We start from the raw sequence: 72,089 nt of genomic DNA, 5'->3' as shown, positions 1-72,089 counted from the left end.
CACAATTTATTGCAGATAACAGGTAGTGGACTCCCTTGACTCTTATCTTAAAATGGTCAGCCTAAAGTTGCAGAGTTTCCAAAGTTCATTTGAGTTCTTCCAGTGACATATAGACTCATTCCAGGAAAGAAGATACATCTTGATACCTCTGGTGTCTTGTAAATTCAGAAGAAAATATGTATCAGGCAAGATCTTAACATTTCAGGGAGTTTCATGTATTTTGTTTACTTAAAGGTCTGAGCAGCCATTCATGCAATTTGACCTCCTGCATGTTTAATGGCCAGAAGGCTATTAAATTACTCTCTTGGTACGTTTGCGCTACGGTCGATAAATTGTCATTTTCAATATTAAGTGTCTCAAGTTCATTTTCTAAACTCAATACTTAACTCTGAGTAGTACACCAAAATAATGTGATTTTCCAAAAATGCTGTATTTGACCCACATCCTCTGAAGGAAAAAGAATATCAATAGCCAAAGCATACTGCGTATCTTTGTTCTACACTGTAAATTAAAAATAGGATCACATTAGAAAATACCACTTCATTTCTACAAAGTTCCAATTACCATTAGCTATGAAACAGCCCCCTGTTTCTTGTTCCTTACAAAAGCTATTACTCTTTTTTTGTTGTCAATACAGCTAGCTTAGAGACAAAACCACACACTTAATTGGCAAAATGTTTTTCAGCTGGCATATATTCTATCATTGTTCTAATAACTGAAGAACTGCAGTATAATAATAATCTAAAAACCAATTATGGGAACTGCTGAATCATGGCCTGAACCTCTGATTGATTACCTGAAGGGAGCAATTCACCTGTGCTGCTGGAGGCCTGGCTCCTAGACCCATTTAAGAGCTGACTACCAATGGGAAAGGATCTCTTCTGGAGATTTCTCCTCTGGAGTTTTGCACCAAGCCCAGGACGCTTGTAAGCACTCTATCTATTCTCTTTTTGTTATTATAAACTGCTTTGCCAAAATCTCTTGTTTATTTCACAATTATAACATCTTTATATTTATTGACTTTATACTTGCTGATTTAGTGTGGCAGTTGATGATTTGGTGTTGTCTGACTTGAAGATACTTGCTAGTGAAAACAATGGAACTCTTCTTGATCTATTGTCTATTCATGGAAACATCAGATATTTTTTTTCCTTTGATGTTAATAGAATATGAAGATGTGGCACTGAGGGTCATGGTGTAGTGGGCATGGAGGTAATGGGTTGATGGTTGCTCTAGATCTTAGAAGTCTTTTCCTACCTTCATAATTCTATAAATTAATTTTGCAATATAATGTGTAGTCTTCAGTAGTCTGAAGAATATACGTGTGGAGAGAGTCCAGAGGAGGGCTGTGAAGATGATCTAGCAGCTGAAGCACCTGTCCTATGAATGAATATAGGCTGAAGGAACTGGAATTGTTCAGCCTGGAGAAGGCTGCAGGGAGACCTCACTGTGGCCTTCCAATATTTAAGGGGAGTTTATAAACATGAGGGAAATTGACTTTTCATATGAGTAGATAGTGATAGGACAAAGAGGAATGGTTTTAAACTAAAAGAAGGGAGATCTAGGTTAGATGTTAGCGGGATGTTTTTTACTGAGAGAGTGGTGAGGTGCTGCAAGAGGCTGAGCAGAGAGGTTGTGGGTGTCCCATCTCTGGAAGTTGGATGGGACTTGGGCAGTCTAATCTAGTACTTGATCTAGTGGCTAACAAGCCTGCCTGTGGCAAGGGGGGTGGGAACTTGATGATCCTTGAGGTCCCTTCTGACTCAAGCCACTCTGTGTTTATGGTGTGCAAAACTGTATATGAAAGTGTGGCTGGAAACTGTGTGGGCTTCAGTGGTTGTTTCTCTTTGTGTATAAGCAATTTCCTTCTATTTTCTTTTTTTGTTGTTGTTGTTCTATTTTTTCTTATTTTTACTGCGTTTTGGAAGTCGCTTTTTTGCCAGAGGATTGACTTATGTACTTGGTTTTGTTTGTGGAGTGCTTATTTTTAATGCTAACAGTTCTGAGTAGACTAGTTTTGTGACATTGTCAGCTTTACAAATAATCCAGCATAAAAACTTGCATTCAGCCCTGATCTCTGAAATGGTACAAAAAATTGTCAGTAGAAATGAGGCTTCTTATGGGTTTAACTTAAATCCATTTTATTATGAAACCAGTATTATTTTCCTTCCCCCTTTCTTGTTTCTAGTATGGATTTTAAAAATGCTGCTGTTTTGCTAGCAAACAAACTGTGCTTTTTCATGTACAGTTGTAGCTGAGAACTCAATTTTTGGTATTATAGCTCTGATCATTATTGATGAAGTTAAAATAAATAATGGGGATGAAGTGAAAGCACATCAAATTTGCAAGCACTTACATTTTTCTACTCCAAAAAAATGTTTTGGATTCTGAAAGCATGAAATATTCCCATGCTGAAATTATTCAGAGGAAGGAAACAGACTCACTGTAGATTGTTTTCCTGGTAGTATTAGCAGACTATGATGAAGAAGAATCAAATGACAATTCTTTATTCTAACTGAATATAGTTAGTCCAGACAAGGAATCTTCCACAGCTAAATGGATTACCTTACCTCTGAATTTATGAACTTAGACTTTCTCTCACTGTTTCACAGTGTTGAGCTACAGTGTAACTGCTGTAAGACTTATTGTGAGACTAACAACACTGAATATTGATGTTGTTCAGAGTAAGAACTGAGCATCTGGTCTTCCAAAAGGGATCAGACTGTGTCCTATTGTTAGGAATTCCACAAAACAATTTCTTCCTTGAATGTCAGGTAACTTTCTGCATTAAAAGTTCTTGGAGATTTTGAGTGAGAATTATGTGCATAAGTCACTTATTCTGTTTTGACAAAAATGAGAATGGAAATAACAACAAAATATCTGCTTTTTGAGAGAAAGAAGATGAATTTAACTATATGTGTATGTTCTGGCTGTTTTTCAGATCTTCTGATTAAAATAAGTGATACAGTATTAGCTGGTTGTCAGAGCTATCCATAATAAACTTTCTTGCTGCAACAGTCTGTCATCTTGATTAAACTATAGTTTGTTATTACGTTTTCATGTGTTATTCATATGCTATTTCAAGGTAAGTTTGGATGTGGCCGTGGGCAACCTGATCTAGCTGGGGATGTCCCTGTTCATTGCAGGGGAGTTGGACTAGATGGCCTTCAGAGGTCCCTTCCAACTCTGTGGGTTCTGTGACTCTAACCTATTTTAATAAACAGATGTCTTTATAAGTTGGTCTATTACTGAATATTATATATTCAATAATAATATGTATTATATATATATATAATATATATGCATTCTAAATGCTGGAGGAGAAAAATCCACTCAAACTTCAGGCATAATGTTATGTTAAATAAAACAATCTTTTTAAAAATAAGTACATAAACGTGCTAATGCTTCAAATACGAAGTCTATGAATACTTATGCTTTCATGATGGAAACATTTATTTCTTGGAAAAGTGTGCATATTTTTAATGCTTTGTGACTGCTGAGTCTTATCCCCAAGCCAAATGTAAACATAAGCACACACACAAGAACAGCTTTTAAGAAAAGTCTTTCTCTTGCAGAGTCACAGAATCGTGAGAGTTGGAAGGGACCTCTAGGGATCACCTAGTCCAACCCTCTGCTAAAGCTGGTTCTCTATAGTAGATTGCAAAGGAAAGCATCCAGACAGGTCTTGAATATCTCCAGAGAAAGAGATTAAATTACATTAATTGCAGTGTAGTGGGCTGTAAGTCCTGTTCCTTTAAATTACTTTGTACAAAGGCACATGAGCATTGGGCCATTGAGATTTTTGTTTCTGCTAATATCTGAAGACTTTATATGCAGGGGAAACAGAATAAATTGCTAAAATATATGCAAAAAATGTACATTAAACTCTAAAAATTACAGTTTATTGGACTGGGACTTGCTTTGATTTTATTAGAAGTGTCTCTCTGGCACTAATTTCAGAAAATTTTCTGGCATTTAATGTAATATAATCATTGCTCCTATAAAATGCTGATGTTTGACAGGTCTTCTCTTACTCCAGTTGTCAGTCCGCTAATTAACCCCCTTAGTTTATGGGGTTAAAACTTAGACAACAATTATAAAAAATATTATTAAATTTGGTTGGTAATTATAAGTCTTAATTGGATTCAAGTAACTACCAGTACCTTACTTTCCCATTGGTACACTCTTCAGGATATTTATTTTATGGCTGTGAAAAATTGCGGCTGAATTGCGAAATTGCATTTATACATGCATACAACAAACAAAACCAAAACAGCAGCAAAAACATGTAGAATGTTTCTTGCTTATTAAGGACTTGGACATCATTGTTTTAGTCAAACAACACAAAATAGGAATTTATGATCCTGCACACCACCCCTGGAATCAAGCTGTTAACCACTCACTAGGGTTGTAAAGGTACTTAACCTGAAGTCTATGTTTAAAAACTTGCTTTGTGAATTGAGGCCAATTGAAATCCAGAATACTTCCTAATAGACATACTTGTTCTGCTTTTCTAAGAGCTATGGTCCAGGCAGTGTTCAAAATGTTCAGCAGTTGGAAAATGATGAGTGTTTAAAGATCTCATAGTTTTCTGTTTTCACTAGTTTTCTGAAGTATATTTCTTCCTTGTCAGTTTACAGTTTCACACTTCCCATGGTCTTTTCAGGTGATGTTGCTGTGGACAAATATAGGAAAAACTGTTTACGCTTGGTGTTTTGACTAATTCTTTTGTTCTGAGCACAGATGAAGACATACAAGATGAAAGAAAATTCAGTAACTGCAGAATATATCTCTTAATTCTTCCCGGAACTGCAGTACCTGATTCTGGAAAGGCCATAACTTCTTTCTTACATCTGACAACTTTATTGAAGAGCTGTGGGTGCCTTGTTGACTTGCTTTTACTGAAGGTAGTGGATAAAGAATTTATTTATTTAATTTTATCATAATTTTTTTAAGTGAGACTTACTGTCAAATTTTCCTTACTTTCCACATTTTTATGTAGATCTTTTTTTTCTCAGGTCTGAGCAATTCTGCTGCATCAGATTTCAGGAGATCTTCACTGGCCTGAACAAAGTGCCACCAGCATTTTTACTTCTAGATTTCTAGAGAGCTTGACATAGGTAAGCTTTCTCCATACGGACTGATATACATATTATTTCCAAGAAATCTGCTTGAAAAATTTGATGTTTTTGTTGAGTAATGTCAACTTTCCTTCTTTACTGTATTTTTTTTTTGTTTTTTTCCATCGTGTCATCATATGGTGACGTGATATTGTCTTGAAACATCTTATGATACCATACTTCAAATTATTTTGTCATTTTTGGGAAATGTTCCTGGGAAATCTCTCTTAAAAACATATCTAAGGAAAAAGTTCGGAACCTTAAAGCATCACAAATAACTTTCAGCTGCTTTACATATCTGTCATAGATTTCATTGCAAAAACTGACCTGATTTCCATGTATCCTTTTTTTGCAGAGCTAGCATTTACATTTTTTAAATGAATTTAACAACTGTTAGGAAATGCAACATGTGCCTTTACAGCTCATTCTTATTATTAACAGGTAAACTGCTTTACTACCTGTGGATGTGAATTCATAGAAGAAACTGATGGGGACAAGAGAACCTGCAGTACGTGATTGAATTTCAATTGAATATTTTGTCTGCAGTTCCTTTGTCACTTTATAACAACTATATTTGAGAACTACATTTGCTTTAGGTTTAATTTTAAAATTATTTTAAAATTCTTTTTATTTTATTTCTTTATTTTTTTCCTCCACAAAGCCAACCCATTGGAAAATACAATTATTGTGCATAGGATCTGATATACAAGTTTCTAACAACAACAGAAAAATCTTCCTTTTTTTTGAAAAGTAAGATGGAAGTTGATAAGATAGTACTTCATTTGTTTCAAGTATTTCATTAGTTTGTCATAGTAAGGACTAACATAAAACAGAAGAAAACTAATTATTTTGTTGTAGTTCCTTGCAAGATCCCTGGAGCTGCTTCATGTGAAATATCATCCAGTCTCTCCTGAGACTATTCATGTCAACTGCAGCAGTCTTTCTGATAGGTGTGCACATTAACAGGTAAGGAGTAAAGCCCTTAGAAATCTGATTGCTGTAGAAAAACCTGTTGTTTTATTAACTCACATGACATATCCTATGATATATATTTCAGCAGGAAAGAGAAAAGATATGGAATTCCCAAATATGGATGAATTTGTTTTTCTTCTGCTGCTGATGGTGGGACTGCAATACTGAAGGACTTGTTTATGAAAATGCTATTGCAAATGTGAGAATCAGAACATGCCTACCTACCTAGCAGAACTACGTAGGAAACTTGGGTAATTATCAGTGTTGAACGAAATTATCTCGTAAAATAAACATGCGTGGACAAATGGTTTAAGAATTAAAAGAAAATCAGAATATTGCATTATAACATGAAATTGTTTGTCTAAACTCATGTTTAGAAACTGAGCAAAAAAGCAGTGTACAAATGAGTACTATTAGTTCATTACGGACAAAAGTTTTCTATTTATACTGAACAGCAAATAATATTTACTATCACTAATAAGATGGGAATTGATCTTGACAAATGAAAGAGCTAAAAATGCTTAGAATATATCTTAATTATAGCAAATAGCTGTGGAGTTGTTTTTGGTTTTGTGGGTTTCCACACTTCTATTATTTTAAACTAGTTTTGATGCTAAAGTAAATAGTTGACATAAAAGTTTATTCCAGTATTTTGGTGCAGTTTTCATACAAGGTAAGAGAAGGTCTCTGTAGACCATCACAAGTGCTGTTTCATTTCATCATGACAATGAAATGCATACATAGTCTCAATAGAGTTTTTCTGTCAATTTGGTGAGATTGTTGTGATATTTGCAAGCCCCTGTAGTGAATAAGGAATTGATATTCATGACAGCTTGGAGTTATTATAGTCTGCATTTAGTAATTCTTTCTAATTCACATAATACTTTGGACACTGTGCACTAGATATCTAAAACTTCCTTCAAATTATCAATAGGACTAGTAAGACAATCCGTACAGCTCTGTGAAACTGATCCTGGTTTTATATTTGTTTCTTTAGTTGCTTATTATGTAAACATCAAGAAAGGGTAAAAATGAATGTGCTGTTTAGCGGAAGGCTTTTTACATTTTGAAATCACCACCCTTCCTAAGGAGAAAACATTTTTCTTTTGTTTGAATAAATGTGTGTATGGAACACTTGAAAACTTAGGTCTCCATCTGGATGAAAATAGTGTTGGTTTGAAATATTTTACGTGCTTTTTTTCCGAGGCTTAACAGCCCTGTCTGTAGAAGCTGGGACAGACAGAGCTGATAAGCTGCATTGTTATAGAAACCAGACTGTCCCTGCGTCATCCACTGACCTGCTCATTGAACTGAGAGCAGTTAGTTGTATGACACTGGCTACAGGCAGCATGCTATTTTTAACGATCTTTGTAAGCTATGGGAGACCTATATCTTTGATTTCTGTCTGGAGTTCTTCCAGCCCAGTTTCAAGAGAGAGTTCTTATTATTAACTCTGAGGGGAGAAGTATTTCATGTTTATGTTTTCATTCAAGAGCATTACCGTTAAGACTTATAGAAAATAAGTGAATTATAGTTATTCTTTGGCTGCGTTATGGATTATTGCAGTGCAATATGAGCTCACAGACCTATAACAGGATAAAGTCATAATAAAGGATCCATTCCATCTCTTATTGAAATGAGTGGGAACATTTTCTGATTTCACATGGAGTTTGATTTGCGTAACAAAAGTCTTACTGAGAAATGCTTTGTTGATCAAATGAAATCTAGTAATTGTTATATTTTGTTGCAAAGTCTGGATGGTGATACAGTTACAGAAGTTCTCTGTTTAGGTGCATGTACTGTATTTCAGATTGTCAAGTCATCACTATTTTTATTAAGACTAAGAAACATAAATTGTATAATAGTTAAAGTCTTGCTTAACAGCTACAGGCAGTTTATTCTGATTTTTGTTTTTCATTCTATAGTAGTACTGTTCTGTGTTAGAATGCAGTGTTTCTCCCACAGATATTTAAGATTTTTCTTGAGTAGAATCTGAAGAGAGGCTCTGCCTAGGGTAGTTGTACCTAAAGGAACATACATACATTTCAACTTTTTCATTCTTCTGCAAGCATCCTGAAGTGACAATTGCCTAATAATTGGAAAATAGAAATCATATTAGATAATTTATGTTTGTCTTGATTCAAGTGTCATGAAAAAAAAATTTGTCCTATGTCATGTGTAAGAATGTGTGAACTACCTTTGATATACTTTCTGAGGGAGTCTCTGCCTGGCAATAAATAGATAAATCTCTGCTTTAATGCTATTTCTCCCCTTGGGTGTCTTTCAAAACCTTTTAACCAGAAGAGACTTTGCTGGAGTAATCCATCAGTGCTAGTAGGACCTTGCTGAAAATGTGGAGGCCAGTAGAACAAGATAACTGGCTCTGAAAAAGGTTAAAAGAATGTTAACCTTGAGTAAAGCCACAACTGTTTTCCATCGGGATGCTTCTCTAGGTTGAACGAGTTTAATTAGGGAAGCTGAGCAAAATTTGGAACTGTTCCGAGTTTCCAAGCAGCTGGGATTCAGTTTGGATCAGCATAAAAGCATGTGTTTTTGTTTCAGCAGATGAAAATGGGAGAGAAGAAGGGGGTGTGAGGGGAAGGGAAGGAGGGGAGATTCCCCCGTCAGCTATTATCTTCAAAGGAAACAGTTATTAATGCTACTACAAAAAATGTTTTATTTCTCTTCAACTGATGTGAAGATTAGGAAATTCACTGCCTCATATTTGTTTTCCTGGTTTTCTACAGCTACTAGAACTTTTTTTTTTTTTGCAGATTTAGAATCAGAAAATGAACTGTCATAGGATTAAACAATTATTTAAAAATAGTAAAAATGATAAAAATAAACTAATTTGATACTCAACTGTCATTTTAGGGAAGACAAAGATGAGTTTTCTGAGTGGTGCTGAATATATCAGTTATATCCCTGGGATTTAGCCATAAAACAACGAAGGTAAAAATTTGAAATTGAGAAATACTTTTTTGCATATTCTCATTTATTTTTATTTTTCCATATACCATCTCTTTTTATTCTTATTTCCTTCATATACTAACAGTTGTGCTCTGGGTATTTATGTGTAGCATGGTATGTGTTCATATTCTTACTACTTTGTATTACGTAAGAATAATTTTCAAGTATGTTTTATAATAACATAACTGAACAACGAAAGACACTGATAGGTCTTCCAAGGCAGGCAACTTGTAACTAACTTTTAATTACTTAAATACCAAATACTATAGCGTAAGTCTGGAATTTATTGTCTATTTTTTTTTCTAGAGAGGTACAGAACTATTACACCTCACAACTCGGTGCTGGGCTGTAGACACCAGGCCAGGTGGTACATTCAGCTACGTTACTGCAGCAACGTACAAGCAGATTAATTTTCAGCCAAGAAAAAGAAGCGTTTTTCCTTCTTTGAATATCTGAACTGTTCCTAATCTTTTCACAGAAATAAAATGGAGGTAACCAGCTGTCCTACTAGTAGAGTCACTTGCTTGGCACAGCAGGAATGTCCTATTCAATTTGTCATCTTATTCCTGCATGTATATATCATAATAAAGAATTGGTTCATAAAGCAGATGGAAAAAGGGAGTAAAAGTTTGCATGTACTACATCAGGAAAATGCATTAATTGCAGGTCAGATGCTTTTTTTAACCCTTGCCTAGAAAGAACATAGTTTCAGCTGTGAGTACTGGCTGACTCAAGAGCTGCAGGTGGCACAGGTAGAAGAATAGGCAGTTCATGGCCCTTAGTACCTTGCATGGTAGGGGATAGGTGCTGTTGTTCAAACTGAAGTGTTTCTGAGCATTTCTCGACACAGAAAAGTTGGCCTACAGATTCTTAAATTTCATCTCCAATAACACATTCAGCATTCAAGCAACTCTTCTATCATATCGTATGATATTCCATCATATCATGAGCATTCAGGCAACTCTTCTGTCATACTCTGGGACATGTTTTGGTAGTAAATCCAGACCAGTGTGTGCTTTGGTGAAGAAAGCTTGCATAAACAGAAGTGGTAACTGGAGATGTTGCTTCAGCCTTGGCTGTGTGGAACATTTGGGAAAATGACTCGAAAACTAAGCCATCCTTCCCTTGGATGAATTACTCCTGCTTCAGCTGATTTTGTGATCTAAGTCTCAAGATTATAGCCACTATGGCAAATCATAAAATCATAGAATTGTTTGAATCGGAAGGAATCTTTAACTGTCGTTTAGTCCAACTTTCCTGTAAAGGGCAGAGACATCCACAGCTCAAACATGTTGTTCAGTACCTGGTCCATTTTGATTTTGACTGTGTACAAGGATGGGTCTTGCAGTACATTTCTGGGCAACTTGTTCCAGTGCTTCGCTATCCTTGTTGTAATAACCTTTTCCCTTATATTCAATCTAAAAATCTCCAGTCTATTAGCTTAAAACCATTTCCCTTGTCTTATCACAGCAAAATCTGAGAAACTGTATATCCCATGTTTTGACCACACCACACAGCTTGATGTCATCTGCAGACTTGCTGAGAGCTCATTTTTGACAATATAGTTGATGAACATATTAAGGAGCACTGGTGCCAGTGCTGACCCCCTGTGGGATGTCACCTGTCACTGATCTCTATCTAGACACTGAGCCATTGACCACCACTCTCTGAGCATGATCTTGCCGCCAGTTCCTTGATCATCAAACAGTCTATCAAATCTGCATCTTTTCCATTTGGAGAGAAGGATGCTGGGGGAGACCATGGAAAAGGCCTTAATGAAGTCCCAGTTGATGATATCACTGGCTCGTTGCTTGTCCATTGATGCAGTTGTGCCATCATAGAAGGCCCCTACTTTGGTCAGGCAAGACTTGCTCTTGATGAAGCCATGCTGGTTATCCTGTATTACTGCTCCTCTTTTTATGTCTTAGCGTAGCTCTTAGGAAGATCTATTCCATGATCTTCCCTGCCACAGAGGTAAGGTAGTTCCTGGGTTGTCCTTTCTCCCATTCATAAAAATGGGCATAAGCTTGCCTCTTGTCTAGTCACCAGGTACATCAGTTGACTGCCTTGACTTCCATCCCCACTGGAATTAATTTGGGGGAACTTCTGCCAGTGATTGCTTTGTTTCCTGTTAGGATCAAAACAGATCAAAGCAAATGCTAATAAGTATTAGTGACTGTTCAGATGAATAAAAACTTTGGGATGTCATGATATATCATTGCAATTTAATATTTATAAAATGCTGGTTTTACATATATAATGAAATGTGGTTATTCCCATGAAAGATATATTATTTTTTTCAATTTAATGTTTTAATTAATAGACTTGAAACTGCAATTTGTCAAAATGCTAGCAAGTGAAAAATCTTCACTGTCTAAGAGGTGGAATTCGTCAGAAAAGCTTAACTGTTTTTCACTAAAATAAATAAACAACCTGTCAACACTTCAAAAATGGTCAAATATTTTCACAGTCTACTCTGCCTCCTTCCTCTGAATATATATATATATATATATATATATATATATATATATATTTGAAGAATCATCCTTCGTGTTTAAAGGAAAAAGATGCTGCTTAAAAATGCCATTCTAACTTCATATTCGATGCTCTTCCGTAATTACTTGGAAAGGCAAATTAAACTTTAGGGAACAAAGAGTATATTTGTACTACATATAACAGGCCAAAATGAAATGGCTTGTGAACCAAAATAATTGTCTGTATTAGTGTAGCACTTAAAACAGATCCATAAACTTTGCTGAGAAAGTACTGAATATTTTGCAGTGGTAGCCAACATCAGATCATGTGTATATGAATTACAATCCCTCTCTTCTCCTGGGCTTGATTTTTGGACTGGGATTATATTTGCTGCTGCATGTTCTGGTAGTAGTTGTTTCAGTAACTCTTATTGTCAGGAGATACTGTTGTTGAGGTGATCTTAGGAAGAATTAGTGAAGTTTTTGGATTGATTAGTCTTCATATTAGCTTTTCTGTCGCTATTATTGTGCCCCTCAATATACAAATGCTTGAGGTAGATATCAACTGTCATTGAAAATAATGATATAAATTGGATTTTGAAAGATATTTAGCTACCTTCAGAGGTTCAAATGATTCCAAACAACTGCATGAAAAATATCCAGGACAGGAATCATTTGTTTATTCTATCCCCTGAGGAAAGGAAAAGTAAATCAGTTTTGATTTTAGTCTGTGCGTGACTGCAGATACGTGCTTATGTTCCCTTTCTTATTTCTTTATTTTAAGGTTGCGTGCTTTTCATTTTTGCTTGTTTCTTTCACATTGAATGAAGCGTATAGACCAACTTACCCTGTAAATCTGGATAATTAGATTATACTTTTAAAAAACCTTAGGAGTAGGAAGAAGTGATTTCTTTTCTCATATGAATTAAAAAGATGCCATTCTATTGAACCTGAGGTGGGACTATTTGTTACCAGTGAGAACTAAGCTGCTGGGGAATGAATACCTTTTGGAATAAAACTAGACTAAACAGCTTTAAGCTTCCTTATACTTGTTGATGCCTGCAATTCTGAACATGTTAATTGAAGTTTCTCTTTTGTTCCACATAAAAGAATGCTTTGTGCATTTGTTCAAAATGAAATGCTGTTTTGTTTGAGAGAATGCGCTTTTATGGTTGAACTGTAAGGTTTTGTTTTAAACGCATTTGGTCATATCCAGAGTTGGTGTAAAATCAGCACTGAAGTTAATAGGAATTATACAACAGAAAATAATTTAGCCCATACACCTTTATCACCCCATTCAATTTACAAGAGGGTCAACTTTTAATAACATCCAGAGAAACACAGCACCATGTTTAGTTATTGTATAAATGATTGTCTTTTTTCATCTGTGAGGCAGTGGATCTTTAGCTACTAATAAAACAGTCTGGAAAACAAGGATGAAAGGAATATATAAATGAGGTCCAATTATATAATATGTCATAGTAGTTTTCTGTTTTGAGGGCTGCTAGGACCTTCAGTAGCGTCTGTCTCAAGAGAGATCAACCCTGAACACGATTTTTTTGGTTTTGATTTAAAAAAAAAAAAAAAAAAAAAAAAAAAGTTCAACAGTGGAATCTGTAAGTCTAAATAACTATTTTCAGAATGCGTCTACTTGGATTTCTTGCTTGAAATTCAAGCATCTTTAAACTTCACTGCATGTGGACGAATGTAGTACAATGATGGGAACTCTACAATTAAAAACTGAGCATCTGGAAATTGGCTTTATTATTAAAATGTTCTGTCATCAAGCTCTGAATGCATTTTAATGCCTTCTATCTGACGTCCAAGGAAACCAAAGAATTCTGAAGAAAGGAAGACAACTTTGTCAGTGGTTTTTTTTTTTTTTTTTTTTGTTTATTTTTCAATAATGGACACAGAGTTCTGGGATTAAGTCAGTTTACTTTGTGACAATGACAAATATCTTAGAAAACAGTACAGAATATAATGAGCTATTGAAGGATATACAAAGTTATATCTGGTGCTCACTGAGGGCATTTCTGTGAATGTGAGCTCTCTAATACAAATAGCTGATCATAATCCAAAAAAGTCTTAGGCTAAGTGAGTTTTCTTTTGAGTTGGTGGATACTGTTATTGCAGTTGAATAATACTGAGTACATGCAGCTTAGGAAGTACAGAAGAAACCAATAGTTAGCACCAATAAGAAGGGTAAATACCAAGAATAGAAAGGAAAATAATTAAAACAATTTGCATTAATTCAATGAGTAATCACTGAATAATCAAGAATTTAAAAATAAATTTACATTAGTTTGTAACAATTTGTTGTAGCAAGTCTCTAGAAAACATACTATATGTAATTGTTAATATTTAATAATTGTAGTACATTGAATAGCATTACTTGTGTGCTGTTGATAATAAGAAGTCCTTAATTAACCCACTCAATAATTTAAATGAAATATTTGTAAATCTAGACTTTTTGTTATGAAAAGATATAAAGGTGTTTCAAATAAGTGTTAGGTGAATCAACAGCTTTCTGTAGAAATACAGAAAGGATGATACCCTCAAGCTGTACTCACTATTCAGAACGTTATTATTTTAACTTTACTGGAAATCTTAGAACTTAGACAAAAAAAATAAAAAATCCTGGTTATTCCGAATAAGCTTAGTGGGGAAAACAAGCTATTTCCAGCACCATTCCACTTGCAATATTCTTCAGAGATATAACACATGTAACATTTAATTTTCTGTTAATTTTTTTTTTACCTGTGAGCTTTGCCTTGACTGAGCCTTCCTGGCCTATTTGCTTGATGGACCAGTCAGTATGAGCTGCCAGATTCATGTTGATTGCTGAGTTTTACTATCAGAAATAATTAAATCCAGCACCTATTGGAGACCAAAGGCTGTCCTTAGAAGGAAACCCGGTTTGAAGATGTATGACTCACTATGAAACTGAATGACTTGTGCTAGGGAGCACAGAACAATAATTCATCTCTCATTTTAGAATGCGGATATCCACAATTTCTAGGAGTAAATTATTTTTCTTATCACTCCAGATTATTTAGCAGATATACGAGAACACTTCAGCAAGCAGGGTGACTGCAGAAATTGAGCTACTAAAATGAATTTAAGAATAAATATGGCTATATAGGTGTAATCAAAGTTTTGTCCAGCTAAATGGTTCAAAATAGCTATCAAAATAGATCAGAGGACACCCTCTTGTTCACAGCCTCTCTCTTTCTTCTGGCATACTGTGTGCTTGTTGAAATGGTTGGGAAGCTGATAACAATATTTGGTGCTTGACATCCCTGAACAAGGGAGAAGCAAGAGGAATTCTCAGCATTTTTAATCCAATAGCAAGTGTCTGCTACTCGCACAGCTTTTTTTTTTTTCTGTCATGTGGTTTGATGTATGCCTCTTAACAGTCTCTTGATCAAGTCATGGTGTCTCTTGGAAAAGTGAGCATTTCTCTTTCCCATGACAAACAGTTGTGAGAATCCTTCTTTGTTGTTTTGGCTCAAAGCTTGCTTTCTGAGGTATTTCTTGTGATAAGACTGACTTGTCTAGAAAATGAGTGATGGGTGTTGTTGTATGGCAATCAACATCACTGTGTGGACAGTTTTAGCTGTTTGCCTTCGGAAGGTAGTGCTCAGGACTGTTTACTGGCGGAAGACCTAGCCTGTAACCAAATAACTCCTGTTTGCTATGGGAGGCTGGGGGATGATGCCATTGTATCCTGTGAAGGCAAGACACAAGTTGGTGTCTCCCTGCTTCCTCTTATCTGCTGGCAAGGCCAGGAAGATAAGAACAAAGGAATTTCCTGCTGAGGTCCCAGAGCCAGAAGTTGCCACCGCAAGGAGAACTGACTCAACCACCTTGGGCTTGAGCTGCCACTCAAAGGAGAGCTGACTCAACCACTTTGGATTTGAGCTGTCACTCCAAAGACAGCTGATTCGACCACTATGAAACCATTGAAAAGGGGCCATCATCACCCTGGTTGTCGTCATCGTCACTGTCAACAGAACAACTCTGCGTGACGACCCACCACTATTGAAGATCAAAGACTGAACTACGAACCACGCTGGATCCATGGTGGTGACTATGTCCCTCTTGCTTCCTATAAAGACTCCTTGCTTCTTCTTTTCTATGTTTTCTATTGCCCTCCTTCCTTTCCCCATTACCCTAATTCATAATAGTGTCCATCCCCTCCTTCCCCATTTCCGTAATTAAGATTTGTAATAAACTGGTCGGACCAACATTTGAACTGTTGTTTCTTAATGTTACACTGGGTATACAGATATTAAAAGAACCTTCTCTCCCTCCTATAAATTGGAGCGAGACAACAGCGTGTCATGGTTTTATGATTTTTCTCATTGGTATTCCACATTATGATATCATGTAGTGTACCGGGAGTTAAAGAGTTAATGCTCCTGTTCTGTGGATTGTGGATAGATCCGTGTACCCGGTGCTCAGAAGGGAAGAACTACACACCTCGAGGGACTTTGTTTCTATTTTCTGTGCAGAGGGAAAGACAAAACTGTTCACAGATCATGAGACATCCCTCTTTTACCTTTCTGCTTGTCCCGGCTAGACATCTCACCTTCAGCATTAGAGTAAGACCTTTGGGTTTTGGACACTTGTTTCATTTTATTTATTAGCTTTAGTTCCTATTATATTGTGTTATCTTGCATTCTGGTTTCTTTTCTAGTAAATTTGTTTGTTTCTCCTGAAGTCTTGGTTTTCTTTTTAGGCCCATCTCTATTTTGTCCTTTTTTCCCCATTCCCGCAGTGTGGGTCCATGGGTCCCCCTGCTTCTTTAGTCATGGAACTGGGCTGAAACACCGCGTAAACTGTCGACAAGGTGTAATTAAAAAAAAAAAAACATCGACAAAGTGTAATTCAAAAACTTGGGAGAATGAATAATATTCCAATTATTTTAATGCAAATAATAAGACAGGAAGACAGCTTGTTTCATTTTATTTGAAGAAACTTTTCTCAGAGATGTAATAGCAGAAAGCCTATGATACTGATCAGAGTATTAAGTTCTACAATAATTTTTTTCTACTCAATGTAAAATACTCTGAATTCAGTGCAGTTAAAGCACCCGTAACAGTCAACTTGGCTCCCTATAAGCCTTTTCCAGCTCCGTTAAAATTAAGGAATCTTAATACTCAAAACTTGTATTCATGTAGATGGCTAATTAATCGCTTCTTGAAACTATCTATATTTATTAACTATGGCATCTTAAAGTGGAATAAGAAGACAGGAGGTCTAAATATATAGAAAGATTTCCATAGATCATTTATTGTGGAAAACAAAATTGTGCTCTTTCCTGAATGTTCAATTGGAAAACTTGGGCTGAATATCAGTGAGATTTAGGTCAAAAGTAATTTATATTACCTTCAGTAAAACTTTAAAATACATTTCCACTGTCATTTGTTCTTTAAATAGATTGTTTAAAGTAGCAAGAAATACTGAAATTATCTTTTCCATAAATTCTTAAATAAGTATGCCCTTTCAAGGTATAAATCTTGTTCTCATAATGTGGGGAATAGATGAGTCTGAAATCTTTTACTATGTACCAACTCTAAATGAATTAAACACTGAAGATTCAAGGAAATAATGAGAGAGGGTGTTGAATATTAATTGTTGAAGGAACGAAGCATTAGAGACCTTGACTTAATGGTAGAGAAGCCCAAGACAGAAAATGAGGCTTAAGGGCTGAAAATGAGGAAGGCTCAGCCTACCTCCTCTCTGAAGATAGGCAACAGAGGAAGAAGCAAAACTCCAAGCTATGGTAATAATAGTTACTTATATATAACACATATCAAATGACTTGAAAAATAAAATTATGTATTTTTATTAGAATATCTAGTCTTTGTACAAAGTAAAAGATGCAGAAACAAAAATTTGAGAAATTTATAAGATACTTTATATACAAAATCTAAGGAAAAACAGTGTTGAATGTTGAATCTCTGTGAAAGAGAAAAAGAGAAGATTCGAATGAAACTGGGGTAGAGAATTAGAGAAGCATTTTCATTTCTAACATTGTTCTACATTTTCCTTATTCAGCATTGATCAGGACCTTATTCCTGCTACAAAAAAGTAGTCAGCATAGGGTGTACATACAAGCTCCAGAAACAAGTCTGGGGAAAGCATATAAACTACATACTGCTTCCTAGTTCCAGTTTCTGACTACTTCTGTTGAAAAAAAAAAGTGCATATTTGAGCACATTCCAAATGCTTAGATAAATTTGTCTGTATCACCTTGCATCATTACCTCATGATGCAGTTATGCCTGGGACTTGAATCCTTCTGTAACACATCTACCGTATGCGATATGTGATTTCAGTAGTAAAATTGATGTAGTTAAGATTCAAGTATATATAGAATAAAGGTAGCCTTAGTTCACTGTTTTCTGTTAAAATAAATAGAGAAATAGCCTACAATATGACAGAATATTTCCACAGACAATCTAACTGGAAAAACCAAGTTCCTGTGTTTTTTTTGCCTCATGACCTAATCTTTTGATATTTATTTACTGCAAAAACCAAGTGAAAGGTGTTGGTTTTTTATTTGTTTGGGTTTTTTTTTAATAATTTCTTCTCCTTGCAGCTCTACTCTTCTTTTAAAAGAGAAGAGAAAATACTTTTATCTAGTTCCACACATCTATAGGAACTTAGATCTTTTGCAAATGAAGATGTCTCTTCAATAGATTTAAATACAATAGTGATTTCAGAAACAATAATGAATCATAGAAATCCTGAGTTGGATGGGACCCATTCGGGTCACTGAGTTCAACTCCCAAACTGAAGATAAACTGATTTACAACTGAGTGTGATCAAATGTTTTATAACTTGGCCTGCTGTTAAATTTCTTGCATGTGAATAACTCCTGCTGATTTCATAACCTAGAAAATGGCCTATGGGTTTAGCTTCCTTATCTCCAAATTTAAACTTCCTGTAGGAGATGAAAAATGGCATTTCAATACAAACACTCAGCAAAACGGGTAAGTAACTCTAATTTAATAAGCCAATTATTTTGCTATTAATTAAATGTACATTGATTTTTGCAAAAATAATTATAGAGCTTAGCAAATATGAAAGAGATTAATCTAGTTGAAATCTGATTAGTTAAGAATTTCATGGGCAATACAAATACATGATTAGAAGGTACTGCACTTGTGAGGAAGTTAAGGATTTATTCATGGAAATTGCTCTAATGGTATAAATACGTTTTGTAGAATTTGCATAAGAATTCAGGGAAGAAACAGTTTTAGAAAACCCTGGTTCATCTTCTCTCTCAGGCCTAAAGATTGTGGGTGAAGACAGAGATGATGTACCAGCCATGTTGATAGGCTGCCAAATAAATTTTCTGTTTACTAATACAAATAAATCTGTAACTAACACCTTCCTTACCATAAGGCTCTGGAAATCTGCTTTAAAGAACAAAAATTCTGCCCTTAAAGTAGATGGGTAAAGGAAAAAACATAGTTTTATTTAAAATATCATTTTACCCCTCATGCAGAGACGGAAAGCACAAGGTAGCTAGGATCTGTTCTGCTGGAGAATCTGTATGTTTAAAAAAAAATTTGGAAAAATCAAGCCACTGAGAAGCCACCAGAAGGATGAGTGGCTGAGGCTGAACAGCGGTGAGTGGCCCTTTCTCCTTCCACAAGTAGGCAGTACTCATGAAATAGCTTACACTGTAATTCTTACACATTATCAAATTGAAACTGTTTCACTGACAGAGCTGACTGATTTATTCATTTATTTATTTGTTTGTTTGTTTATGAACCATACATTTTAGCTATTCTGGATGGTATTTTCTCTCTCTGTGAGTCAGATGAGGTTTGTGGATCACTTTGAGGCCCTTGCTAGCTGAATAATCATAGAAGATCTCAAATTGGATGGGACCCATGAAGATCAATCAGTCCAACTTCAGGCTACACACAGAATCATCCAAAAATCAGACCATATGTCTGAGAACATTGTCCAAGTGCTTCTTGAAATCTGGCAAGCTCACTGCCGTGGCCACTGCCTTGGGAAACCTGTTCCAATGCCCTACTACCCTCTGTTAAATAACTACTTCCTGATATTCAACATGTCCCTCCCTTGTTGCAGTTTCATGCCATTCCCTGAGGTTCAGTTGCTGTCACCAGGGAGGGTATATCACTGTCTGACTCTCTGCTTCCCCCTTTATGAGGAAACAGGCTGTGATGAGCTATCCCTTCAGTCTTCTCCAGGCTGAAAAAAAACAAGGGACTTCACCCGCTCCTCACACATCTTCCCCTCCAGGCCATCTCCTTTGTTCTTTTTGTACTGTAGCACCCAAAAGTGCACACAGTACTTAAGGCGAGGCATTTAGCAGTGGGACAATTACTTCCATTGACCTATTAGCAATGCCCTGTTTGTTTCAACCCAGCGTGTTCTTCCTGGCTGCCTGGGCACACTGTTGACTCAGGTTCAATTTGCTATCAACCACGAACCTCAAACCTATTTCAGCAGGGTTGCTCTCCTACATCTCATCTACGAGTTCGCGTATAGATCCAGGGTTGCCCCTTCTCAGGTGCAGAATCAGCATTTTCTGTTGTTAAATTTCATGCAGTTAGTGATTGCACAACTCTCTAATTTGTCTGGATCTCTCTGCAATGCCTTTCCACCTTCGATGGTGTATGCAGCTTCTCCCACTTTAGTATAATCAACAAACTTGAAACACCTAGTCCTACAGCGATGCCATATATGAAAACACTAAAAAGAACTGGCCCTCCAGGGAAACCCGCTATTGATTAACCACCAGCTGGAGGTAGCTTTTAAACTTTTCCAGGTGTACTCAGACAGAGATCACATTATAATATGCATATTATTTTTTGTTGTTTTTTTGTTTGCTTGTTGTCATTTTTTTTTTTAACTGATAGAATTAGTTTAGCTGTTAGAATAAAAATGGAATTGTAGATGTGAAAAGGGTTCTTAGAAATTTTAAACATGTTAATGAAAGAAAAAGTCCTTTTCTGAGATTCATACAATAGGAAAATAAATAGAAATTCATTAGCTCTAATAATAACCTTCTTTGAAAACAAAGAACAGTAAAATAACTTGTTCAAGGTCAGAGTGGATTCATTAGTGTCAGTGGGGATCAAATCCTGTGAATTCATTTTAGTTCTTTGATTTTGCTACTAAGATCTTTCTTGTCTAATTCTTCAGATTGGACAAATCAAAGCCTGTCAAATAATTGTGCATATTTCATCTCTTTTCAAACATATTTATTTTGTGAAATAGATAGAAACTCCGTCTGTCTCAATTTGTTTGAGTTCTTTCTCCTTCAAGCACTTCCTGATTAAATATTTCAGGTCATAGCCTTATGGTAGATTATCAGCTCCTTGCCCACATCTATTTCCCCATTCACAGTTTGGTGCTGTGAGGCTAGGGGGGCAATTAGCAGTCTTCAGCTGCAGCTTTTTCATGCACTGAAGACGGGGACTGTGCATTACTGGCTTTTAGAGTGAGAAACCAAGTAGTGCCCCTTGACCTATTGCTCATGTGTCAGCAAAAGAAGCTGAAACAGCTGTTTCTCAGAGGATAGCAAATGTATCAACAAAACACTTTGTTGAGAGAACCGACTTGCACAAATCTAGCCTCTGTACCTAGATGTGGCAAATGAAGGCTATTTTGGGTTGGCAAATATATATAATAACTCAAGTGTAGAGACCTGTAAAAAGCAAAGTTTGCTTTACACACCTTGAATCTTTTTGATGTTTAGAGCCTGGGAAAATTCAGGATTGTTGTAGGTCAAAGAGATGTGATTCGCAGTGTTTTTTCTTATAGTCAGGCTTTCAAAGGGAAGTTAAGATTCCTCCTCGGTGAGACTGTATGTCCTGAAGTAGTTGTTGCTCTCTATCTCTCTTTCCATTTCCTCTCAGCTCTTTCTCTTTTCTACTCTTGCTTCTTTGTTTAACTAAGTTAACATTTAAAATTTGGCACCCTATTTCCTTCCTGTAGACTGGCTCAGCGAGCTTCATCCACACATCAGCATAAATTGACAGAGTCAAGTGCAATGCACGTCTAGATGTCTGTATTGATTGACATACTCAGCCAGTGAAGCTATTATGGGCACAGTGAGTTTCCCTTTCAGTTGCTGATTGGCATCTTTGCAGCCATAAGCAGCTTGATGAGGACTAATATGGGGAGGGAAGAGGTTCCAGCACATGTCCTTGATGATATAGGCATATATCTATTGATTGTGAAATGAGACTGGCAATGTCAGTGTGTTGTATGTGTGCTATGTATAGAAGATAAGGGCTCTAATATTCTGCCACTTTCTGTGGGGAAGGCTCACATCTCTTCTCCTTGCTCGGTTATTAATTCTCTGCAGGTTTCTTAATCCATTCTGGAAACTAATTTTAATAGGAAAACACCTACAGATGAAAATTCAAGAAACAAAATTTCAGCTTCTTGTTGTAGCAGCTTCAGAAGTCACAGGAAAGACAATTTTGGAGGAGTTAAATATTCAGAAGGTAATACTCATAGCAGAAATATAAAGATAATCCTATTTTTCTTGCTGCAAAAATGAAAACTGCATCTCAATATAATTAATGTTGGTTTTGTTTTGAGAAGAAAAAGAAAAATTAGTGAATTTGGTTAAGCCTCTTTTTCTGAAATTTTGAAATTGTTATTTTATTTTTTGATTTGAGATTGCTTATTCTTATTCTTTGATGTACTTTATCATCTGCTAAAGGGAAATGTCAAGACAAGAGCAAATCAAAAATGGACATATCTTTTCCAGTAATAAAATACACTCCTTTGATTGTCTTGAATTCTAAACTGGAAAAAAAACAAACAAACAAACAAAAAAAAACTGTAGAAACTTTTAAATTCACAATGAACTAAAAAATAATCTCTTGTTTTAGTTTCTTTTTAGTTTTAAAATACAAATTTATGTAACATCCCCATGGTTTAAAAAAAAAAAAAAAAAAGACAACCACGAAAAACTCAGTAACAACAAAATCCCCCACATTTTCACATTTGTGGGAACAGGAGAAGGGGAAATGGCCATAAACCAGGGAATAGGAAGTTCTGCACCAATATGTGAAGAAACTTCTTCGCAGTGAGAGTGATGGAGCACTGGAACAGTCTGCCCAGGGAGGTTGTGGATTCACCCTATCTGGAAATATTGAAGACCCGCTTGGACACCTACCTGCATAGCCTGCTGTAGGGGCCTGCTTTGCAGGGAGGCTGGACTTGATGATCTCTAGAGGTCCCTTCCAGCCCCTATAATTCTGTGGTTCTGTTATTCAAGAGGTGTCATTTCTAAGAATAGATTGCTAGATAAATCACCCTTGTATTATTATGCATGCTCTCAGATAGTAGCTTCTATCAAATTCCTTCAAAGTTAGGTTTGTTTCTAAGTAGCAATTAGGTGTCTCAGCATTATTGATCTGGTCTGCTGATCATTAAAGATGTCTATAGTATTTTGTGCCACTCCTCATGTTTTTTGTCCTACTTAACACATTTCTCTGCCATAGGAAGAATGACAAACTTTGACATAATGACTGCATTCTTCTGTTTTGATATGAATTTGAATAATTGTTTTAAAGGGGCAAAATTGTACTGCTTCATACTAATTAGGGATACACAAAAAACAATCCTCAAAAATAACAATTGATGCATCTCCCCAGCTTATGACTGAGATACATTCATTTCTACTTCAAGTTAAAATTTGTCTTGTGAAGGGGCTACCATTAAAAGAATATAGTTCTTAATTACTAATCAGGAAGGGGAGACTCTTGATGGAGATGTTAGCAAAGAATAAATACTATGGAATAATAAATGCACTTAAAAATAACATTGCGTAAGTGATTCAAGGAGAAAAGAAAAACATCATTAGGAGACTAATCAAGGAGATTCATGATTGCTTTTTTTTTTTTTAAATATGATGAGTAACAATATTTAAATATGCATACATATATACATGTATGTATGTATTGTTACTGCTCTTTTGAATTGAGTGTAGCACTCTGTATCTTGTAAGGAAAAAAAGTATACTGTTAGACTTTTTCCTTTATAGAAGATCAAAGTGATCCCTAGTCTCCTCACAACTTCTGCCAAATATTAGTTCTGCAAGAGAAGTTTGCATTTCATAGGCTTGGCCCCATTTCAGGTACTTGACCCTGAAGAACTTAGCTCAGTCTAATTTACCTAAAAACATTCTTCCATAACTTTTGTGAAAATCTCTAAGATCAATACTCAGATGACTCATTTCTCCAGAAACTCAGAGTACTGTAACCTTTAAAAAAGGAGAGAATTCATGAAAAAAAAAAAAAAAAAAAAAAAAAAAAAGAAGTACTAGTGATACAGATCTTTGATTCTTATAATAAAGAAACGTGTTTTAAGATTATATATATATATATAAAACCCATTATATTGGCATATAATGTGTTAACATTGAACAAAATGGAAAGTGTTAAAGAAACTGCTTTCTATTTGCTGAAGATTAATTGTGGGAAGAATATAACAATATAGAACATCTTACACTGTTGTAGGTATGTCTCAGAAGTCTGAAAGTCATACTAGTATCAAACTATCACCTTTTAGTTTTTATGTAGCTCAAATTTGTCTTGTGCTACCTTATACCTTATTAAAATAAGGAAGTTAGAAATTACAAGTACATCTAGACCTGCAAAAACTATTTGTTAAAGGGTGGGGCTTGCGCTCTTTTTCACACTAGCCAAGAATCGTATTGCATCTTTCAGCTTTACCATTCCTTGTTGTGCAGGCCATCCCAGTGAAGAAAATAAGGAATGTTTGGCAGTTAAGATAGATACTACCAACTCTCTAAGAGAAATTTGTTATGTAACAGGAGTTGCAAGAATACTGCCTTGTCTTAGTTGCTTAAAATTCAAAGGTAACATTATACAAATTATTTACAGCTTTAACTGTTGCTTTGTTTAGCAGTCTGGGATATTGCAATTCTTTTCATTTTGGCTTCAATCTGCATGTGCAGTATTGAAGATTCTGTCAAACTGGCATATTTTTGCTCTTAAAATAGGAAAGAATTATAAACATATTGCCAGACATTCAGCCCATTTTGCAAAATGAAGTCCATAGGCGCTGTTTTATGCTGAGTATTTTGAGGTTCCACCATAACATCAAGATTATTCCAGCTGGTAATATTTTGTCAGAACCTTTGCAAAGCTTAAGATTGTGATTTAAGAATACAAGTTATAGTAATTGGAATTTGCTCTTTGAGTTATTGCTGTTCTACTAAGATGCAGACTTATTTTTCAGAAGACAAAATGTACAACTATTCTCTTCCAAAATAAATAAATAAATAAAAAGATACACTGATTTCTAACAATTAAGGCAAACAAAACAGGGCTAGCAGAATGGATTTCTATTTTCTTGCAAGTAAAAATATACAGGATAAAACAAAAACAAAAAAAGCATCACTTTCTTCATCTGAACGCTGCATAAGTCTGATTATGATGATTGTTCTTTGTAGCTTATCATGTGTCTACAACTTAATATCTTTCCCTACGTTATTTTAATCCATTTATCTCAATTTCATGTTACACATTTATTAAGAAGGTGAGATACTGCCATGAGAGATTGCTATACACTCAATCACTTATATATGCTCAGTGTCGATATAGTGACCAGCATCATGGGATGCTTATAACCACGCTGAATACTAAATTCCTAGTCAAACCTGTGCTGCTATTTAGTGATTGACTGTGTTTTCCATTGCCACCTTCCAATTTTTATATCAGCTAAGGCAAAAGTCCCAAGGATGACAGCCTCATTCAACATGCAGTCCTAATTCATCCCTGGAGCGCTGTCTGTCCTACACAAAATGTAATTAAGTAATTAAAAATTATATCAAAATGCATACACACAGGGATGTAGGGAATTAAAAATGCACAGTCAGTGTTAATTCTAGCATTTCTTCATTTTTCAGTGCTTGACTTTGCAGGCTTAATGATCTTTCAACTTACTTTTTTGCTTGTAACTTGCTATGTTTGTTAAAAAACTATGTTGAAAGCAACTCTAACTGGCTGCCATGAGGGGCTGGTTTGGAAGCCTGTGTTGTTCCAGTTTAAACTGGTTGAAAACTTTTAACTAAGAGTTTAGACTTCTTTCAGTTCAGTTAATAAGGTTTGTAAGCAGAAGCTGTATTTTGCCAGGGTTTTTACACTACCCACAGGTTGGAAATGAAATTATGTAAGAAATGTATCTATTACTCCAGATCTTCTATATTTCCAGTCACCTCTTGCTATGTGATACATCCGGGTACATTATGCTCTGTTGGTCTTCTATTTGCTGAACACCTGAGTTCCTGTCTTATTTCTTCACATGTAAGGTTGTTAATTTTTATATTATGAATGATAAGATTAGGAAATGTAGAAGAATAATTTTACTTCGTACAATATTTTCCTAAAGTGTTTTCCTATAATATTTTAGTCTGCCTGTAGCTACGCATGCCAGTCATGCATTTCTCCTCTGACTGCATAGGTGTGTAAAATTCTCAGGCAGGCACTGGGACTTGACTCTAGATGAGTAGCATAGATGACAATCAGAACAGAAACATATAAAAATAAGAATAGGTAAGAAGCTTCTTAAAGACCCACTTTTATTAATAGAAATGTTATCGCAAAATGGAACACTAAGAACACTGATCACTGTGAAATCTGTAGTCCATCAACACACTGGCATTAGAAACACTTTTATTTTGAAACTCTTTTTTCAAACAAATGATTACACTTGAACTATTAATTCACTAATAGTAAACATTTTCACAACTATATTTGAAATCTGTTTGTAACTTACTGTGGAGCATCATAAATGTCCACATGAGTATTTAACAGTTCTAAAGTCCTACAGAGAGAGGTAGAGCTTTAGAAAATATCATTAAAAAATAAAATAAAATCTACTGTAATAATAATAATGTCAGCAAGATGTTGCATATGTAGCATGTCACCTAAACAGTCTAAAGTGTCAGAGGAAACAAAGCTTCTTTTGTTAAATTAAATATTGTTTCCCTTACTTAGGTCTTGCTTTGTAGATTTTTAAGTATGTAATTGTTCTCAGGGGAGACAACACTGTTCTTGAAAGATGAGTCTAAGGCCTGTACTGCTATTGAAAGGAATAACAGACAGATGCCTCTTTGCACAATGACGCTTAAAAGAAGACGAAACGGTCCCTGGTTGTCTTTTTGACATATTCAGATTGTAGCCAGCTCTGCAGGGAGATTTAGCTCTCTGTTTTGTCAGATGGAAGTCTGGGAATTATACTAAAGTTGGAAGTCACAGATTAAATTTGCTTCTTCAATTATATGACAATTCTATCTTTAGGAAAACACTATTTCACTTTTTAATTTTAAATATGCAGTTTCTTATCTGCTCCGATCCTGGCACACTAAGCTGAATGCTGTATCTGTACAAAGTAGCTCATAACACTGATCACAGAAATGGACAAAAGACCTTACAGACATGATATTAAATCTAATTCAAGAAGGATGTTTACAATGCAGTAACTCGTGGAGATAAATCTTGGGTAAACAAACAAAAAAAGACAATCTTACATTTTTAATACAAGTATTTTTGTGTAAATTTTTACTGTTTCTAGAGTTGCTCTACAGAAGGTCAAGGTGCTATCCTCCTACAGAGGCATAAAAAGACAAAAAGACAGCATAAAACTATCATCTCAGGTGGCATAATAACGACGCAGCATCTCAAATAAGAAAGGTATTAGGTAAATTGGGGTAAGATCTGATGTGGCAAAAATGAACATGTGGCAACAATGGCAAAAATGAACGCACGGATATGTGAAGGATATTTTCTGGTTTGAATTGTATAAGCCTTTTTTAAGACGAGAGCAGAGTGAATGGAGGATAAGTACAAAAATACAAAAATTCCTGTCTCGGGAAGTTCCTAACCTGCACACCACTGTGGTTGTTAGTTTTACCTGGGGAAATATTATTAACTCCTTGTTCTTATTGTACTCTTACTCTATACCAGCACTGCCAAGTTACGTGTTTGTACCTTAATTTTTGTTTCTTGGGGGCACAGCTGATAACTGTATGGAACAGCAAGCATTTGTAAGTAACTAGAATAACTGAAAATTGACTTTAAAGTTAAAAGTTTTTTTCTATTTTTCCTTCTCAAAGCAATGTTTCTTTGAAATTATCTACATCACCATTCACTGATGACAAGCTAATATTCCTAAAACAGCTTTAAGTATTTTTTCTTTCCTTGGTGTTCTGAAATCACAAATGTGGTTTAAATGTGTACTTGTTTAATCTCAAGTCTTACAAAAAATTCTTCTATTTAGAGATTACAGTTTACTTAGTGAGTCTGATAACAGAGTACTCTGCAAGGACAAATAGAAGAAATTCCACTAAAAAGGTAAAAACAACAACAGCCAAACAGAAACATAAACCATTTAGTTATAGGAATAGTTAAAGTCTGGATGGAAGAAAAACCAATAGTAAACTTGCCGAGGAGTTTGTGTTGTGTGTCTCACCATGCAATACAATTTCATCAGTTGCCCCTACATCTGTTACTTAATACTTCATAATTGATTCACCTTTTTTAAACTGCCCATTTCAACTGTTGACTCAACTGAATTTTCATCATTTGATATAGCTAAATTATGAATTTTGGGGAAGTGAATCAAAGTTAGAAAGCTCTTCCAGAGTGGTTTCTGTTAGCTGAAAGCGTCAGAAGTTTTTAATGAGTATATGCTAAGCAATCTTTGAGGTGAGATTTTTCTTCCTTAATGATAAGACAAGTTAAATAACATCTGGTTTAAAATTGGTACAATCTTTAGCTTGTTGGCAAGCAGTGAGGTTCCAATTCTGCCTATAAAGGAAGGGAACTAGCATTTGCCAATTAAATCAAGCAGCTGTTTCCCAGACACTACTGCTAATAGCTACCAACTAAACTTGAAGCCATTACTCCAGATTGTTTAATGAACTGCTTTTAATACATAGTAAGTGCTAACTTCTGTATCTCGATTTCTTGAGCAAGTAGGGAGGGGTATTGAAAAGCACATCACCCTTTAAGGTTCTATAGCATCATATGAAGTGTTTGTGCAATGAAGTATGAGAATTTGAGACATTATTTATGCTATACAAATTTATACAAAGGATCCTAGAGAGAATGGTACTATTTAAAATAATTCTGACAGTGCATGACAAAAATTTACCATTCTCTGATGTTATTCAATGTGTGGCTATGTTCTCTCTTAAGGAGATGTGTTATGTATGTTATGTAGACTTGCAGCTTGTACTCTTTTGCGTTACTGCATAATTCTGATGATAAAACCCAAATCCTTTTTGAACATGCCAGGATTTTTGCCTGTGATTTTGTTTATCGTTCTTTCTAATTTTCAAGCACTAGAAATAACTGGTTCAGAATTCTGCAAAAGACTTCCTTGCATAGATATACGTTATTTGAAATCTAGCTCACTTAATGCTGATATTTTTAATAATCTTTTTGCTTCTCAGCCGATGGCTGTTGGAGATTTCTGTAAAGTGGATTACAGTGAATAACTATCTTCCAATTCTGAACACTGGTAGTAAGAGCATATGTTATACTCAGTTGTACCTATGTCTGCAAATACTGCTTTTTCAGGACTATCTGAAGAACTTCTGAAGAATCTAAATAAGCTAAATGAGTCTATTCTACCTTGTTAAGCTTCAGCTGTCCAGAAAACGAAAATAGCTTGGTAAAAATAATTTTATAACTTGAATCACATACGTCTAGGGAAACAGGAGATAAAGCTTCAACACAAAAAGGATATAGGAGATAAAAGCATAGAGAGGTTACTCTGAAGGACCATACAGACACTGTCTGGATATGCAAGGGCAGTTAGGAGAATCAAAGTCTGCTACTCATGGTGCTAGGGAGGGATGTTGCATGGGAATTTTTAAGTCACCATCTGAACAACTGATTGATCACCTGAGGCAAGGACTGGGTCAGCCCTGGGAGCACAGGTGAAGGCAATTTCTTCTAGACCCCATTTATGTGCTGACTGCCACAGGGGAAGGCTTTCTTTCTGGAGATCCCTCTTCTGTGGAGGTTTTTCTGCAAACCTAGATCTCTGGATACAGGTGAGCATTTCTTTACTGCTTGTTTCTTTTCCCATTTTCATTACAATGATCTTCTAGCTGTAACACCAACTGTAACAGATGTGAACAATGTCATTTAAGTGTGTTGCTTATTAGCCTCCATGTGTGACGTACAAGCCTCTAATTAGTATATTTAGAAGCAACAGAAAGGTGGAGGGAAATGTAAGCTAGTTGGTCAATAGTATGGGTGACTTGGTTATTAGAAACGTGGAAATGGTATACAGGTAATCCTATGAGGAGAAACCGGATAAGCAAGCTTAGGGAAGCCTGGATGTCCAGCCTAGGGAAGATAGGACCCAAGAGCTGACTTTGGTTTCCTCTATAGCAGAGGTGGACAGGAAATGATACAGATCCTTTGTAGTACAGGAGCTTAGGAAAATATATAAAAGCAAACACACTAATTGTACAAACACAATCAGCATTTGTTTGTCTGATTTTTGCCAGGGCAGCTGTCAAACACATGAATGGATTGCTTAAGGAGCTGTTGAACCTCCATCCTTGGAGATGTTAAGAACTTGAGTAGTTACTGTTGTGAGCAACGTTGGCGCAAAAAGTGATCTCTTGAGATCCTTTCTAACATAAATTACAGTTCTGTGATTTTAACATAGTCTTACTCAATTACTCTAGAACCACTCTTTCTTAGAGACTTCTAATCAAAGTTTGCCTCTAACCTGATTCAAAAAGAATGCCAATGATTATAGGGGGAGGTGTTGGACTGTTCAGAATTACTTTCAGATTTTGTTGAATATAAACATTTATTACTGATTCAGATACAAATTTGCTAGTATTCAAGTGTTCTGTCTTTGATACATTTCTGCGTTTCATAAGAAGATTTCATAGTAACTGAAACCACCTCAAAAAAACATCTCTTTCCCAGACCTAATTTGTAGTTCTGTGTTAAAAATGTTGAAATGTGCTTTTATTGATTTCCCTCCCCTCCTGTAAGAGATTATTCTTTTGCCCCATTGTCTCCAAGCTTGCTGAGGAACACTGATGGACCAGTCCTGGGTAAGGGTTAAGAAATCCTTTGCCTGAGGGACACAGATGGACAAGTCTAGGCCAGCCCTGGTCAAAGGTAGCAAAATCTTATGTTTGAAGATTTGCAGGCCAGGGGCAGTGAGAGAGAAGTAAGCTGCAGCTTAATGGCCAGGAAGCATTTTGTGTGGACTCATCTCGAGGGAGATAGCCATTTCAGGGAGGTAACTGTACATGGCTCTTAACCAAGCACCCAGAAATGCCACGTTGGCAGAAGAAGAATTAAGAAAGGGACCAGCAACTATGAGATTAGGTTTTTGACAACATACTCCTCACAACGAGATGCCTGCATGCTGATGGACTCTCCTGGCCTGCTGCCTGAGTCCTGCTGCTTTCTCCTGGGCTTACCCTGTCACAGTACCTGCTTGCTGCCCGAGGCCAGCCGTGCTGCTGCTGCTGTCCCCCTGTGCTTTTACCTCAGACCCTTGGAATGATGTGCGATGGATCTTGGTGATGACTAATCCCCGCTTTACGCCACTCTTTATTTTTTCCTATCATCCGCTTCCCCATCACCCTAATTGGTAACAGTGTCCTCAGCCTTCCATATCTTTGTGATTAAGATTTGTGTTAAACTGGTAGGACCAACATTTAAATGATTGTTTCTTAACCTAATGTCAGCTATGCATGCATCAAAAAATCTCCTCTTCCTCCTATAAATTGGAGCAAGACACCCCCATCTCACAGATACTTGATACGTTGACTCAAACTGCAGTTAGTCTTGCTTGCATATTTCTGTGACCAAGTTTTGCCTTAATAATACAGAATCTAGAAATAAATGGTATTTTTTTCTCTCTCAATTGAAATTCAAACGATCAAGCAACTCTAAAATAAGAAAGGCTTTCATTTTTTCCTTGTTGTAATATAGACTTTATGCATCTGTTAGGTGCAGTAGAGGGTGAAAAATAAAAATATCTGTTAAAAGTCTTCATATTTTCCTTCCCTGTTACTAGTTGACATCTGTCGGGGGGAGTGGAGGGGGAAGAGAAAGTAACAACAATGAAAAAAGATTAGGAAAGACAATGAAGGGAATTCCAAAAAACCTGTTGCAAAGAGCTTTCTCTGGTTTCTTTTTTTCTGTTACTGTTTTATGAATTAATCAGATTAGAGAAATGATATTTATATATGGATTACGGTGGGGGGGGGAGGGGAGATTCTCAAACAGAATCCACGAGAAACAGATGCAAACTTCTGACTTTACAGATGGCTGTTTTTCTTAATTATATGGATAACTGTTCAGAAATACATAATTGGTCATGCTTGACAAGTAATAGCAGTTTTTCCAAGATAAACAAATGTTCACATTTTTCATACTTAATCAGGGAGTTTATGTGCAAAAATGACCAAATGTATCATCTATTCTAAGCCTCCTATGTTATTTTATAATAAACCACCATCTGTACTTTGATTTTATGGAGTCTGTGTGTGATGACCACAGAATCTGATTACATGGCAGATGGTTTTGAAGAAGAAACTAGATTATTATTTATTTATTTTTAAGTGAACTACAAAAGCTCGCTTCATTGATTTGGAGATGTCCCCAGAACAAGTTTATTTTTCTTTCATATCGCAAGTAGCCCACTAGCTGCTTCTTGCTTTCCTATGTCTTCCAAACTCGGACTTCACAGGAAGTAATGTTGTGTATTTGTTTATCTATCCTGTGTGTTTTCATAGTACCTATACTGTTTATTTTCTGAGGAATTTCAATTGTGATGAATACACTTATGGTTATGATATCAGTTTAGTTGTATGCTGAGAGCTTGGCAGTTTTATCTGTTTTGTTAGTTACTTGTTCTATGAAGGTTCCTAACTTTGGAATTGGTTCTACTGAGTAAATATGGATGAAGTCACTACTTGTTACTGCCCTTAATTTTTTTGTTTGTTTGTTTGTTTTCCTTTGTGAATGCTTGTTTCATGAAAAGTATTATTTCTCACTTCTGACATTTAGGTAATGTTTGCAGAATGTTAGTGATCAGGGTTGTTTCTGGAGCATGGCTTGAAAGAGACGGGTGAGGTACAGCTTCCCACAGAGGTAATTGTTATCCATTCTCCTTTCTGTCTTGGAGTTGCTTTAGCTGCATCTGTGAAACTGTGAAGAAACAGCGTGTTCTCAGGTAATAGAAAAAAACATACAGCCATGTGAAAGTCACGTACACTTGTCCTACACATTTTTATCCAGTCTTTTCTCTTAATAGTGTAAGAGTGACTATCTAAGCTGTGCTCCTTAGGATTTTCCTAGAATGCTGCATGCAGTATAACTGTAGTGCCTGCTTCTGACATACTGTTCGTTCTTTCAGGGAAAACAGGTAACACTGAGTTAGAAGACTCCATGTGATTAAAAATCACTGACAGTACAAAAAAAGCATAATCTCAGACTTAAATGATCATGAGAATTTAACAAGAGTGTAGTTTTCTGCATGGTCATGAGTTAGTTTGAGCTGGTTCAGGTAGCATAAATAAAAAGGAACAGAATGAAAAGGCATTTTATCATATTAACAGAGATATAGAGCTCCTTCCAGTTGGGCTGAATTCTGAAAAGCAGTCTGCTTCCAGGTAACTGCAAAGCATTTGCTCTTATATCTTGTGCCACACAGATTTGCTACTTTAATAGTAATGGATATGAAAAAGAGAACAGAACTGTCATTGAGGATATTACAAAACTATTCACAGTAGTAGCTGGGGATGCTCCATTTTGTACTATTGATGGATATGTAAAAATATATATTCCTTTGGTTAGTTTCTGGTGTACTGTTTAGAATTTGTTGGGCTTAGTTGGATATTTACAGCTCTAAATAATAGTAGCGTTGTGCATGTTACTGAAGAATAGAAGAAATGTTAATCACGCTCTATAACTATTCCAGCTCTTTAGGGTTGGCCAGTCTGTAGGGTTGGGAATGTACCTTTTGAGCAGATGAGGTTGAGGCAGTGGTAGTAGAAATGGTACAACTGAGCATTTATTTCCTATTACCCTAAGAGAGCAGGCCTCTAAATCAAAGAAATATATAAACCCAGAAAAAATTGATTCAGAGAAATACTCAGAAAAAAGATATACATTTATTTGAACTACAAAAAGGGATTAAATTTTGCAAAGTGGCTTCAACTAATTTAACGATAATTGGTTTTCTCCCAAAATCATTAGTACCTACTGTTCCAGGTCATGCTGGAACAGCTACAAACATAGGTTTTACTGTGGTATATCTGCACTTCCACTTCCCATCTCAGCTTGAATCAGGCAGTGTAAATGTATGTAAAGCAGAAATTAGGTGTTAAAGAAGCAAGCACAGATAATTTTTGTTTCAATGCTTTTAAAGTTCAGTTTGGTCATCTTTCAATTTGTGGTAGAATTTGCATTGCTTTTCATTACACAAAAATCTGTAGTTTTCTCTTTAACAGTTATTTAAATATATATATATACATAAAAAGAATAATATAATATGTGCATTATGTAACAATATATACACCCTATATGTAAAAATAAAATATATGTAACTAAAAAGCAAATTGCTTTTTCGTTGTGTAAAAGTAAATTATCAAGACATTTAAAAATTTATAAATGTTATAGTCTTATAATATAGTATCAGTATATAGTCTTGCAATGTGGATTTCAGTGTTTCCCACAACAGCAAAATGCATAATAGGAAAATAAAACTAAAATAGAAAGAGAAAAATCCAGTAGAGATAATCTTCAGTAGACACAAGTGTATTCACGTGCTGGTTGAACTGTTTTAAAATCATTGGCTATTTCTTCTTTTGTAATACTACTTGCAAAAACAAACAAACAAACAAAAAAAACACTTATACTTTTGAAATCCAAGTTCTGTTTACGTTGTATTCTGTTAGTAGCTTGAAAGGAGTTTGATCAATCTAATCTTATCACTTTAATTGTAGGAGATGAGACAAACTGCTTCCAAGTAGATTACACCATTGAGCATAATTTAGATATTTATCAAAGCCTCGAATATTGAGGAAAATGCCAGAGTTGAACAAAAGCACTGCTGTGCTAACATACACTAGAATAATCTAAACAAGAGTAGCTTGACAGAGATTAGCATGACGTATAGGTCTGCTGTACGGAAATGCTCTTTTAAGATGTAATAGTTAAAGGAAATATTGTTAATACTCATAGGTGTGATTTAATGTAGGTGTGATTTTTGTTTAACGTATCTGTTTTTAGTTTTTGATAAGATTGTAAATTGACAGATGTAAAGGTGTTCATGTTAACTTTTGCAAACTGCCAAACATGAAGTCGTGTAACTCAAGCAGCCATTTTCTATGTGATAGGGTTTGGCTGTGCACTCCTTATCAACTCACCCAGCCTACTCATTATGCCAAAGGCCTAGTGTGTACAGTGAGGTGCAAAAGATTTTATCCTTGAGACTAACAATCAGGGTTTCACCAGGGGGCAGTTAATGACTGCCCTGTTGTCTCAAACTGGGTTCTCTGAGAACTGATAACACACCTGGTTCAATAGATCCAATTCTATGTTGCGTGACTGAGTCAATCAGTGTACCACATAAATGGCAAGTGGACAATCACCACTTTGAGATTTCTTGCAAGCACCAAGGTCTGTCTGCACCCCAGAACCTCACCTGGAGTAGGGATATTACTTGAGGTTAACTCAGGCCTGAAAAGAGGATCATCTGGGTTGTGCTGACGCTTTGCCTACTGGTCCTCTGTAAGTAATTTTCAGTTTTTAAGCTATAGCAGCCTTGCTGAGATTTGTTCTTAGATTTGTTTTGTACCCTCTACGCTCTGTGTAGCAAATACTCAAAGACATCTAGCCATTTCAAATCTTGTTAACTCGAGGTGATAACTGTTCAAATTACCATCTTATATCTATTTTATATAAATATCTTTCTGCCTTTCTCTTGTGACTTTCTCTTGTGAAGCATGCAGTGCTTTTGTCTCCATCTGGGACAGATAGAAAATGGAAGTGATTGAGAGCATTACATATGTATGTGTTCGTATTATTAAATACATCATTAAATACATACATTTTTATGACATGATATAGTTAACATAATTTTAAAGAGCACAAGCATGTTATATGGACGACAAGAGAAAAAGATACTGCTTTGTACATTATAAGTAAGATGCTTACTAAATACTTAATGAAAATCTGACATCCAGCTTTGAAATGAGAGTGATAAATTCAAAAAATAAGGAAGATCTTTAAAGTCTGGAAAAAAAGAAGCCTTTGTGACTGCCTCAAGTGCTTAGGTGTTTAGTATTTCAAGGAACATTAGAAATTTGCCCTGATCAACAAACAGTGTTGGAAACAAATAATAATGGATGGGAACCTCTTAAAGAAGTTAACGAGAGTGGAGAAATGCAGGGCAGTATAAGAAAAAATATAAGATTTGTAGGTGATCTGCTTTTGGGAGGATGACGCTAGTGAAATTGTCCTTAAAAATCCACAAATATTTTTCCATGGAAAGAAAAAATTGTCTGGAATCAAATAGGGGTGCATGGAACATTTACATCTTGTATGTTTCTAGAAGACAGTATGAAGATAAAATATATATTGTCAAATAGAAAGAAAACACTACCTAATGTAGCTGAGCAACATCAAGGTATTCTGACTCTACTTGATATAAGTTCTCAGTACTTAAAAAACAAACAAGAAAACACCCAACAAGCAGGCATACAAAAATCAAAATACAATTGTACTGAAAATGGAAATAAGAGAGAATAAGCTCTACTCAGAAAAAGACACAAGCCTTATGTATTTCTCATTAAAAATATTAATATGTAGCTTAGAATTGCAAAATTGAAATAGAATTATTGGTCAGATCCAAAACTGAACGTAACATAGAAACCGAATTTCTGGAAGAAAGAAATCTTGACCAAAAGCACTCACTTGGAGTAAATTATATTCTGCAATGAACAAGTGTTTGTGAACTTGAAGTACATTTCTGTTTCCTTGAAGGGGACTCTAATTTCCAGTTTGTTGTTGGATTTCTTTCTTTTTTTTTTTTTTTTTTTTTTTTGTCGTAATGAAGATATTTGTACAAAAAAATCCCTTCTGCTTCTATAGCCTAATATTTTCTTTTGATGAAAATAAATGCAAGAATGTGAATGAATTAAACTTTTCTGCCAAATACTTGATACTAATAATTCTGCCTCTAATCATAAATTTAAACAAATAAATGAAGATCACGCTCTTGCCACCTGTGCTTGTCCCTCTTCAAACTTTTACAGAAAAAAGAAAGGGATCCTAAGCTGAGGCACTTAGCCTAAGTATTGCAACACAGATAGATGGCACAGCCCAAGACTGTTGTATAGAATGAAACCAGAACCATGCACTTGCCTCTCAGATACTCATGAACTTAACTGATCTGACATGAAAATCCTGTGTTAAACCTTCCTGATTTTGTCAGTAGCACTCAATTAAATCAACTCAAGCTCTTTTTAAATTACTTCTAGAAATAATTTTCATATTTGACAGGTACTACTTGTATCAGCTGTGCCCTCCCTGGGAAAGGGTGTAAGCCATAGAAGAAGATAAATGTGATTTTCCCCATTGAATATTTTTATCCATTCAAATTATATTTATTGGCTAAGTGTTACTACTGGATCTATACATTTATAGTCAGTGGGAGTGCTAACAGTCCTTAGCATCTTTTCATTGTTTCTTACTGTTCATTGAAGGAAAAAGTAGCATTTGCTGCCTTTTATTTAATCTGATAATACTGGCCAAGCTATTATTTATATTTTTTTTTTTAAATAAAATACAGAGAAGATTGAGGGAAGCAGTCATTCACTTGTACTCTGCCCTAGTGTGGCTACATCTGAAGTACTGTGTCCAGTTCTGTTCTCTTTTCAATAATACAGGGAACTACAGGAGAGAGTCAGGGTAGCAAAGGTAAGAGATGTGAAGAATCTCTTGTATGAGGAAAGCCTGAGAGCCCTGGGACTATACAGTCTGGAGAAAAGAAGACAGAGGATCTTATCAATGCTTATAAATATCTGAAGTGTGTGAACCAACTGGATGGGGCTAGACACTTTTCAGTGGTTTCCACTGACAGGATAAGGGATAGTAGAAACAAACCGGTACGCAAGAAGTTCCATATGAATGTGACGAAAAACTTCTTTACTGTGAGGGTCACAGAACGCTGCAACAGTCTTTGATCATGGAGTTATGGAAAGGGACTTTTTTAGAGATCAACTAGTCCAAGACCCCTGCTAAAGCAGATTTCCTAGAATAGGTTGATGTCTGTATTGATATGAAAAAGCCACTTCTATAAGTGCAAAGTATGGAAAACAAAGTAATTCTCAGAAATGTTGTGGAATCTCCAACTGTGGAGATATCCAAAAGCCTCCTGGATACTTTCCTGTAAGACCTGCTTCAGCAGGGAGGTTGGACTTGATGATCTCCAGAGAACTCTTCCACCACCTTCAGTTATGTGGTTCTGTTATTTATCTGCAGAATCAGGAGCTTCAGAGATGATGACTTCCAAACTAGACCACTGTTAAGTATGATGCAGAAAAGATTTAGGAAATAAACCTGTTCCCAAACCAATATAGCTGTGTGCCAAAGCCAATAACACTTGCCTTAAGAATAGAGGATTCTCTGGTCTATGTTCCATCATGTTCTGTGGTGAGTATGGAACTTAATGCTGTACAATACTGTTTTCTGTAAATAGCTCATCCATTGCATTTTTACAGTAGGGATTTATAATGTGGAATTCGGTTAAATGAGTATTAATTACATGATTACAGTACGTATTGCATCCGTGGTAGTCGCTACTTCTCATGTTTGTGAAAAGAGTAGATGGTGCAGCTAACGTAGGTTCCTCTGTTTTCAAGGCTGTCGTGTTACATTTCTCATTTTCTTCACTCTGCCAAGAGTTGTTATAGATTGTTAATATTTCAACATGACAAGCCATTCCTGTTGTTAGTGTTCCTCTCACAGCATCCCAGATGTTTTCAGGCTAATTTTCCTGTGCACCTTAAAGCTCTGTTATGTAACATGCCAAGATATTGCCTAAAAGCAGGCAAAAAAAGTTGCTCACTTTTTCTGAATGTTTAGAATCACACAAGCTGAGAGATGCTGTGTTGCTTTCCCCCCCCCCCCCCCCCCCCCCACTAATTCTTGTTTCTGTAGGGAACAAATAACGAATCAGTAGACATCCCTGGCAGATTTTTAGTGGTTCAAGTTGAAGTTTCACTGAATTTGCTGGAGCAATGACAGCTTACTTGGTGATCTGTTCCCATTAATGGAAACTTGACATGCTACTGCAGCTGATACACTCATTTTTCTACTTCTGTTCAGTCTGGGCAAATGTAACTTACGATGATTTTGGAAATAATGTTCCTTAAGTCAATTGCAACAGCCTCTTATTAAGGTGTGATTCAGATGCCTAGTTGTGTAGTGAGTAACATTCAAGATAACCATATCAGGATACCCAGAATTTCACAGGCTTAAGAAGAAATCTGCTTTCTTACAGCAGGACACATATCTGTGGCAGAATACATTATAGAATATCTACAGTGTATATAAATATTACTTAGATTCATTTGAAATATGTGTTATGTATTTGTAATTTCTCTATTTTTATAAGCTCTCTATCCTGTGCAAAACAAACAAGCAAGAAAAAAAAAAAGGAAAAAATACCATACCAGGAGTTGTTATTTAAAGTAGAAAAATAAACCACAACTAACCAAACAACACATGTGTGAAACACTACACAAAACAAAAGACTTCAGCCTCTTCAAGCTGTGTATAGGATGATCAAGCTTCAAGAAAGCTGGAAACTAAAAAATAAATAATTTCAGGAAAGATGTTTATTCTCTGCAAATCTAAGAAACCTGTCACATCCTTGTCTTTTTAGTTATTGCTAACCTAAGATCTGTCTTTGACAATTCACTTGAAGGCTGTGTCAGGGGCCAACATAACAAAATAGGAGCCATTATTTTCAGAGCAGGGTTTGTGTATTTAACATATTTAGAGCTATTTCCTTTTCTGTCTGATGCATTGTTAAAAGACATCAGAAAGAGATATTAGAGGAAGTACGGAAATAGAGCTGTAATATTTCTCCTAAAAGAAAGGCTGAGGGATCTGGGCTTGTTCAACTTGAAGAAAAGCCTTCAGGGAGATCTCATTTCAGCCTTCTAGTACAGGAGGGGAGCTTATAAATGGAGGAAGATTTTAGACATGGGCAGAGAGTGATAAAGTAGGGGGGAGTGCCTTTAATCTGAGAGGGTATTTATTATAGACATTAGGTAGATTTTTTTTACACAGAGGGTACTGAGGCAGTGGCACAGCTACCCAGAGAAGCTGTGTGTGCCCCATCCTTGGGAGGTGCTCAAGGCCAGGTTGGAAGGGGCCCTGGGCAGCCTGAGCTATTGGGGGGGGGGGAGGGGGGCAGCTCTGCCCACAGTACGGGGTTATAATTAGATGATCTTAAAGGTCCTTTCCAATAGAAGCCTTTCTATGATTCTATAATGTCAATATTCTCTAGTGTATAAGCATTATTTCTTTGTTCAGTGTTCTATTTACTATGTTAAGTTTTTTTTCTATGAGCACAATTGTTTTGTGGAGTTGCGTTAGCTGTTACTAGAAAAGCTGCCCACAAAAATAGTAATTTAGTCTTTTATCCTGTTTTTTTTTTTTCTCTTCCAGTCTCTTTCCAGTGTTTTAAAGTGAACTTTTCGTGAACCATAAGTTTGCTTATGAAAACTTTCAAAACTTTAAAAATGACTTTGCAAGTTTGCCTAATTGGAAGTATGTTCTGTCCAATACAACTCTTCCTTAATATAAAAAAGAACAAATGTATCTGTTGTTTGAACCAGATATTGATATTATATTCATACATCATTTTGTGCTTTCATACCTTACTTTGTACTTTCAAATATTATTTGTACTTTAAAGCGTATTTTGTGTGTTTTGGCAGCTGAAGGTTCAAGGTCATTTAGAAATTCTGCTCCTCTTCTCTGCATATCAAAGACCTTAACGTAGTGAAAAATTCCCTCTTACTAATGACGTAAATTTGCTTTCAACATTACTGTCTTCTAAATATGGATTATGAATTTGATTTTTGTTTTTTTCTTGTAAAGAAGCAGGAACAGTGCACTACAAATACATTTGATACTATGTATCAGGAGATAGGAAGTATATGTGACTGGATTTTAAATACATTAAAGCTCTACATAATAAGGCAATTTGGACGCAGTTTGTCTCTTACTAATAGTTTTTGCTAGCCTAGTACAATATGTCCTGGTCTTTGGCTTGTCTGTGAAGGTGCTACTGCAATACAAATAAGTTATAATGACATTTTAAATCTACTCATCTTGCCGAACTTAACCTATAACATCTCATTTCTTTAGACATAAGGCCAAGCTCTTGTGCACTAAATCAAGTCTTCCTCTCATTTGAACCTTCTTAAAATTCTACGTGCAGTTTGCAAGTTAAGTCATTGCAAGGACATATCCCAGAGTTCCAGGCACTTGAAGGAACACAGGGGAATAAGAAGCCTGGTGATTGCCTTGATATATTTTTATTTACTGATCTCCTGTTTAGTGCACTTAATTTATGTCAGATAAATCAACTGAATTCCTTTTAAAGATCAAGTGAAGAAAATGTCATAGCATTAAGCATAAGTATCCATATTATTCCTAAAGGTCTTGTTGTCCCTAGCCACATGCTTGTAGAGATTCCTCAGATGAGAGTATGCCCTTTGTTTTGAACACTTCCCTGATATTAAAAATATTCTGAATTTCTTTTCTGTATTTGGCAACAAAATATAAATGATTAGCTGCTTTAATTAAAAGAAAGATTGTTGGGATGAACACTTAAGAAGGAGAATGTATGCAGGTAAAAATGTAGAATGATATTTTCTCTATTATCAGGTCTGAAGTCACCAGATGGTGCTATTACATAGTGCTGCAAGATTTTCCTCTATAGTTTATTTTTTTTTTTTTTTCCCAAAGAAATGCTCTGTCCCTATTCTTTACAGTAGAGAGAAAGTGTAGCAGCTCATGGACTGATGGAATAGATTGTCTTCGTGGGAGAAGGGTATTGGTGGATGAGGTTATCTTCCTCTAAAACAGCATAATTTGCATACTCTCTGTGGTTGCCTTTGTTTCTGAACCGAAAATAATACGTAATCTGCTAAAATAGACTGTACACTTTCACCCCATGAACAGTTTTATTTGAGGAAAATATAATAAAACCTAGTAATGTGTTAATAGTAGTGTCAGAGAAAACAGATGTCAGAAGAATATGCTATTGTTTGCATGGAGAAAAATGTAATTAACAAATATATCTTGCTTAAACTTTTAAAGAAAAAGTCCCAATGATTTGTCTCTTTATTTGTTTTTAATTGGATTGCATTAGAGAGAATAACCACTAGATTAACCACTCCTTCATGTGACATAGGTTCAGGTTCTTCAAAAGGAAAAATTGTTTAAATCATACAAATCTAAGTTGGAATTAAAAAAAAAAAAAAAAAAAAAAAAAAAAAAAAAAAAGAGAAAGGTAAATAGACTTTATCTGACAGTATATGCTGTAGCATAATAGAATGATAAAGCAAAATATAGTAATGGGAAGGTAGCCATCTGGAGTTTAGGAGAATAATGATTCAAGCTGCTCCAAAAGATTAGCAATTTTTACATAAAAATTCTTGTTAGTGACTGAGATGATAATCTTTTATCACCCTATGTTTGGAAAGTGGATGGTGCTACTTAAATCACTTAGCATTCTAATAGCATAGACAAATCTGTACACAAAATCTGGTTGGAAGAAAAAATGTTTACCTGGTAACTAGAGATAGTTATTTATAGTTCACAAGGTGTATGAATTTCTTATCTTCCAGAATAGGCTTTATCTCTGAAGCTACTTCTTGTCATGATTTTCTTCCTTTAATGGTGGTTAACTGCTATGTTATGCAATTGCAAGGTTGAATACAGTTGCTTTAAGAGTATCTGAAATGAATGATGCAGTTGCATGATGACCAAGTTGCGTGATGATATCTTTTTTTTTTTTAAATTAATTTTCTTTTCTTTAAATAGTTAACAGTTTTTTCTCTTGGTAACGGTACTCAGGTTGGGAATGAGAGGAGCAGCTTGTAAATACTTAAATCTTTTACTGGAGATCATCTAAACAAGATTTGAAATGTTTTGCTAAGCCTGGGAAATAGACTTATTTGTCCTTTAAATCTTACTTCAAAATGTCTTCAATTTATTCCAGGTGTAGAACACCTGACTATGTTAAAAGAACAAGAACCTCCATTTCACAGCTTCTGGGGCTGTTTTTTTGTGCTTTTCTTAGTAACTACTTGCCAGGAAGCTGGACTGATAATTCAGTTTATGATAAGGCTAAACTGCAATGTGTGGGGTAACACTCAAATGCAAAAGCTGTCCTTGGCAGGTATGATATTTTGTTAATTTGTCAGATGTAGTATACAATTTCTTATACAAGTAATATTAACTAAGAAGTGTTAGTTATTATGTACCATAAAGAGATTAACATTGCCTTCATACATAAAGAGTTGAAGACGATCCATAAACTATGTTTGTGTTACACTCATTTACTCCCACTAAGATGTCCTTCACAACAATTTCATAAATATGATTGCATCTTATTAATCACCATTAAATAACCTACAGTCAAACTGATTTAAAAAAAAAAAAGTGCAAACCTTTTTCTAGGGGAGAAAGGGGGAAAGTTCATACAGAAAGACTTGAAATAAGATAAAATATTCGCTTTCTCTGTTCTTTACTATTCTCTGCCTCCCTTTTTTTATTTTCACCTCCATTGGCTTCCATTCTGCTCTAATTCTAATTTATATTAGCTGCTTGAAAAAAACTTACAGTTGCAAGACTAAAACATGCTCAGGTGATAGAAAGAGAAGCAGTTATGTGTTACATTTTTACCTAATACTGATTTTATACTACAGTTATTCTCCTGGTATTATTAGATCTTGTTTTCCATCCATACATCTACATCACAAGAATTGGATCAGGTTTTCTGAATACAAGAGAATATTTTCTTTTGGATGATTGTACACATCAAATACATATCAAATGATGAACTTTTAGTTCCTACTTTTGTATTTTGTCTTTACTCATGTACTGATAACAATACAGTCTTACTATGACTTAGAGGTGGAATTACGTTTTTGGAACAGTGAAGAACAAATGATACTTGATTTTCCTTTTTTTTTTTTTTTTCTCTCAACACTGTCTATCAATAGAATTAGATAAAGAAATTTTTTTTATAGGAATATTGATTTCATTATTAACACTATTTGAGAGATTTCATGTGGTGTATGACCATTCTGTATAAAGCAAATTTTGATGTCCAAATTTCAAAGGACCTGTTTTAATCATTCTTTAAGTACATTCAAGCTAGTCTGCATGGGGCAGTAATATACTGAAGTCGTATTAATTAACATATTTAAACACACATATATATATATATATATATATATATATAAAATATGTATTAAATATATAAGGACTGTTCTGAAAGGAAGAGCTGCTATTTTGTTATGTTTCCTCATGACTTCAGAGGTGGATGTTGGTGGTATGGCAGTAGAAGCTGAACCTTCCCACCAGTACTCCATTGCATGTTGTTTCAGTGTGGCAGCTGGCAGTGTGTATGAAGTAAAATGTGTCACTGAATTCTTCCATGCAGAAAAAAAACACCCACTGACATTCATCAACGCTTGCTGAATATTTTTTTGAGACCATGCAGTGGATGTGAGCAGTGAGGCAGGTGGGGCAGTGAATCACTTCCTCTGCTGGTACAGATATTTTCAGGAATTACATGCAGGCTCTTGTTCATCCCTGGTCAAAATGTGTTGCTAATGGTGGTGACTATGGTGAAAATTAGTGTTTTTATAGAGATAATGTGCTTCATCTTTCGTCAGTGTTATTGTGCTCTTTGCGTTTGTTGCAGTGGTCACGAAAGTAAATAGGAGGCATTATATTCAGAGTGACCTACATATTCAAGTAGAATTAATCTGTAATCTGTATTTTTGAATCACAGTTTTCTTCGTTATAGATTTGTGTGGAAAAATTAGGAACTTCAAAAAAAAAAAAAAAAAAAAAAGCTTCCCAGAATATTTAATCTGTATTACTAAATAGTAATAACTAAAGAGCAGATAAATACAATTGAGGAAAGCTAATTGAAAAATGGTTCGTTGATATTAGAGGATAAAATGCAAATAATGCCACATATTCAATAAAAGAATCTCAAGAAATATAAATAATATTTTATTTTGTAATAAATTTCTCAGGTACATGTATAATATACTATATAATATAAATTATGTATACAATAATCTGTTGAAAAATAAGGTTTTTGAGCTAGATGAAGAACAAAAAATAAGAATTAAACTGGAAGAAAGCCTACCATTAAAAAAAAATCCCCAACCAGGGACTCTTTAGAGCAGTTATGATAACAAAACAGATGACAAGTGGCAACATGCATGTTAATAAGCTCCAATCAATTTATGTTCTTTAATCTACTTTGGTTTGAAGGACATCACATCAAGAATGACTCACAAAACAAATGACAATCACCTGAGAGTAGTCCTTTCCCTGGAGGGAATTCATATCTAAAACAACAGAAGTATTTATGAAAAACAAAGAATTTACCATATGAATCAAAATTAGTCAAGGAGAAAAACTGTGATGTGCTGAAATTATTGTCAGTGAAACAGGAAAAAATAAAAGCTATTAAATCATCTGAGGAAGATCTTGAAAGTCACAAAGGAATTTTTAACTTCTGAAGCCTTAAGACAGATCCTTGTGATACAAAGGCAGAAGAAAATTTGTATTTTTTTTCAATATTTTTAATACAAATATTCAATACAAAATATTTGTATCTTTTGCTGTTTTTAAAAAAAATTTGAAGTACTTTTCAAAGAAATGAAAAGATTCAGTCTAATCCGTACTTAAGTTCATTTTGTTCATTACGTACCACAGTGCCTTGAGTGCAAGGGAATGCCTGTGTTTTAAATAAAACACATATGGAGTTAATTGCAGTATCAGTGATTTAATCTTATCTTTGTAGCCCGCAAGTAGACAATTCACTCAGAACAGAGATTTAAAAAAAAAAATAGTAATAACAAGTTTGGCAAGCATGTTGATATTTTTTCATGAATATACATTACTGAAAACATCTAGAACTGAATTGTTCTTATAAAACACTATTCTTCATCTGGCCTCATTTATAGTTCCTGCAGTCTGCAGCCATACTGAAACTGTCTGATGTCCTGCTTGAATTGCTCCTTTTGTCTGATGCAGTAGGTGCCATTGATCTTTTTAATAATCTTCCTCTGGTAAATAGCCAGATTCCACTTTCTTAAATCTAAAAGGAATTTTATCCTTTGGCACACTCAGCTTGGCAATTAAAAAATTCAGAACCAAATGTAAAATACCTATAGAACGATGGTTTTGGGATATTGAAATATCTGGATGTTGAGTAAGATCTATGTTCTGTAAATGCATTCATAATACATTAAGTGAAATAATTACAGTATATCTTTGTTTGAAATGGTTTACTAGAACAAATTTCCAGTAGTTACTTTGTCTTGTTTTCACGCATATTTGAAATGTGAAGATCTTCAGAGGAATAAAGAAATATTTTTCTTCCTCTTTTCAAGTAGGGGTGGTCTGTGTACTGAAGCACACAAGCTGTTTTCATGTTCTCTCAAGTAAATCATAATATATTGGGTGAAACAACAGGTGTTTGGTGCATAATTGCCCCTGTGAAAATAATTTGTCATCTAAGAATAACTACCACCAGGGAGCCCAGACTATGTACTCTGTTTGTTATTTTATTGGAAGAAAAAACTTACAATCTGAGGATACTTCTGCTATCCTCGGATTTGCCTGGATTTTGTCTGTCTTCTAAGCATTTCATTTGTCTCATGTATGTTGATAGACAGATATGTCACATTTTACAGAATGAATTAGGAACCATATGACCAAGTTGACCTGTGTAATTTTGGAAAACTATTAATATTTAACTCCTTCCAAGTTAAACTGTATTATTAATAGAGGAAGCATGGATTCTGTTGCTTTGTTTGGCGCCAGAGACAACTTTGAAAGGTTAATTATCGGACAATATGTGTATAGATTTCAGTAAACATAGTAATCAGAGAGAAAAGGCTGTGATTCTCTCCTAAAGAACTGAAATGTTTATCTGAACTGGCAAACTATACCATTTCCATTGAATTCCTGTAACCTAATGAGCAGGGATGTAAGTTCAGTTTAAAAATCTGGATTCAAACTCTTTTCTCAAAAAAAAAAAATAAATAAATAAAAAAAAATAAAAAAAATAAAAAAATGTTGAGAGAAAGATTGGCAATAGGGACAGGTTAGAAAAAAATCTTTCCACTAAGATGCTTGAAAGTTGCTTCTAGCCTCAACTTTCAGCTCTTTAGCTTAACGTCATGCTAACCGAGACTAATTGTTTTTGATTTTGAGAAGGCTGGCATCTGGTTTATTTAGAACGCAGGCAGAATGTGCTTGTGTCTGCCTGCCAGGGTATATATATCTATATTAGATACCTTGAAATTGGTACTCTGTTTAATTTTTGGCAAGTGTAGCTTTTCCGCATCATTAGTGAGCTTGTTGAGTCAGTACTGCAGAACCACTTTCAGTATTATTAGTGATGCATTAATCCTTTGCAAAGTACAGCACTTGGAGCAGACAGGATTTAAACATCTTGTTTAAATCTTTATTTTGAGTAATTAAGCAAGATTTACTTAGATTTAACTCGGTGCTGGCACTCTGAATGTGTGTGAAATTCACACCATATATTTGATTTTTGACACTTACCATGAGGGTAGTGTTTGTACACTGGGAGGAAGTGATTTCTGCTTCACAGTTTCTGAAGGGTAATAAGCAACAATGCTCTCATGTATCTCTGTGAGATTAGAAATTGTTCAGTTACTTGGGTGTTGTGCTATTAATGTAAACTCACAAGGGGCAGATTTGTCATTGGCAAACAGTAAATTATTCATTTTCCTTATTTATCTAGCTTACTAGATGTCATTTAAATATGGCTGTGCTGTGAAGCAATGAATTGTTATGCAAGGAAAAGATTATTTCCAAAGGTCCTTTCCAACTCAAATCATTCTGTGATACTATGTGGCCGAAAAAGAGAAAGGACATTGCAGAATGCAAGATACCATAAATAAGATGTACTTTGAGATCTCAAAAAGGAAACAAACAAAAAGATTGATAATTGCTACTACTGTGAAACCTGAGCAACGCTAATTCAAGATCTGCTGTTTGTCTTACCTATGTTATTTTTTATTTCTTAAAATAAAATAAATAAATTTCAAGAGTGGTGGACTAGAATTTGCAGATGCTTGTTTTTTGTCAGTAGATTTTGTCAAGTCTTTGTCATGTAATTTCCTATTTCCCCTTCTGTAATAAAATTAATGTATGGAAAGTTGCAGTAACAGAGATAGTGAAGTTACATTCTTCAGAAATGTTGGCGCAATACCAATCAACCAATCAAAACTTATAATGGCACAGTACAGAACCTGAGCTTTACGCCTGTGTCTTCTCCTCTTCCCCACCTCCTCTGAAAGGTCATGGGTGTTTCCTAGTCACTGAAGACCAATATTTAAGTTTTATCTTTGACTGGTCCTGTGCTTTGATCTGTGTGTATAAATCTTGCTGACTTATTTTGCATTGCTATTTCAAGATGATACATTTTCTTTGCTCACACTCGTAAACTCACAGCCAAACCATGGTCATTTTGCATCTTCAGAGTTGAAATTGCCTTTCTAGCCTAAATAGCTTTTGCTTCTTTTTCAAGTATGTTCAAATATACTAAAATTCTGCGTATTGCTCTTTCATCGTCCTCCACTGCTCCATCTCTTTTTACCTGTTTGCATGCAAATATCTTGCCCAGAATTCATAGCCCCGCAGCCTTGTTGTACTTGATATATATACGGAGGTTTAAAATCTTCCATTACAAGATGGACAAACATCTATAAACGATGCTTTATCGTTATGACCAATTGTTCTGAAAAGTGTATTTGAAGTTTCTTACTTTACATGAAAGCATCGTCAGTCATCCTTCCGTTGTGTCTTCAGTTTATCCTTTTATATGTCCAAGTAGAATGCTCTTTCTGTCATGCTCTTTAGCATGTTGCAAGCTAGATGGGAGATAAAGTTGGTTTGCTATTTTACCAGTCTTTTCTGCCACTCTACCTACAGAGGAAGTTAAAAATCCTTTCTTTATGATATTAAACATTAAAGCAGGGTCAACTACCTAGTATTCCTTCAGGGATTTTTAATGTTACATAGCAAAATAAAATATAATTGTTGTAAGCCAGACAATTACAATTTAAAAATATATATGTTTTAGCAAAATACTTCAGAGACACTACAGCCTTAAATATTTTCATTGTATGAAAGATTCATATATTTAATGTCAATGTTGCTGGGCTACTTTCAGTAGCATTGTTTTAGATATGTTTTTGATCTAATATTAATGGATGTGATATTTTACTGTTCAGATCCATGTATTTCTTATAGTCATCCTATATGCTTAGGAAGTATGGCATTTACAAATAATAAATTACAGAAAACACAAATGAAATGTTCTGATGTTACTGTAGTACTGACTTAGATTGTCCTCCTCCCACACTCCAGAACGTTCATTTTTGAGCACTACTAGACTTCACTTCTTTTTTCTTTTTTCTTTTAATATCATATTTATCTGGAGAACAGTAATTCCAGTCCTGCTATTTTATTTTATGTTTTCTTCAGTTCTTGACTGTTAACAAAAGGTCATGCTGGATACTTAGAACAGTTTCTTCACAATCAGGGTGATTGTGCTCTGGAACAGTTTACCCAGGGCAGTGGTCATGGCACTGAGAGCTGTTGCTGATCGAGAAGGACAGTGCTTTCAGAAATGAAGTTTGGGGTAGTTTTGTCCAACCAAAAGTTGGATTCAATAATCTTTGTGGGTCTGGGTCTGTTCCACACTCAATGCTATGACAAGGTTCTGTATAATTTACAAATCACAAAAAAGAGTGCAAAATGACTGTAAGTGACTTGTATGCAGTGGTGTTTTTTGTTTGACTTTCCAACAGGATTCAGCACAAATTTGAAGGTAGTGATTTAACAGTATTTAGAAATCATTACTGAAGAAAAAGAAAATATTTCCATGCTGTTTTAAATTATAGTCTACATAATAAATTAAAGGAACTCTAGGAAAAAAAGAGTTCATGATAAGATGTGCCTGAAAGTAGTATATTTGCTTAAAAATTCTGTAACTAAGTTTGTTCTAGCAGTATTTATCAACAGTTCTGCAAAAAATAAATACGAGCAGGTAGGTAGATGAAGTCTACCTGTAGCCAGATGAGCATAAAATCTCTTTTTCATTTTGGAATTTATTTGATTTATTCCATCAGTTTTACAATCCATTTACATAAAATTTCCTTTCATTGCATGAGACTTAATTTTATTTTTGATATTATTGTCTCTGAAACAACATTAACACGATTGGCAAGCAAAAGGGCAGTATATTATTTCTTGTAGAGAGGAAATGTGTCCTATTGAACAAGTTTTTGTTTGATGCACTATTCCCCAGATACAAAATAAATATTTTAAAAGTGCATTCCCACTTTCTGAGTAGTTGTATCTCAGAGTAAAAGTGTCTTTCTTTCCTGTTTGTGTGGATTCTTTTTCCTTTTTCCACTCATGACTTTTGTTACTATTAGTTGGTCTCTCTTTAAAGAATGTTGCTTTAACTCCAACATTTTTTTTTCCTTTCCTTGTAAACAACAACTGCTCTGGTAGATGTTTTTCTTGCCTGTTTATTCCTTTTTACTTTGAACAAAGTCAAACTATGTATAGTATTACTCGCCTACGGCAAACTTTGAGGTGTTTTTCAACTATGTAATTCTGAAGACAAAAAGGGAAGAATATCTGATTTTCTAAAAGTTAATATACTTCTCTGTCTTTTCCAAGATGCTCAATGTATAACTAAGTAGAGATACATATTTACATAATTTCTTGGTAAAGTTATGAAGATTTTATTTTTTTCTTTTTTGTTATGTTCCTATATTTTTCATTAAAAATGTAAATCTTAGGTCTTTGAAGCTACCCAAGGAGGATGGGAAAATTGTTGTGTGCTCATAAGTAATGAGCCATCATTTGGAGCTATATTAAAACCTGATAAAATGAATGTAAATCTATAAAATGTGTTTGAAATGTTAAACTATTGCAGGAGTCAAGGGTCAAATCATTGGCGGGTGGATATAGAAACAGTTCAGGGGAAATGAACTTTGTGACTCTGAACAATTACAATAAACACCTTTCTCTGAATAATTGATAATTGACTTCCCTTTTCCAGTCTGGGTTTTCTTTTTCACGTGTAAAAGAAGGAACTGTCTTAACACAATTTTTTTTCTCTTATAAACTTTGTACAAGTAACAAAAAGCTGTAATATGCTTCAAACCCTATTGACAAAGTTGTAACCCATAAGATTCACACGAATAATTTTGTTAATGGTACGAACTGTAATAAATTAATCCTGTATTGATTATAATTGCAAGATTTAGAACATCTTCCTAATAGGTTTCCCAAATATTAATTGACATCAAGAATTTAAAGCTATTTTTAGATCTTTTAGATCTTCTCTTTCCAGAAGAAGTCCTGAAATTCCACTAAGAAGGTGTCTGATTAAGAATGTTGTAATAAGCTTGCAGCTCCATTTCTGATAATGCCCAGATGAGCATAGGTTTCAAGGTGTGTCCCTTTATGAATGTGTTTCTGTAAGTAAAGATAAGTTTTTTTGTTGTTGTTGTTTTCTTGTTGTTTTTAATTTAAAGAAAAGAAGATTGATAGTTAAATAAAATAATAGTGTCTTGTTGCCCCTTTCTTGTTCCTGCTTTATAAAAATCACTTTCCTGTTACATTGTGCTGAACTGGAGTACAAAAATACTGCACTGTTTTGGTAACATAAATCAAGGTGTTCTTGTAGGTAAGAGAAGATGATCACAAGTTTGTTGTACTTCATTAAGCTAAAACATTTATTCTGTCACCCTTTTAAACAATTTTCTCTATTCATTTACAGTATTTTCATATTTGAATTTCTCCTCACTTATCTTAATTTCAAGCTTTTTCTTCACTTTTGTATAACATTTTTTGCAGTAAGAAATGTCACAATTTTAATAACTTTGAATATCTTTGTCAATTTCTTATTTTTAATCTGAATTATTAGAGCTATAACCCGTTCTATCATGACAACATGCAGTATGGTTTCTTAATCCAGAAATTCATGTTTAAGATTAATTGAAGTTTTGTTTTTGTTTCTTTTTTTCCTTTTTCAAGACCAGGGGACTAATGGCCCTATCTATTCTCTTGTCATACTAAAGCTTTGCAGCTTGGAATTGTGCCCTTATTGCATATTATGTGCTTTTTGCTGCATGGCATGTAACCATGGAAAATATTTCTCAGGAAGACGACTCGCATCATGCGCAATTAAATATCCACATAATAATTATATAGCATCACTAACTTAATATAAGTGTTAGGCAACATTGAGCTATTACTGATTTTTAGGTTACTTGCTACCTGCAAATTCTTCCCTTACTGAGTGACAACATGTATTTTCCACTGTTCCTCAAGCCTTGAAAATTCTTTCACTTTATAGAAGAAAACAGTCCTGAATAGAAGCAGAAGAAACAAGAGGAAAAAAAATGAGTAATCATTTTTAAACGTTTCCTATTTACTAGATTGCTGTAGATCTGATTTTCATTTCTGATGGAAGTCCAAGAAAGCTAGGAAGTTTCCTTGATAAGTGCTATGGCCAGACAAAGCATTAATGCTAAATTTTTGTAGTTCTGTTGATTCGGTGTGAATCTGACACCTGATGTTAACTACCCTTCTATGATTTATTGTACCTACTTCATTCGTTGCGATGGAAGAGAATAGGTAACACAGCATCTAAACTGTACTGGGAACAAAGACTTTCAGGATGCAAGCAGATTGCAGAGATCTTAAGCCAAAACTGGGGAAAACTTTTGCCTAAATACAGCTCTCTGCCCTCTTCACCTTCCCTTGCCAGGAAAATACTGGCAGCAATGCCAATCCTTCTCTTGCTTTCTGTGCTTTCAGGAAGGTAGCTGTGCCATATGGATTGTGATATAATGATTGCCGTCTCTGTCTGGGCTCTGGTTATTGCTCCATGAAAGATTAACATCTCCAAGATCTGTGTCTAATACATAAATTTTTCACGGAACTATGTCACATAAAGGTATGACTAAGCTCATCTTACAGCGTAGAGTTCAGTATCTTCTTACATGAGATCTGCTGATAGTCACACACTGAGAAAGGGGAAAGGCTTAGCACATGATTGTCTTTCCTCTCCATTAAGTTTATGCACTTTGGCTACACGTTATGATGCACAGCATGGTGAAACAGAGGCTTGTAGAGAAAGGGCTGTTACTTTTGCATAGCCTGTGATGCTGGTGTGTTTAAATATACTGACATAAATTTCTGGAAGTTCGTATTACCTTGAAATTTGCTGAAAAAAGTTTCAGTCAAAGCAATAATTTAACGTAGAATTCCCTGTTTAGCTCACAAAGTGGTAACAAATACATTTAAAATGAGAAAATGAAATATTAAATCTAACATTCTGTCTAATGAAGGTAAAAGAACTGGAATTTAAGGTAAAATATCTACACTAATTTCTGTATTTCTATTTTTTTTTTTTCATTTTGCATTATTGGATTTTATATTTTTATATTTAATTCTTCCATTTCAATTTTAAACTAACAAATCATATTTTTGGAAAATTCATTTTAAGAAGTTTGTTTTCCTGGGATGTGGTCTTCATTTTCTCCATTTATAAACAGTGCCTAAAAATTACGTTCCTTCAACGTGGTTTTAAACATGGCTTTTTAATCACTAGACTGTAAAGTTTCTGTTGAGAATCAGAACCAGTGTAAGCAATACAAAGTCAAACTTTCTCAAATCTTTGTTTGTCTTAGATCTTGAGTCTTTAAACATTGGTTAAATAGCACTTGACAGTGGTTATCTTTCTCTTTCTTTTCTCACTTAGCCTGTTAAAAATTCACCGTAGGGATTTGTGTAAGACATTTGGCACTTTCCACGTGCCAAAAAATTTATTTCTGACATTTGTTATCATTTTGTTACACATATAAAAATATGCATATGTATATATAATCTTCAGTAATATAGGAGATACAACATTAGCATCCTCTCTACAATCAGATTCATTCAATGAAAAATTATTAGGATTATTTTCCACCTTGAATAATTTATCTCAGTAATGCTAAATTTAGGGGATTTAATTAAAAGAGACAAAACATTTTTGCATCATTCACTTGCTTATAATCTCTTAAGTGAAATGCACATATAATTCCTTTAAGCCATTCTTTGTGTTTTGAACAAGTGAAATGATAACAAAGGCTTATCAAATTAGGTCTTCAGCAACGGTTATGAAGGTAGGTAGGATGCTGGATTTGGTTAATCTGTGGCTCTGGAAAAGGAAGAAGTGGAATATTTGGGTTCCTCAGTTGTGGGGTTATTGACTTAGAATGTTCTTCTCTGTTTGAAAAGGCATCTTCAGCATGTCAGCAGGTCATATTTGATGTCGGTTTCATTCTTGGTGCCCATCACCAGACATCACCCAAGTGATTTCTGAAATGTTGTTCTGTGATCCTACATCTCTCTGTATGCACATATACAAGGTGATGTTTATACAAAGAAAAAGAAGCAATGAAGAAATTATAGTGCCCAACGGTTTGAATTTTTGTGTGTGCATTGTTTGAGCTGAGCTGCCTCTGCTCTTTGATTTCTAGCACTTGCAGATACTTTGACGTGGAAAATTTGCTCTGAGGTATGCAAGGAAGTTGCCAAACTACAAAACACAGTTTTCCTGCTAAACAGAAAACTGGGTGAAGTTCCCTGCTGTTCTGCCAAGCCTGAGGTGATCACCAGTAATCCCTCAGGGTTCCTCTGCACTTCTAGTGATAAAGACGATGAGTGATTTGGTTGCCTGCTGTTTATTTTGCTGTTTTATTCACCGATTTAAGGGAGGAGATGTGTGAACTCTCTTTTCAAATTATTTATTATTTTCTAGAGCTCTTCATTCATGTAAAGTACTGTAGGACCTTAAAGATATTAAAGATAGTATAATTAAGAGGTCATAGTCAGGAGGTACATATACATTGCTGAAAATGCAAATCATGAAGTTTTTCATCTTGTTATATTTCATATGTAGCGATTTACTAATAATAACCAGCAATACTTGACCTGTACTTGTTTTCTGACAAAAAGGAGAGATGATGATTGTAGTTTGATGTTAGTAGTTTGATACATGTTTTTATATGAAATAAATTTGTTCTTAAAATTGTGTTTGAAGAAAGATCATGGACATTTTAAACAAAAACTGATCCTCACTGCAGATGCACATCTCGTACAAATGTAAGAGGTATTATGCAGTGTTCATCCAAACGTATAACTGACTTATAATTAAAGACATGTTTACGTTAAGGGAAACCAAACAAAACAAAAAAGCCTGTAAACAAATATTTTCTGCTCATTTCACCAGAAGAATTTTCATCAAGTAAGAGTTTATTTAAGTGAAGTAGGAAAGAATTTGGTCAATGACATTTTACAGAAGGCTATAAACAAATGGTCTTGAACTGACAGCTTCACAGACAGAAGTGCTGAACATATAAATATTTCATCCCAGAGCAGATTTCATTTTCTCTGTAAGACAAATTTATATTATTAACCAATGAATATCAAATAATGTTAATGTTTAAAAAATATGTTCAGACACCATGTCTCATGGCTAGTTTCTAAATAATTTGTCTGCATTGTTACCTGACAAAAAGAGATAAAGGAATTACGAATATTTATGTAATTTCTAAGTATTTTTTTCTCAGGCATTATGGTACTCATTTTGTAACTCTCACCTAAGTTCGTGCCATTGGAATTCCTTTCCCAAATTGGTTACAGAGGATTAGATATCTAAAATGATAATAATATACAAGGATGACAATAAAATTTATTTCTAGTGGTTATTTTTGTACGCATTTCACTTCAGCATGAGTATAATCACTGCTTACATCAGTTACAACTTTTGTTTTGACTCAAGAAGTGAATAATGACTCTAATATTTACTGTTTATTTATAGCTTCTTGTGGTTTTGCCTCAAATAACCAAATTTTTTCAAGCTATCTCAGTAGACTCAAATTTTAACTGCACTTTATATATAACCTCATGAATAGACTATAGCTAATTGAATTGGAATTCATTATATTCATATATGTCACAAAGAATAAACATTCAGTGGAACTGTCAAAGGGAAAATTTTCTTTTGGATGCTGTTTTTTTCTATACATTATTGTGCTCATTCTTGATTATTTTTATCTTCTAGCTGCTTCTCTTGACTAATAGAAAATAAGAAATCAACTGTTCATCGAGAATTGCCGCATAAGTAATGCTGCAAAGGTTGGGATGTAAGTATAGCCTTAAGAAGAACAATGCACCGTCCTACAGCAGTTAACTTGCTTTTCTGCAATTAACTGATCTTCTTCCACGTTGACATAGAATATTATGAAAACCAGTCTATACCACAATCATACAGTGATCATATGGAGTTAAACTTAATTCATTTGATTTTGTTATCAGGAGTGTACATTTCAAAAGCAAGAAATGAAGGGAGGAGGAGCAGGGAGTTCCTTTGAGCTATACAGTCAATCATACAAATCAATTCTGTTAATAATTTTGTTGCTTTTTTTTTTTTAATACTACTAATTAAGCTAATATTCAGAAAGCCTATACTATGTTATTGTGTGAAAATTGTTTATATATATATGTATATATATATATATGTGTGTGTGTGTTTTTGGTTTTTTTTTTTTTTTTTTTTTGACAGGGACAATATGCTACCTTCTCTGATGAGCACTCTACTACAGATCTTGACAGTTTTGATCCCAGATGAGCAGTCATCTAAAGCTTGACACAAAGTGAAATATTTTCAGGAGGCTGGGCTGAGATAGCCTCATTCCTGGTGCCCAACATGGAATATGTATGCTGTTTGTAGAAGGTAACATGTTTTAAATCCTCTTAGAGAAGAGAATTAAACTGTGATTTCCAAATGACTTCTAAGTAACTGTAAGACTCATAGATAAAAATAGATTTTATTTATTTCCTCATTTAAAGAGAGTCTTTGAAATAAATCCTCTGTGACTATGTCTGGCTCAACAGATTCTAGCTCTGAATTCAAACTTCAAGTTTATGAAGGGGTCTCTTTACATCTTGAAGAGAAATTCAGCTTAAACTACCCTATTTACTGATGTATTAGGTTCAGCAGCTCCATGTGCTCAGTCTTGTTAATCCTGTTTTGAAGCGTTTAACTATCCTAATAAATTATGTAAGTCACCTAAAGCCACTTAAGGATGTGGTTGTGTTACAGGAGCCAGATACAAGTAAAATATATTGCTGTATATACATTGTTATGGTAGCTTTGCCTCTTTTTTTCCTTGATTACTTATGTTTTCATTCTGTTATATATTATATACATCCATATAGAAAGTAATTGTGAGAATGATATAATTTCAGTCCCATGACAATATTCAATATCAACTGGTCAAGAAAATCTATGGATATGTCTGGGGAAATAAAGTAGGGACACTTGACAATAAAAAAAAAAAAAAGCTCCAAAATGATTTGCTTCTGGCTTTTCTTTTTTGTATCTTTTTTGGTTTGTTTGTTTCAATTAAAAAAATGTTGCAGTGATGTGATGGTTAAGTAAATGGAGAAGAAAGATGGTGACAAAGCTAGAATGCCAGTATACAAATCAGTATTAATTGCCATCACTGAATTTCTCCTCCTTCAACATTAATATAAAGAACTACCAAACAGATGTAAGGCCCATTTACCACTGGTTTGATTTAACCATGTACTTGAAGGTATTTACTACTTCAAATCCATAACTTAGTAATGGAGAAATTCACCAGCCTCATGGTGTATATGATGTCAATTTTTATGATAAAAATAATCAACTTAAATGGCTTCTGAATCAGTATCAGTGAATCATTTTCTTGAGTTCTGATTTACTATGCCTTTTTTTCTGAAAAACGACTCTCAAAATAATGCATAAAATATGAACTTTTCTGATGCCAAATTTTCTGAAACCAGTCATTAAGATTTACTATTTCCATTATGAATAATGTCCATTATGAAAGAGGAAAAGCATGACTGTAAGGCAAGCGTATATATTCTGTCATAGCACAGCAGTTTGTCTTCAATGACTGATGATGTTTGCAGTTTAGGAAAATAATAGTACAGCAACAGCAAGTGAGAGTTGCATTTTTAGCACAAACTCATTGTTCATCACATAGATTATTTTACTCTTTGACAAAGTGAATGCTTGTTACTGTCAGTAATAAAGATAGAAAGCCAGGTGATCTCCTCCTATAGTTAAATAAAACTATAGACTACAAACAAGGCATAATGCAATAGCAATCTAAAATAGACTTCAGCAAAATGTACCTGTTATGAGAATAACTTTCCTTCTTGAGATACCACTGTGTCATGTTACTTAATGAGAAAGCAATAGAGGAATGGTTGTTAGATACCAACTGAAACATACAAGTTTCTTAAATTCTTGGAGAACACAGAGATGATCTTGATTCATGACTTAGCAACCTGAATGGATGGCAGCATGAGATGGAGATAGGCTGTGCGTGCAGCTTTACTTTTTGTTTCTTTTCTGCTCTCATTCTCCTGTTCATGTTCTGCCTTGAGAAGAACATCTTTCAATTTCTCCTTTCTCTTCCTACTGCTTTGTTCAGACTTACATGAAGGCAACTGCAGTCAGCAACTAAATAGACATTTCCTGCCTAGTGTAAATACCTAAAGCAAGTTATTAAAGCTTGTTCTCATTCCCATGCTTTGTTTGAGGAGCTGAATTGTTGATGACTCAAGGGAATCTGAGCTGCTGCTGACTGCTGGATTCTAGCAGTTGGCAATACTCTCAACCTATTTTTTGACCTTGAAGAGCTGTGATCACCTCCTTGAGAAAAGAAAGAAAGAAAATATTTCCCCAGAAGCAAAGTATTACTATCAAAGTAGTAGTAATTGTCTGTGCAGTATCCCATTGGAGGGATCTGGCATTTAATCACGTACTTCTTGCTTGCTAAGGCTTACTAAGAACTTTTACATATAGTAGGTGTGCAGGAAAACATAACACATCAGATGGTCTTCAAAGAAGAAAATTCCCCCTCTACAATGCAGAATTCACAATGCTAGTGCGAATAGCTCGCTTGCTCGTCTGTTTGATTGTGTATCATTGCAAAGCCAAAGAAAATTTTTCAGTCTCTTTGATCTCTTTGCTTTTTGTAATTGTCAGAGAGCCTTCCTCTGCCATCAATGAGAATAGCAGAAGTTAAGTGAAAAAACTGAAAGGGAGGAGAGAGGACAACAATTCTTGGTCTGCTCTCCTCTTCTACTTAAAGCCCAAGTTAGCCAGTAAAATCTTTGGTTCTTACAGACCACTCAGCCCATGCTTGCTCCCATGAAATACAGTTCAAATCTCTTCAAAATTACTACAAGTGTCTGTTCCATAAATGCAGTTTAGAAACACAAGAAATTGAAGTTAATTTGTCCTGTGTAATATCGCTTAAGTGCTGCAACTAAAAAGAAAATAATTGTAGTGTAAACAAAGAAACAAAAACAAACAAGCCACTAAGACTCTAGGGCTTAAGGGTTAGAAACATTCAGTTCAATAGACTGCATTTCCGTTCCCACAAAATAATGTCACATTACAGTAAAAATGTAGATACGACCTGTACCAATTTAACTACAAAATGGATGGTAGTGTCTTTTTGCACATGGTTTCTAGCTCTGTATGAATGGGAAACTCTGCCAACTTCTGTGAGAATCCCTCTAAATAATTAACTAAAATAATTTCATACGGTGTTCCGAAAGATTTATAAGTACTGACTTTGTACAAACAACATAAAACTGCTTTTGAAATGTATTGTAATTACATACTGATCTTTCATTATTAGTGTATCTATAATGAGATTTAGATTTGCTCTTCCACTATAAAATATTGTTAGACAAACTTTCCAACGCTAAAATCAAAGAAAGCTTAGAACCAGAGACAAGAAATTTGTATTGAAGATAGTGTTCTGAACAGATAATGAATGAATCGCTAGAATTGAGGGTATTTTTCATTGTAATTTTTCAAAGTAAATGTGTCATAGTAATAAAAATAAGTTTTTTATTTAGTGACATTTGCAAATTGGTTTCAGGCTTAATAGAAAGCTGTGCTGGTGGGAAATAATCTAAGAAAGCAAGCTCATGAATCTGTTAATTACAAAGTACAATCCTTGCTATGTTTTGAGCTACCAGAAGTACCTGCTAATTGCTACCAGCCATTCCCTTTCACTTCAGGTTTATCTAATTAATTTGAGAACACACTTGAATTCCTGAGTTTAGATTTTAGGTTTCAGAAGAATTATTTTCTCTTAAATGCTTTAATAAAACCTCACATATACTGCAGACCGAGTAGATGTTTTCAGATATACTACATAGAATGTTAGAATGATTTGAGTTGGAAGGGAACTTTAAGATTATCTAGTTCCAACCCCATTGCAGGGACACCTCCCTCAATACCAGGTTGCTTACAGCCCCATCCAGCCTGGCCTTGAATGCCTCCAGGTAGAGGGCATCCACAGCCTCCCTGAGCAACATGTTCCAGTGTCTCACCACCCCCACAGTAGAATATCTAGTCTATTTATACCCTCTTCCACTTTAAAGCCATTTCCCCTGGTCCTTTCGCTACATGACCTTATAGAATGTACCTCCCTAGCTTTCCTGTAGGCCCCCTTCAGGTACTGAAAAGCCTCTGTATTCTCTCCTTGGAGCCTTCTCCAAAACTGAGGAGCCCCAGCTCTCTCAGCCTGTCCCCGTAGGGGGCAGTGCTCCAGCCTTATGATTATCTTCATGGCCCTTCTCTGGACCTGTTCCAATAACTCCGTGCCCTTCTTGTGTTGGAGGCTCCAGAATTGGATGCATGTTATTCAATAATCTTTTTTTTTCTTCCTGTTGTCTTGTTTCTTTAAATAAATTATTTTTGTTACCAATGTAAGCATTCAAGATCCCCATGTTTTTAATGTATAAAATAAGTTAATTCTACATACATATATATATATAATTTTATATCTATTTTTATGTATTTTATTTTTTCTTCTTTTATATATATATTTAAAGTAATGATAGTTTTAAAAGGTGATTTGTTTTTTTTTTTTTTTTTTAAGCAGCATCCATTGATGTACAATCTTTATTAATCACTCACCATGCCAGAAGGCTAATTATTTCTGAAATTAACTGCATTTTGTAATATCCAGCTTACATTTTGCATTCTGGAGCTTTGCTAAAGTATTTCCATTTGATTTCTATTTTGGGTTTGTAAGGATCACAGTTTTTCCCCTACAATTCTGAGCATGAGCAAGTGATACAAAAAATGTTTCTATTCTCTATGAGTTATCTTAAATCCCTGTCTCCCCTCCTTCCTCTCCCCCCCCCCCCCCCCTTTTTTTTTTTTTTTTTATCTTTGGCAAATTCAGAATCTGTATATGGAGGTAAGATCTTTGTTTTGAATCATATCTAATTTTAGCTAATTCTTGGTCAGGTATTAGAAAAACATAATTGACGGGGTAGAAAGAACTCAATTGCAACTGTGAAATAAAGCTAGGTGACAATGGTATTGGTCTTAAAATTATGTCAGCACTATCAACTGCAAAAAATTTGCAGAGTAAGAAGAAGTTTCACAAGAATTCATAGCATTCTACCTGAATTTTTTGAAGTGGAATGAGAAAATGTCTGTGTTTTCTTCTTAACAATGTTTCTGTGCTTTATCTTTCACAGCAAAATGAGATGGCTGGTTGGTTAGTTTGTTTATATTCTACAGAAATCATAGATGGGATGTAGGTGTAAAGCATTTTCCAAAATTGTTCTCTTGTGTGAGTGTAGACTTTGGATTCTTGTTTAAGTCTGATTGAGAAATGCTAGCTTTAGATATTTGACTACCAAAGTGTTTGTCTAGTGTGGAACCATAAAGTGTACTTTACTGCAAGTATCTGCCCAGTGATCTCCCTTTTAGCCTGAAGCAATGATTGTCTGTGGATTTTAACAGTTCATTTGCTTTCACTGTACTACTTGTTTCTTAGCACGTAGAATTTTATGCAGTTTTGAAGCAACCCCTTGTGACGGTTCAAATGAACATTTGTATTAGATGCAATGCGGTGGAAGAAATTACTGATACCGGCTGTGTACATTTTTACACAGATAAACAGCGTCTATGGATGCTATCTCAAAAGGGATTTATTTATACTTTCTGTCTTGTAGCAATGACAAATGAAGAAACCACATTTAACATGTCTTCGTATTTTCATAGGTTTTGTTTTTTTTCAAGTACAAAGACAACCATAAATCAAATACTCTCTGTGGGCTGTCGGCATCAAATTACACAAGGAGAGATCCATTTCTGTAATGTAGTCTTAGTGGTATCCAATCACAAGATTCATTTCCCAGGTGGATAAAAAAGGAAACATAATTAAGGGCACTGGGTTTTTTTTTGTTGTTTTTTTTTTGTTTTTTTTTAAGCAGTCCTTTGGCTCAGGGAGTTATGTGAAGATTCTCTAGCATTCATAACATCCTGTAAAGTTGTGCAGTCAGCTTCTGCTGCAGAATGGTAGCCTGTACTGTAATAATGATAGTAAATTAACTGAAATTTATATTGCAGTTTCAAGGAGAAGCATATCTAGAGATTATAAGCTTGCTTTTATTCTTTATTAAATGCATTGCAGTGAAATTAAAGCATATTTCAAGTAATTTTTATTGTTTAATTTTTTTTTCAGTTTATTGATAACACTTCCATCTCTGGAGGTGCTCAAGGCCAGGTTGGATGAGGCTGGGCAGCCTCATCTGGTACCTGCTTTAGTGGGCAGTAACCCTTCCCATGGCAAAGGGGTTGGAACTAGATGATCTTTGAGGTGCCTTCCAAGACAAGCCATTCCACAATTCTTTGATTTTTCTGAATACAGTGGAAAGCTTCAAATTAATACCAGAGAAATTTTGGACCTGCTAAATTGGACCAGTATTATATTGTTATGCAAGAAATAGGAAAATCTACAATAAAGCTGGAAGTTACACTTGCTTACTTTAGGAGGACTGTTCCTTCCCTCCAAGGTAGGTCATCATAAAAAAAAAAAAAGAAAAAAAAAAACCTCCCTCTGTCACATCAATATTGAAAGCATATGTATCTTTCTAAACTCATTTGTCTTCTTTCTGTGAAATTGCCTAACTTATTACTGGATGTCTATAAGTGAAAGAAAAAGTGGTGGTTGAAATTTTTTTAATTGTTGCCTTTTCTTTCTTTCTTTTTTTTTTTTTTTTTAAGAGTGGCAAATGAGTGGCCACTACACAATTTTTTCTAAAGCCTTCAAATTCTTTTTATTCCTTCTCATACATTTTAAAGTGCTATAACATCCTTTCATTAAGAATTACTTTTTATATGCATGTGTTTGTTCTCCCTCATTCAGAGGTTTCATCAATATATTTTATGGATGTTAAAAAGCAAGCAGTATAATATTTTTAAATTTACTTTCCTTCCTTTGTTTAGTTGAAAACATCTTGTACTTTGTTCTTAAACAGCTTATTGAAATCTGCAATTCAAGCACATGTAGTTATATTTTATTGTGTATGTTAACAGAAATTTGAAAACGTACTAGAAATGTGCTAAAAATGTCAAGAAGTTATTTTCATGTAGGTAAGTACAGGTTTAAATGTTTACAGAATGTATCTACTGTCTTTATTCACCAAATCTAAACATGTGTATAATGGTATGATAAACAAATGCAAAACAAAAGGTGGTCTTGAAAACTGGAGTACCTCCAAATTATGTAACTACTTGTTCATACTGGAGAGAATACTGTAAGAAAAAGATCACCGTCTCAAACGCTTATTGGTCCTCTGTCCTATAGGCAAATTAATTTGTTTATACAATAATAATATACAAAATGAGCTGCCATATTTTTGCTCCAGATTTAATCATTCTTTTATTTTGATAATTATTACTGTTACAGAAAATCGTTGTTACATTTTAAAACTATATATATATTTTTAAAGTTATTTTCCTGCCTCCAGGGGACCAAAACCAAAATGCCCAAATTGTAGCTCATCTAGCCATAATTGTAACATTTTACCATCGTGCTTCTTTGTTGCTTATGAGAACATTATAAGATGATGTGAAACAAAGAAAAATAGATAGGTGGATAGATGCATAGATGTATGGGATGAATACAATCCCTGTGGCAGTGGAGTCTGTCCTTGAGGCTGCATGTCTTTAACCCATACCTGAAGTGGTCAGGCAGTTGGACTAGATGATTTTGCTAGGTCCCTTCCAACTGAACTATTCTATTTTTGTTCTATTCCTATTTTATTCTAACAAGAACAGGGGTGCTAGCCATTCCAGAGTTTTAAGGAGTGTTTAATTATTGGAAATTTATTTTTAATAGTTTACTATAATAAATTTTAACTGAAATTTTGTTTTTCTGACACAGATAGAAGAATATTTTGCATTTTTAAGGTGATTCTCAATTGTGTGCTATGATGTGCTTGTGTTTTAATGTTTTCTTCATTTCTCGTACCTCTTATTACTCGTTATGGACTTGAAACGCAGCACTAGGCTTATTTTTAAGCCTTAATGCTTTTATTTATTTATTTATTTTCAATGATGATATCACTAGAAATGTGGATTGCTCTCTGATTACAATCTGAGTTGTGTGCTCTGAGGTTTAATTACTTGTATGAAAATTCAAAGAATTACTGAAGGGAAATTAAGATCACATTGTTAGAGTGCTAAAAAATAGTTTAAACACAAGTCTGGTAAACAGTACAGAGTAAGTCTCCAAAACACATTTTAAATCAAAAGAATTTTAACAGTAAAGGTAATGGCCAGGATGAAGGGAACTATAGCCACTAATGGTTTAGTATTAAAATTATGGAAAGAAAATAAAGATTAATATTTGGCTTTTTCTGAACCTATGTTGCAAATTGCTAAGGTGTAAGGTATTTAAGGATAAGGTTATCAAGCTATATTAAAGATATGTTTTGCAAGAAAATAGTAATGGATTGCATAAGTATTACTTATGATTGATCTCTAGTAAAACTGTAAAGGAAAAAGAAGAAATGATCTTAACTGCTCAGCCTAGCTGTGGACTACAGTTTTCCTAATAGGAGGATTTGGGGTTTTGTTCATTACTTTCTTTATTTGAAGAATTATATGAAGAATGAGAAAATGCAGAAAAACATAATCAGAAGGTTTTGTCTAGAAATAGTGTATTTCTAGAAAGATCAGTCTCTATACAACCCAGGATTGTCCAAGAAATTGAGGAGCTTCACTTGACTCAGCAGGTGGTGATGCACTGGAACAGATTGCCCAAGGAGGTTGTGGATGCCCCATCCCTGGATGCATTCAAGGTCAGGCTGGACGTGGCTCTGGGCAGCCTGGTGGTCTGGTGGTTGGCAATTCTGCACATAGCAGGGGGGTTGAAGTAGATGTCACTGTGGTTCTTTTCAATCCAGGCCATTCTATGATTCTATTATTCTAATTTAACTACTGACTGACAGTTACGGTTTTATTAGGTTAAAATTTGAGAAATGAGAGAGAGAGGATCTGCTAGCATTTCTGAGGCATTCTAATTTGAGTCTTTCTGGAGTGCTTCAAGACATGATTCCCTTTGTCTTCCTTGCTGCAAACAAAATTGTTTCAAAATTTTGAAGATACTCTTAGTTAGTGAAAATAAAATTTAATATTTAGGTTATAATGCATGTTTAATAGAAAAGTGTATATTGTCAAATGAATCATATCTGTTTAAATTAACAGTGTTAGAGACGTTACTGCAATTGTGAAGGCACAAAATTACTTTGATTGTTGGCCAACATCTTTCTACAAGATGGCGTCAAAGTGTATTTTGTACAACAATTCGGCGCAAGAGTAACTTAGCATCTATGTATTGTGTCTTCATTAACCAGTTTTACCTCGAAATGGTGGGCACATACTTGTTAATATGTTCTTTATGAAATACTTCGGCAGAAATACTTTGCTTTGATAATGAAAGTTGATTGGAACATTTAGGCCTTAATAATAATAAGCTCCTTTTGTTATATAAGGCTTAAAGCGACACACACAGATTTACTTCTCCTAATCTTCTATCAGAAAAACATGTTGTAGGACAAATTCTGTGAGTAGAATCATTCAACCACAAAGTAAAAGAAAACACTTAGGGAAACTAGGAAAAAAAACCAATCCTATATTTGGAAGCATTTTTAAAATTGTTACCTTTTCCTTCTCTGTTTCCTCAGTCTGTATTCCTAAGGGAAACATAAAATTTAGCTTCAGTAATTGACTCTGCATTCATAAATCTAAAGGAGATTAATTAATTACGTATCACAGACTCAGCAGAAATATCAGTTTTCTGGCATACCATAAATTTCACACCCAACTTCCAACCAAACTATCAGAGTTCTAAAATCAATATTCAGCTTTATCTCTGTCAAAGAGAGCTAATGACTTAATCATCTCCTTCTCTCCTGCTGTCTTTTATATTTTTCTAAGTTACAATCACTATTTTACCCCAAATTGTTTAATTGATTTATATGGTAAATTAAGCCCAATGAAAAGCTCATATTTTTCCTGTTGTCAGTTTACCTGAAAGAGGTATCTCTAAACTTCGGAAACAATAGAAAAGTAAAATCAAATATAAATTTTTCAGTGATTTCAAATGACAGTGGTACCTGATTTTCGTTCCAGTTCCTACATAAAGTTAATAATTACAGTCTAGAAACTACAATAATTAAAATTTCATATTTTCACGTATAAGATAATTGTGCTACCTTCTTAGTGTATGGGATTTTGACATATAAGAAGTATGAAGGTACTTTAAGAGCCACAGTTCTGTACAAAGCATCTCTTCTTTACATTTTTATGGCAATGTTATTTATAAAATAAAAACACATTAGAATATATATTCCTGGTACCCTGCTCAAATTAAATTTTTAAACAAGTGAAGTATTTAATTTTCTCCATTTAGTATTTTTAACAGCACCTTATACTGTAAAATCCTGAATTGCAATGCTTTTACTATTTCTGTCATTTTTCTGAATCCAGAAAATCTTAATGAGACACACTCAGCATTAGAAGGATTAGTGTGAAATTTAATTTGAGTTAATCTGCTGTACACAGAAGAAGGATGCAGGAAAAAAAATGTAAGCAGGAATTACTTGTTTTAAAGTACAGCATCACTAAATATTCAGCTTTAGTTATTTATTTTATGAGTTGTGGAGGGTTCTGACCTCGTGACTCTGCTGTACTTATTTTGGATTTCACAGTTTCAAGGCTGTTTTCCTGTTACTTTATCTCTTTTTAACTGGATTTTATATTTTTCCGGACAAATGTCTAGCTTGTCAACACTGCAGTTTGTGTCATAGCTATCACCAAAGCTCTAATTCTGTGATTTCAGGAATAGATGAGTACTGCACAGTTTTTACTGTGTGTAAATGCACTAAGTCCTACATAGTTTCTAATATGGAACCACAAATTTCACCAGGTTCCCTGAAAACATTTGCAACAAACTAAGCAGTGCTTATGTCCTCTAAAGCTATGTAGATAATGCTTTGCTTTAAAAGATAAATCACTGGAGTCTAGAAAATTAAGATAAATAATTTATATGTTCATTTCAAGAAAATGAATAAAAGGAACTGTACTTAAAAGCACCTGAGCAAATGTTGAGCTTCTCTTCCCTTTTCTAAATGGAAGATATTTGCTACGAAGAAGAAATTAGGAGGTTTTGAAGTTTTGATCAGCTTAGTAGTAGAATTTACACTCAGATCTTACATTTAGAGCTATTTATTTCAGTAGTTTAACATCGGCTGATGTCATCATCGAGAACATTATACATACATGAAAAACTTTGATTTATATTAAGGAGAGCACTGCACATCAATTTTTTAACAGAAAGATCTATCATTCTTAAAAAAGAACAGTGCTTTCCAAAACAAATAAATTCCATTTGATGGCACTTGCAGACTTCGGTACTTTTGAAAGGGATGTAAGTTGACAAAGAATTTGCCTTGCAGGTATGTGGAAAACACAGACATTTTCCCACCCACAGCAGGAATACGTAGGTTAAAGTGGGATTTCAAAGACATGAATTTTTCAAGACTGGCTGTCATCCAAATAGAGTGTCATAGAGTTTCAGCATCCACGGAAGAGGAAGCAAAAGCTGGCGAACGTGAGGCAGAGAAAAGCTAACCAAAGGAAGTATTGAACTAAATCTGCAATGATGGTAAGGTTTGCACAAAGAAATGTAACAGACGGAGAAAAATAATAATAAAAAAAAAGTAATATTTGAGATGAAAGGATGAAGGAAAGACTTGTATCATTTTGATGAACTTGTTATTAATCAGTAGGTACTGAAGAAGAACTGAAATGCACATACCTAATATCAACTTACATGAGCCAAAAAGAGCATTAAATTCTGTTGTGGAGAAGAATCCTTCTTCACAGTGGCCTTAAAGAACTAACAGTTAAATTGGCAAGGACATTTCAAAGTATTTTCTTGAAAGTTCTACAGTTGTATAGCTACTATGAAAGCCAGGTGTACACGTGTAGTGAGAGGTTGCTGTGTCTGAAAGCTTAAGTCAAATAACATTTTCTGGAAATTGCAGCCCTTTCATTATATCATGTATGTCTGATCTTTGGAAAAGTAGCCTTCAGCTTCAATTAAAATTGCAAGCAAAGAGAATTTCATTACAAAACTGCTAGAAAAATCTTATATTAATTACACATTATATTAATATTTGGTGTTTTTAAGACTACTGTACACTTTCTGAGGTATATCTGCTTTTGTATGTAGTTTTGTATACACACAACTGTTGCTTTCAATGGAGACTTCAAGTGTTAACTTCAGCTATAACTGAGTACATGGAGAAGATGATAAAATCTAGATACAAATTACTTACCTATCAAAAGAATGTGCACTATTTTTCTTGCCTGGTTTCATAACATATAACATTATTTTAAGCTTACAGTTCGGATATAAATGAGACATGACTTTTCATTTTAGCTAGTAAAATTCTACCGATGAGAATGAAATCCAGCATTAGTTTTCTTGCTATGGTAACCCAAGACAAATGATTATGCAGATGATTTGTTTAATTGACCAAGTCAGAGAGCAGTCAAGTTTGAAGAAGAGTCATCTTGGAAAGATTATTATGTCCAGTTGAAAATAATAAGCCAAACATACCTTTGGACTAGGAAAAATGTGAATCATTTCTTGCTGCAAGACAGAAGGGATGTAGACATATTTTGCCCAGCAATTTGTCAGAAAAAGACAGAAAAGTGTTCTCCAGCATTAGCAACCGCTACATTATTTTGGCATTCTGGAACTGGGCATGAAATTAAATTGGCAGAGCTACAGCAATGACACATCTTTACCAGAACTGTCTGAACAGACAATTGAAGAATAGTATATAAAGCACATCTGGATTTCTCTAGAAGACACATTGTTACAAATACTTTAATCATAATAGAAAAGACAATGAAAATAAGCTTTTTTTAAAAAACAAAAACAACTTGGATATAATCTTTGGAATATTGTCATCATCCAATCAAGAATGTCTCCAAAGGAAAAAAAACGTAATGAAATTAAGTGGAATGGGCAGATGAATGAAAAAGTAAAAGGCAGGGCCAATGCTGAAAAAAAAGCAGGATAAATTAAAGACAGGAAGAGTAGGCTATTTCATCACTATGAAGAGAGTGATGAATCTCAAATGTAACTACAAAATTATATGGGCTACTAGGAATGTGAGTTTTTCTGATGGCAAGATGAACTTTCCATTTATTTAAATGATTCTAAGTAGAGAAGAAATGGTTTGGAGGAAGTTACTGATTTTGTGCTGATCTCTTCAATTTTGATGATAAAGCTTTCCAACTCTTCAGTATGGGTATGTCTTATACATTTTCTTGCTCATATAGTATTTTACATTTTGGGTGCAAGGGGATTTGATTATTGTATGTCAGGATACACGGGTTATATTTGTACAATTTGCAGCATATTAGGGTCTTTGTGTGAAGCAAAGATCTCTGTTTAAAATAAGTGGACATCTATTTTGATTGGGTAAGAATTTCATTCACTGTTTAGCTGGAACACTGCAATCTTCTAACACACCATGCATAGGAAAATGGTAAAAAGTTACATTAGTCAAAAGTCATGAATGATGCAAACAATAAAATTGTTTCTCTGTTCCTTTTCATTTAACTTTATTTCAATGTTTGACAGTGCAGTCTGAACAGTTTTAAAATCGTAATTAAAGTTCAAATCATTCTCTTTAATCAGCACTTAAAAATCTCCCAAATATGTGATTAATAATGAATGCAGATTTATTCATTACTGTGAAAATTTGATGCTAATTTTTGGTTAAAGTTGGATTTTAACCTCCACATTTCTTCCAGTCATAAAATAACTGTATAAATAAGTGTACTTACATATTTCTCTACTGTGATCCTATGTGTGTTTCTGTTCTTCTAATATTCAGGAGCTGCCATATCATTTCATAGAATTTTTAGAGTTGTATGGGATCTTTAAAATCCATCTAGTCTAACTCCTCTGACATATCAGGTCACCTTGGAGCTTTTTTCTTCTCCAGGCTAAACAGCCCTAGATCCCTCAGCATGTCCTTGTAGAAGAGGTGTTCCATCCCTTGGATCACTTTGTGGCCTTCCTCTGGATGCATTCCAACAGGTCCATGTCTCTTCTGTACTGAAGACTCCACGTCTGGACGCAGTACTACAGGTGAGGCCTCACCAGCTCAGTACAGAAGCAGGATCAACTCCTTTGCCCTGCTGACCGCACTTACTTTGATGCAGCCTAGCATACAGTTGGCTTTCTGGGCTGCAAGGGCACGTGTCCAGTTTCCTATCCACCAGTACCTCCAGGTCTTTTTCAGCAGGACTGTGCTCAAGTATTTCATTTCCCAGCTTGTCTTGTTAGTGGAAGTTGCCTCAGCCCAAGTGCAAAACACTGTGCTTGGATTTACTGAACCTCATGAGGTTCTCCTGTGCCCACTGCCCAAGCCTGTCATGCTGAAAAGAAAAATCTTCCTGTCTAAATATTCCAATCAGGTGAAAGCAGATAATTGCACTGTGGGTTTTTTTCCAAATATTACGTTTTCAGTATACGTATTAAGTCATCTACCATGACTTTCATGGGTTACCATGTTTTTCCTCATTTATGTGGAAGGTGCACGTACTGATTAGTATTGAGAGTTAGGCTGCATTCCTGAAGGTATTCATATAGTTGACACTGTACAAGTATGAATTTCAGTGCTTACGTTATGACATCTAACTTTTTTGTAGATGTCACCGTTTTTTTTGGCCATTTATCAAAACTGTGAAGCATGAGATGGGAATTTGTGCTTTGCCTTTTTAAAACTTGCACATTTAGGGTGAGATTAACAGCTTTTCCTTATTGTTGTTTATATTTCTTTTATCTATGCAGATGGAATAGATGTTATTAGGGTTATTAAAACAATACTGAATATTTGTTGTTGTTTTTTTCAAACAAAACAAGCTTTGCTAAGTGGGAGGTAACTACATTTTCTGAAATTAGGGTAGCTTTGAACCATATTCTCAAAGGACAAACTATTCAATATTGTTGCAATAACGTGCTTAATTTAGAAGTTAAGAAAAATTCAACAAAATCAGGAAAAAAAAAAAAAGCTGATAAATATTACTAATTAATAATGACACTGCAGAAAGCATAAAATATAAGAACTAGAGTGTTTTATTTCCCCTGTTTTTTTTTCTTATATTTTTTCTTATCTGATGTTATGATTGATGCTATTATACGTGTGATTCAGTAACATTAAAGTTAGAAATTGAAGACTTCAGACATTAAGGTAGGCTGAGTTTTAGATATTAATTTTACACAGAAGATGATTTAGAGCTCTCAAGAACTGTGACCATTTTATTTAATTTCTTGGTGTCAAGACTTTTCTTTTAAAAAACCTCCCCCATCCAAATGATAGGCAATTTAATGAAAGAGAACAAATAAATATTAAAAGCAACCACCAATTCAACAACAAAAAAACACTCTATTATTATTTTTGTTAAACTAACTTAAATTGGACAATACAATTACCAAATTAACTTGATTAAATGAATTAACTACAATTATAACACCCAAAAGCCAGGAGTTATCAAAGTGATATAGCAAAAAAAAAATATAATGAGATTAGTGACTGGTAGCCAATTCATATGAGTACCATCCTCAAGAATGTATACAATCTTATTCATAGCACAAAG

At 34.6% G+C, this 72,089-nt stretch overlaps 2 long non-coding RNA genes across 3 annotated transcripts; both read left to right on the top strand.

The window, feature by feature from the left end:
* Nucleotides 1-866: 866 nt before the first annotated feature.
* Nucleotides 867-8,306, top strand: LOC125691997 (uncharacterized). 2 transcript variants are annotated; one of them, XR_007376394.1, is made up of 6 exons: nucleotides 867-926; nucleotides 4,744-4,907; nucleotides 5,019-5,120; nucleotides 5,562-5,628; nucleotides 5,979-6,086; nucleotides 6,181-8,306. It is a non-coding gene; the product is annotated as an uncharacterized LOC125691997 (long non-coding RNA). The 2 variants fall into 2 exon arrangements; XR_007376393.1 differs by having other exon boundaries at nucleotides 6,178-8,306.
* A 21,263-nt stretch (nucleotides 8,307-29,569) lies between these two features.
* LOC125692214 (uncharacterized) lies at nucleotides 29,570-57,330 on the top strand. The gene is made up of 4 exons (XR_007376522.1): nucleotides 29,570-29,638; nucleotides 52,790-52,928; nucleotides 56,085-56,166; nucleotides 56,586-57,330. It is a non-coding gene; the product is annotated as an uncharacterized LOC125692214 (long non-coding RNA).
* Nucleotides 57,331-72,089: the final 14,759 nt, after the last annotated feature.

The sequence above is a fragment of the Lagopus muta genome, chromosome 4, assembly GCF_023343835.1.
Source record: "Lagopus muta isolate bLagMut1 chromosome 4, bLagMut1 primary, whole genome shotgun sequence".
In the NCBI taxonomy this organism is placed as follows: domain Eukaryota; kingdom Metazoa; phylum Chordata; class Aves; order Galliformes; family Phasianidae; genus Lagopus; species Lagopus muta.
Note: the sequence above shows the minus strand (reverse complement) of the source record. Positions and strands in the feature narration are given on the sequence as shown.